The 72,089-nt window shown below is 36.9% G+C and overlaps 1 pseudogene across 1 annotated transcript; it reads right to left on the bottom strand.

Moving 5' to 3' along the window:
- Nucleotides 1–38,644: 38,644 nt before the first annotated feature.
- On the bottom strand, nt 38,645–49,887 carry LOC143580011 (structural maintenance of chromosomes flexible hinge domain-containing protein GMI1-like; annotated as a pseudogene). The gene is made up of 38 exons (XR_013143571.1): nt 49,805–49,887; nt 48,554–48,926; nt 48,437–48,466; nt 48,274–48,360; nt 48,142–48,197; nt 47,970–48,044; nt 47,806–47,878; nt 47,251–47,306; nt 47,048–47,159; nt 46,885–46,950; nt 46,726–46,812; nt 46,530–46,580; nt 46,270–46,408; nt 46,133–46,193; nt 45,921–46,050; nt 45,706–45,799; nt 45,590–45,624; nt 45,417–45,495; nt 45,144–45,338; nt 44,930–45,088; nt 44,745–44,766; nt 44,537–44,651; nt 44,352–44,467; nt 43,939–44,259; nt 43,749–43,849; nt 43,498–43,675; nt 43,318–43,423; nt 43,106–43,200; nt 42,838–42,988; nt 42,641–42,738; nt 42,286–42,567; nt 41,343–41,537; nt 41,155–41,260; nt 40,967–41,078; nt 39,910–39,985; nt 39,644–39,832; nt 39,254–39,566; nt 38,645–39,173 (listed from the first exon to the last, which is right to left on the bottom strand). The product of XR_013143571.1 is annotated as a structural maintenance of chromosomes flexible hinge domain-containing protein GMI1-like (transcript).
- Between the last annotated feature and the right edge of the window lie 22,202 nt (nt 49,888–72,089).

The raw sequence follows: 72,089 nt of genomic DNA, 5'->3' as shown, positions 1-72,089 counted from the left end.
GTTATAGAATTTTTCAACCACAGCCCAATTGTTTAGGCCATGCTGAGGACAACAGCTTATAAGAGTTTGGAAACGCTCCCACGCGGAATAGTAGGACTCATCGGGGTCCATATGAAAAGAACGGATTTGCTCGCGTAGACGCCCGGCCTTCGATGGAGGGAAATACTTCCTAAGGAACTTGGACTGCAAGTCGGCCCATGTGGCGATTGAGGCATTCGGAAGAGAGTCAAACCATGTAGCAGCACGACCGGAAAGTTAGAATGGAATAACTTAAGATGAATGACGTCAGACGAGATATTATTAATATTAAAAGTTTCGCAGATCCGCACGAATCGGGACAGGTGTCCCGGAGCATCTTCGTCATCCAAGCCATGGAACTGAGCAGAATTGGTGATAGAATTCATGACGTGAGAGGGGATTTGCCATTTTTGGTTATTAGTCGCAGCAGGTCGGACAATTGCAGATCGGGCTCCCACGATGCCATCGTTGGCTCTAGCATGAACGGTTCGTCTCGGTGGTGGAACGGCGTCGCCCATATCTATTCTAGGAGTAGAGACGCTAACCTGGATGTCGGGTGAATCGCTCTCGCTATCTGTAGTCTCCTTAAGTCGCTCCTGAAACTCTCTCTCGGGCTCTTTTGATGCAGTGAATTAAGGTGGGCCTTGAGAATGGGTATTATGCATAAACTAAAACAAAATTATTTAGAATTTTTTTATTAACTAAAACTAAAGGCAAAAATAGCAAGTAAAAACACCTAAAGAAAAAATAACAACTAAAAAGCAAATAAACAATTAAACAGATCAGATAACCAACTCGGTTTAAACAAAGAATTTGCCAGTGTCCCCGGCAACGGCGCCAAAAACTTGACGTGTAAAATCGTATATAATATTAAAAACCAAGTTTTACCGAATTCACCTAAAAAACCACACAATCGGCAAGTGTACCGGTCACAATGTAGCTAGCAAGTAAGAACGGATATCGAACCTAGGACACTATGGGTAAACTCTAATTATTAAACCTTATGATTACTAACCTAGACTTTCTTTTTTGATTTTTTTAGAATTCTTTTTTATATTAATTATACTAAAAATACTTAACTAATTAAAAATTAATTAAAAATAAAACTTTATAAAAATTGGGTTTTAAAACAAGTATGAGAAACGACTACCTAGGCAATGGAATCCTACTAGTTAAAATTAATAGTTAACGAACTTGACTTGGTTGAAAAACAATATCTTAAAAAATATGACACTAAAGACCACTAAAGTACGCTAGATCCCCTCCCGGCCTCACCAACGACACCCTAGAACTCTAATGACATGTGAAGCTTAATTGTTAAAGGTTTGGATCACCTCCCGGTCTCACCTTGCCTAATAATATTATGGTACCCCAAAACTCAAATCACCTCCCGGTCTCTTCGAATACAATATATATTAATATAAAGGGGGTATTTTTAATTAACTTGAACACAACTTGTATCACAATAATCTTAGGGACCTAGGATAACTCACTCCCGTGCAATTATTACCCAAACCCGCAAATGACAAAGCTGACACAACACTAAATCACCTCCCGGTCTCTCTAGTGAAAGAACAATAAAATCTAATAAACTTTTATAATTTACTCCTACGGTTATTTCGACCATAACCTGCGAACAAGTTGAAAACACAAAGTAGACAACCTAATCATGCGTCTAACAATCACCAAAAATTATTAAACACAAGTAGAATAAATATTAAAGTAATAAACTAGATTTAATTACTCAACAATACCATGAACAAACCAATTAAAAACTTTACCATAATACTAAATCAACCAACGTCAAATAAATAGTTCGTCAAACCATTAAAATAACATAGTGCTAAACCAAAACCTGGGTAGTATAAAGTATTTAGCTACTCATAATCAAGTATGAAACAAAAATAATAATAATAATAATATAGGTTTTATAGTTCATAAAATAAAGATCTAAGTATTTGAGCTAAAAAAAATAACGAGATGACCTTTTTTAATTCTTTCTTCCTTGAATTCTTCTTCTTCACTTTTGACTTTGTTCCCTGTCTTCACGTCAAACCCAGTCAAACCAAAAGAAACATTAATATTATTTTATGCTTTCTTCTTGCTGCTCGTCCACTCACACGAACCAAAAACCTCAAAAACCCTCAACAGTAGTCGAACCAGGAGGCGCCCAAAACCCAAAAAGCCCAAAGTAATATATTTTCTTATGTTCTGCTCTCGTCTCTTTATACGTATATGTTAGGGTTTTATTTTTTTAGCTCCAACAAATATTAAAGGCCACGAGTTTATTTTCTGGTTATAAGTTCTTTATTTCTTTTGATCTTCTTGTGGGCCCAGCCCATATGTCTTGTAAACTTGAAGTCCAACACTTTCACACCTACAATGCATTCACACAATCAATTATTTAGTTTTAAACTCGTTTTCTCATGAAACCTTTAAAGTTAAAATATGTGTCAGTTGAGCGTAATATTAAATAAAAACAAAGTCAAAAGCTATATAAAATGTAGGAAATATTTATAATATTTATATTTAATTTAGTTCATATCAAATATCCCCACACTTAAACCTTTTTCGTCCTCGAAAAATATATATATTGCAATGGAATCAAAATTCAAGACTAGTTTTCAAAACATATAGGTTATCTTTTAAGCACAGATAAACGCAAAAACCGCGATTGCCGATATTGTTGTCCACTTAAACCCAGCCACCAGCCTATCAAGCCCCCAATTGCTATATTGTTCTTTATTTCTTTTGATCTTCTTGTGGGCTCAGCCCATATGTCTTGTAAACTTGAAGTCCAACACTTTCACACCTACAATACATTCACACAATCATTTATTTAGTTTTAAACTCGTTGTCTCATGAAACCTTTAAAGTTAAAATATGTGTCAGTTGAGAGTAATATGAAATAAAAATAAAGTCAAAAGCTATATAAAATGTAGGAAATATTTATAATATTTATATATAATTTAGCTCATATCAGACGTCAAACTTGATGTGTGTCTAATGAATGTTTTTTTCTATGGAACTCACAACTAAGCTTTAAATTTATAAAATGAAACTGAGAAACCACAAACAACTGGCAAGTGTACCGATTTTAAATAGTATAGAACTAAGGAAGTCCGAGTATCGAACACAAGGACACGTGAAAACGTTTTTGATCACTAACTCTAGACAAGACCTTCCTAAGAATAATATTTTTTAATGATTTTTAATAATTAAACTACTTAACCTAACTTACTTTAACTAAATTAATTAACTAGACTTAACTAACCTTAATGAAACACTAAACGAAACTTAGAAGCTTTACTGGCAATGGAGAAAACGTCTACCTAGGTAAGAATCATATTGAAGGCCTAACAAGCTAATGGATTGAATGATCTCACGACACCGGTACCTAAGAATGACACAACTAAGGTTCGCTCAAGAAAGCTAGATCACCTCTCGGTCTCACTAACAAACCCTAACTTACACTTAATTGATTTTAAGAACAAACCGGGAAACGAGTTGCTAAAGTGTTCTAATGTCGAATCTCCTCTTGGACTCACCGACACATAACCCTAATGGAAATGAATACTACACAACCAAGGATAGAGGAACAATTTGATTTAACTTAAATTAGATCAACTAATCGCTCACAAACCCAAACCCGACAAGAACCGAACCCGCTCTCGCACGATCCTAATCCTAACAAGTAAAAGCTATGAGACGACCTTACTTCCTATCACCTCTCATTCTCTAACAAGGTGCCTACCCGCTGAATCTAATCAGTTAACACACCCTCTTAAATTCTACGGATTTACTTCCCGCAAACAATCTCTAAACAAAAAGTAAAGAGTCAAACAAGCAATAATCAATCAAAACTGATTCAATCAATCAAAGCAAGAGGTATATGAGTATAATTAATAAAAACACAGCCACTAAACACAGCCTAATTCAATATTAAACCAAACTTTCATTAACAAATCAAGTCATGATGATCAACAATCCATAAAACTCATTAAAACCTAACAATATTCCTCTAACCTAGGAAGAACTAACAAGTTTAGCCTAACATAAGTTTTGGACAGCAGAAAACACTCAATGTAAACATCATAAAACTCAACCAAAACATAATTAAACTCATTCAATAATCAATATCAATCAAGCACAACTCAATCTTCAATTTAATTGCAAAACAATTCAAGTTAAAGATCAAAATCAACAAGTTATGAATCTTGAACAAGAACACAAAGTTTACGGATGTATACTCAATGATTATGGCTGAGATTATTGATGAAGATGAATCCTAGCTGTTGTACCAAGTCTCCCTTGATGTTAATCTCCTTCTCCTAGCCGCCACCAAGCTCCCACAACACATTTTTCTTTATTTTCTTCCTGCTGAGTTACGATCAGACCAGGTAGGGTGTTAGGGTTTTTTTATTTTTTTTAATTAACTTAATATATTATGCATAAAAGGCTTGGATCTTGTGGGCTTGGGTCGGGCCTTGAGTTGTAGTCTTCAAAATTGATCAGAAAGGTCCCTAGAGTCTTCAAACTTGAAACTTTTCTCCCTTAAAACTCATAACCTACAATCAATTATCAATCTTTGTAAGTTCATGAAAAAACAAGCCATAACTCTTATTTATTATACTATTAAGCACTTAAAACATGGTAAAAAGGTACGGAAAGTAAGTGTGTTTTACAACACATCAACCAATATTTAAAGCACATTTGGGATCCGTTCATCCCGATTGTATGCAGAGTTTGGATCATGATTATGTACTGATAATAGTAAGCTATGTTACCCTGGCTAGTAATGAGAAGTTATTCTCTCAAATGTCTGCTGAGGAAAAGAAAGATTATGAGATTGTGATTAAAGCTTATTCTACTATGACGATGATATTACCCGAGAATATTTTACACCAGTTTAGTAACATTAAGGTCTGTGCTCGTTTGTATCGAGCCTTGAAATCAAGAAGTATAGGGAATACAAGGGAGAGCAGGAAGTCAATGCTAAAGTATTAGTTCGTAAACTTTAACTTAATTCAAGGAGAAAATGTTGGTAAATTGATCACAAGATTTTGTCGTTTACTGCTGAAATGCACAATTGATCACAAAATTTCATCTGATAGTGATCTCATTGATACAATGAAGAATTCTCTACCTTCTTCTTATGCAACTTACCTGATGGTCCTCATATAAAACGGGTATTTCAAGAATGAAGAATTAACTACTAATGAGTATATACGAAATTTGAAGGAAAAAGACTTTGATTTAAAATGTCAAGAGTCATCCAAGGGTAATCAATACCCTACTTTATATGGTGGTACAAATCCAGTAATTAAAAGTGCACCTACATCTACTCCGATCACTGCCTTTTATTCTCAAACAACTAAAGACATTTCTCAAAAGACTGTATATGAACCTACTGTATAGTCAAGTTCAACTGCTAGCAATACTGGTTCAGTTCCTTTTGTCAGTCCACCACCGAATCTAAACATGAAGGAAGCATAAATGCATTTTTCCTTCATGGGAGCTTTCATGACCGCTTGTGAACAATTGGTGGGTGGTTAAGTTGCAAACAGTGACATGACAGATGAGGGTTATGATCAGGTTGATCCTGATAATCTTGAGTTGTTGGATTTGAAATATAACATGGCCGTGATTGTGAGAAAAATAAACAACTTCATGCAAAGAACTGGGAAATATTTTTCAGTCATGAGCAACAGGAGTGGATATGACAAATTGAAAGTTAAATATTATAACTGCCAAGAGTTTGGTCATTTCTCCAAGATAGAATATTCAAAAAACAGTCCCAAAGGGGAAAATCCAAAAATTATCTCTATTAAATAAATTTTGGAAGTGTATTCTCTAAAAGGTTATCTTAAATGCATATTTTAACAAATATATCATGTATAAAATATCTATTAAAATTAAAACTTAACTTCAATTAAATTACAAAATTGAAGATGAGAAAACTTGAGTTTTTTTTGCTTGCTGTGAGGAAGAAGAGAGTAGTATTGAGTGTGCAGAGTGAAAGAAGGTAATACGTAAAATATAGCCATTCGTTCTTTCAAAAGGACTTGGAACCACATCTTCTGTATATGAACTTATTCAAAATTTAATTTGTTTCTAAACCGCACCTTCATCATTTACATTTATTAAAAGATTAAATTATGATGAACTTTTGCGAAAGGTGCGCTTGAGTCTTGGAACCGCGCCTTCTATATTTCACCCATCGCACCTTCTGCCCATTTGTGTACTAGTGTTACTATGATTCGGACCTTGGCAAAACAATTTCGAGAATCAAAGGAAAGATGCTATTCTTTTCCTGGGGATTCCGAACATATAGTTTGAAATTATAGGTCAAAGCGAAAATGTGTCACATGCTCTAAAAGGTTTAAATAGTCTGATGGTTATCTTGAATAAAGATGGCTCGTATTAAATCAAAACAAAACTACGTGTTAAAGATAAAAAACATTACAATATATAAAATGACAAAACGATTAAAAAACCTAAATAAACTCCCAAAACACGAGGAGCTCAAACTAGTACAATATATACTATTGGTACTTGTAATACCTCCTTAGTTAAGTTTGAAACAACATATATACATTAAAACCAAAATATGCATTCTTTACTAAACTTAACAACGGAAGTCTGATAATTCAAATTACACCATGTCTAGTGACAATAATATAGGCGATAAAACAAAATTTAAACTAAGACAGGGGTGCTGCTAAACATACCCCTCTTTACACCATTTTTACTAAATATACACCCCTTTAACTTATTAGATAAATTACTGTTACCTCCTAACATTATTTATATACATATTAGTCCCTACAACATTTTTTTCACTTAATAATCTATACTACATATATCAAATTAAAAACTATCAAGTATTAATATTAATTTATTTTTTTAGTATTAATATTGTAAATATTTATAATATCTTTCTTTTTAATTTTAATAGTATATATATTTATAATATCCTTATTTTACCTCTTTATCTTTTACAAAATAAACCCGAAAGTCGAAAACCCTAAACCCGAAAACCCTAAACCCTAAACCTAAAACCCTAAACCCTAAACCCTAAACCCTAAACTCAAAACCCGAAACCCTAAACCCTAAACCTAAACCCGAAAACCTAAACCCGAACCCTAAACCCTAAACTCAAAACCCGAAACCCTAAACCCTAAACCTAAACCCGAAAACCTAAACCCGAACCCTAAACCCTAAACCCGAACCCTAAACCCGAAACTCGAAATCATAAAAAAAACGCAACTTGTAAAGAAAAATAATATGAAATTCTTATTTTATGCTAATTTGGTAATTATATGATTTCAAGGGTTAATATGAAAGTTGGTTTTTCCAAATGGGGAGCATGACAAACAACCAGGGGGTACATTTAGTGAGAAAGCTTTATATGTAATTAACATTACTAATTTTACATACACAAACCAACTCAGTCACTTAATAATAATTTGACATAAATACTTACAACTGGTATTAAACACAATAATTGATAATTGAACATATAAATACTTTCCTTTGTTCATATCAAGTTTCATAAACTGAGAGAAAAAATGAAAAGAAGATGTTACAGTCACACCCCCAAAAGGCTTAACAACAAACAAGTGATTAAATGTTACAAAATTGGCTAGGAAACTTTTTATAGACTTAAAAGTTTCACTGAAAAAAATTAGATTTAAATAATCACATACTATTGGCAAATAACAGTTCCAACAATGGATTATCGTCAATTAACAGCCCTTACTTGAATGGGAAATTAAAATGGTCAAAGATGAGCAAAAAACAATTAAGGTCAAACCGTTAAAATATAAAGATATATATATTGTCCTTAGGTTATCGAAGTTTAAAAATGAAACTATTTGAGCGGTCTTGAAATGTAAATTTTGTCACCAAGGTATTACAGGAAATGAAGTTGTGTTTCTAAGATTCTTGTAAGTGCATGGTTTCAAATTCACTTCACGATTTTTGATCTACGGCCTAAGCTGATTTATGGAATATTTGATTTTCAGGGACCCGATATTGTTTTCCCTGTAGTACATGCAAGAAATCAGCTCTATCAAGATGGCAGGCGAGTGTTAAACCATAATGTGGAACTAAAGTTGAAATTGGAAGAGACAATTGTTAAGTTGGGTGAAAAATGTGAATCTCGTGCAAGTGATTTGAAAAGTTTCTACAAGTGACGTGATTTATATCTTAATACATTATCCTAGTCCTGCATGTTAACTCCAACTCTACTCCATGTTATGATTGGCATCCCAAAAACATAGTTACATTAAACTTTTGGAGTTGGAGTTGGCATGTAGGACTTGAATAATGTAATTAACATATAATCGTGTCGCTTGTAGAAAACTTTTCAATCACTTGCGTGGGATTCACGTTATTCACCCAACTTAGTAATTGTCTCTTCCAGTTTCAACTTCAATACCACATTATGGTTTAGCACTCGCCTGTCATCTTGATAGAGAGTTGATTTCTTGCATGTACCACAAGGAAAACAATATCAGGTCCCTGGAAATCAAATAGTCCAAAAATCAGCTTAGGCCAAAGATAAAAAGTCGTGAATTGAATTTGAAACCATGCACTTACAAAAATCTTAGAGACACAACTCTAGTGCCTCTAATACCAAGATAACAAAATTAACATTACAAGACCACTCGAATAATTTAAGCTCCTAATAACTTATGGACAATATTTACCTTTACATTATGACCGTATGACCTTGAATGTTTTTTGCTCATCTTCGAGTATTTTAACTTCGTGTTAAAGTTTCCCAATCCTCACCGGCTCCATTTCCAACTCACTACATTGCTTCTCAATCTGGTCAGAATCATCATCCGCAAAATCCTAGAAAATAAAATTTGGTTAAAAACAAGTAGTAGGTTGATAATTAAAAACAAAGAACATAGTCATCTCCTTACATAGAAATCCTCATTTGGTCGGTTTTGAGGCATTAGATGATGTTTACCATGCATCTACAAATCTAACTGCCAAATTAGAAAAAATAAATATAGCATTAGTAGTAATTGAACACATCAATACATTTTGAAGAGCAATGAATATATTCGGAATGTATTAATCACATATATGATTTTTTAAACCATTTAATTATATTAATCACAATCAGTACATTTTTATAGAAAACACCATTTCAATGAGTTAGGTTCGAATTTTCAGTTAGTTTGATCGTTTATTTGAATTTGAATTTGAATTTTCTTTTATCCGTAACAGAGAATTCGGTGTTGTCTAATTAACCCGAATTTGGTTAAAACCCCAAAAACGGAATTCAATCAAAAAGTTTGAATTTGAATTCAAGGAACTGCAAACACCGTAATCTCCTATCAAATTTGACGTTGAAAACAAAGAATATTTGGAACTTTTTTACTTCCCATAAACGCAATTCTAATTTCATAAATTAAATATCAAGTTTCAATTGATTCGTTAACAACAAATTAATGAATCTATTCTGATATGTCCACAAATGCAATATATACATGGGATAAGCCAAAATCATGATTGTCACGATTTAGCATTTGACAAACAAATTTAAGGCTACCCACCAAATATTAATTCATAATGAGCAAGTTTCATGAGTAAAAGTGCTAGAAACAAGAAATGAGAGGCAGAGAGGTAGGTTTCAAAGATTAAGGCTAGATTACCGTAATGAGAAGTTAAGAGGCGAAGCAGTGTGAAATAGGGTTGTTGAATTTTTGGTTAGTTGAAGACGTACATTTATACTCTAATGAAAGGACGAGAGGCGGGTATCTATGAATTAGGGTTTTAGACTTTTGAACGATGACAGAATGAACGTGATTGGGTTGGATTGGGTTAGGCTGAGACTAGCATTGGACCAATATTGGAAGTTTAATAATGGGGTAATAATGGATATTAAATGAAAATGATATATTCGTTATTTGGAAATGATAATAGTGGTATTTCCTTGTTGAAATTTAACTGTTTATAAAGAAGACATGGCTTAAGTTATTCTACAAAATAGAACAAAAATAAAAATGATGTGATGAACTTGTGGCCTTGAAAAGACTTTCAAAAAATATAAAATAACAAATCAGTAAATAAAATAATAACTCAATATAAAAATAATAAAACTAATATATTTCTCTTGTTGTCCTCGTTATAAAAAAACAATATTGTGGAAAAATATCATTGTGTCTTTATATTTTTCATTGTGATTTTGTTTATTTTCGTCATTGATTTTATCTTATTTTCTTGAAATTGTGTTTTATTACTAATAATCGTGTCCTGTAATGCGATCTATTATGTCTTTTTTTATATATCATTGTGTTTTCTTTTTAATTTTCGTCATTGTGTTTTTTTTATCATTGTATCTTTTTTTCTCGACGTTGTGTTTTTGTTTTTTAGCGAGAAACATTTTAGTTTTCTTTTTTAATTTTTTTCGTTTTATTTATATTTTGAGGTACGATTTTTTATTATTTTTCTTGAGTTTTTTTACGGTTTTTTTAGGACGCATCCTTGTCACACTTTTTCTTACATGCTTCTTGCTAACAAGAAAAATTATCCACTTTGAGGAACCAAAGCATCTATAACTTTCACAACGGATAAAAAATGTAGTAACTAGCTTTAATGAGTTTTATAAGGTTGTTCATTTTAAAGAGTTCAACAACATAATCTCTATTAGGTATATCTTCTTGTACATTTTATAAGTTTTAATTTTTGCATATATGGTTTAAGTGGTGAATAAATATTCTAATTCGACTAGTTTGGGTTTTGAAATGCTAACATGCTTTCAATTCTCACAACTTAGCAATAACGTCTCTTTAGCTTAGGTTGTGTTTGTTTTTGCTTATAAGGTTTGCAAAGAGCCTATATCTGCGGGCGCGCAAACATAAGCTCTTAAATACTGTTTGTTTAAAAAAAAAGATCTGAAAACTGCTTTTATGGTCTTAAAAAATAAGTTTTTTTTACCATCTTCACACTTCTTCACACTTCTTAACATCATACCAAGTACCAACACCCAATGCCCAACGCCACCACCACCCACCGTCCGCCACCACCACCACCCACCACCACCGTCCGCCGCCACCACCACCACCACCCACCGCCACCACCACCACCCACCGTCTGCCGCCACCACCACCAACCACCACCATCGTTAACCACCCACCACCACTACCGTTCATCACCACCACCACCCCCGTCGGCCACAACCACCGTCCACTACCACCACCTTCCACCACCACCACCCACCGTCTGTCGCCACCACCATCCACCACCCGCCACCGCCACCACCACCACCCGCCACAACCATCCACCACCACCCACCACCATCGTTCATCACCACCACCACCCATTGTCGGCCACCACCACGGTCCATCACCCACCACCACAATTGTCTACCACCACCCACTTTCATAGTTCGTACACCACTACCAATTATTTTAGTAGTCTACAAACGTTAAATGATTTTTATCTACTGTAATATATATGATAGGTAACTACTTTTCAGCTTATGCAGACGATATCCAGTTTATAAAACAAAAGGTATTATATTTTCAGATTGCAGACCTTCAGACCACATCTTCAGTTACAGACATTAAATCAGATAAAATCAGATTGCAGACAATTTTTGTCTTCAAAAACAAACAGCACCTAAGTGTTTTCATTCACAATCAAAGATAAACGATTTCAAGGTTAAACTTAGCAATCATAGCTCAATCAAGAAACACCATTCAAAACATTCATACAAACCTATTTATGTATAGGTTAAATATCAATCTCAATCAATCAGTCAAGATTTTCAACACCGACGGTACAGGTGAATACGTTAACCTTTTCAATTAGTCAAAACATATTTATACTCGATAAGATGAACGGTTGTGTTGTCTTAACGAGTCAGTCAACGTTTACATGAGATTACCTGATCTCTAAAACGTTATAATACAAGATAGAAAATAAAAGCAACTCAGACCGATTACACATGTGTCTGGATCCATACATAAATGTTCAGCCTAAACAGTCAAATGCTACATGGCCGCGGGCTAACAGTCATAACTAGTTCTCCATGATGGGCTACGTGGCTCGGGGAACACTTTTGTGTGTGTAGGGTAGTGATACAAATCCCAAGAATGAAATACTTCTTGCTGAGTGTACAGAAAACTATATTTGTAACTATATTTGTATTGTAACGACTATTCAAATTATTTTATGGAGTCATATGTGTTCACCAGCACATAGCTGACGTATTTTTCCAACCCATTGCAGGTAATTAAGCATATGTAGCAATAACAAATATTGGAGTTTATATGAGGATAAAAGTGTGTTACGAGATGGCTCCATTTTTTATATAAAATCCTTGAAATATGAAACATATATTTTGTAAACCGATACTTGGGTATTTAATTCCCAAGAAAATTTTCAATATAAATTAATATTATATTCAACCTAAAGTCTTCCGTTAAAATTAACTCATAAACTCTTATATATTTACAAAATAGGTACCAACTTTTGGTCACACGCCTAGGCCCTAAGTCGAGGTGTGACATAATATTCGAGGAAGATGTATGGTTGTATGGTTATCCAATGCTAAAGAGAACCGGACCTTAATAATATTCGGGGGAGAAGGGAACCGGACCCTAATAATATCTAAGGCAGAAAAGGAACCAGGCTCTAATAAGACTTGAGGAAGTAGCTTATAATGCTCTTTAAAACGTAGAAATGATTATATACGTATTAGTAAGATAAAGAAAGATAGAAGGAAAGTATGAAAGCAATGAACTAAGAATGTATGTATGTATGAATGAAAGGTAAGTTAAGTATATCATATGTGTCTTCGGATACATACATGTAAATGTAATGAATGTTGCCTGATTAAATAGAACTCACCCAGCGTAGCTGACTTTTAGTATGCACACAGGTAAATAGGCTAACACAACTAGCTTAAAGGAAGGCACATGGCATTGGACTGAAGAGGCTGGCATCTTGAGAAGAATGTTATGATGTTTTAAAATGACTTTTAAATTATGTTTTAAGAGAAGAGCTTGATTGTTATGAAAATAATATTTGAATGATTATGTAATGTATGGTTGAAGTTTAATGTTTCCGCGAAAGTTTTAATTCACTATGATATTTAGAACTGTGTTTATGAGTAAATCCAACGTTAAAGTAAGGCACTATCCTACTACCAACACCACTTGAACCTATCATCATCAACACATTTGCCGTTAAACTCTCACCCCCCTTAACCACCGTCGCGGTCATCATCCTCATATCCACCTTTGTTACTGACCACTATCTAAACTACCATATATGTTAACCACACCATTGCCACCGTCATCTCCGTTAACCCCACTATCGCTAGTGTCATCTCCGTTAACCACAACTAACCCTTAGATCTGACCAGAGTTTAACAGATCTGAATGAAATTGGCTCAAGAATTAATATCTTCATTCATTCTTCTTCTCCACCTAGTGTCGTCTTGCTTGTCCATTCTCTCTTGATTCGTTGCTATCATCTTCAGCAAACTCCGGGATTATTGTCTCTTTAACGACTTGTTATTTGAATATGAATCTAGAATATAAATAGAATATGTTGACATGTATTGCGTGTTTTAAGTAGCTGAATAGTGGATCTCTTCACAACAGGAAGAAGATGATACATGGTCCACATCTCAGGTTAAAGAACAAGTTGGGTGGTTATTGGGAATTTGGGTTTGCAGGTTTGGGGAAGAAGATAAAGTTAGAGCGGTGGAACCATCAGCTTTATAAATTATAATATTATGCCAGCTCAGTTAAAAAAAAGCCACGTCAGCATCACTACTAACGACGTTAGTGGTCTGAGGGAGTGATAAAAACAAATATGATAAAAGTTGGGAGTGGTGTGTAACAAATCAACAGTTGGGAGTGATATCAACCAACGAGTGAAAGTTTGAAACATTAAAAACCAATATCCTAAAATAAAATATACAATGTAAACTATTACATAAAAGAAATGTGTATTGGTTTTTATTAATCTCAACTATTATCTTTTGGTCGATTCTGGTCCCAACTAACAAATTGGGTCTTGACGGTCCCAACTTTTAACGTATTTGTTCCCAACGGCCCGTAACTAACAGAATCTTAACGTTGTTAGTTGCAGGTCGCCGGAAAACGTTTTTGGCCGGAAAACTCACCTTTTTCGGGAAAAGTAAAAGCCCCAATTATTAAGGTTGTCCTAGAACCATCGTCGAAATCGGTTGGTGGAGCTCAAGCGGTGTTGGTGATTGGTGGTTGATGTGGTCAAAATTATATACATGTTATTATGCATATTTTTTATACTTTTGATTACTTTTGAGTCAGGTTTTTATTGAATGTTACTCATATTTGGCTCATATTTAAAGTTTAAAGTTTTCTAGAGACAGTGAGCTAAACTCGATTATTTGTTTTGATAAACTTGAGTCTAATAAGTAATATTATAAACTTTAAACTATTTTCATTTTTAATAATACAAATAAGAAAAAAAAAGAGAGAACGTCTCATAATAATAATAATAATAATAATAATAATACATTAATAATAATAATAATAAGAGTACATTCATTGTTTTGAATTGTAATAATTTAGTTTGAATGTTAATGTTTGTATTGAAGGCCGCAAGATTTGGTTGTCAAATGGAGTAAGGCCCACATGAAGACTCTTAGCCTACAACAACTATTATATAAAGTAAAGTTGTAATTGCTTAGAACGGAGACACAAGGCAGAAAATCCCTACAAGCCAGCGCCGCCAAATATTATTGTGGGAGCCATAATAATTAGGAATGGCAACGGGGCGGGTTTGGGGCGGGTTTTGCTTAACCCGAACCCGAACCCGAAACCAAAAACCATCCCCGTACCCGCCCCATTACCCGTCGGGTTTAATTCGGGGATTCCCCGTTTGGTTTTTTGTACCCCCCCGACCCGCCCCGTCCCCGAACCCGAAAACCCGAAACCGATCCGACCCGACCCGAAATTGGTTCATCACATAACTGAACATTTATCGGAATAAACTTCTGCATCACACACATGAAAGCTGAAACAATGTGTTACAAAGGAAATAAAACCAAGTCTACATGGCCGAAAAATCATGCCAAATACACAAACTACAAACTTGCGACCAAATCTAAATACCAAATCAAACCAAATCATCCAAAGTCGTCGTGCCACTTTCTTTAGTACCTACCTACATTAAGAATATTTATCAATAAATCAACCAAGTTAAAAGAATAAAAGCTATGTTACAAAAATAGTAAAGTTAGTTGGTGGTGGTTCATTAGAATCATGTACCCCTTCACTGCTTCCTTGAGGAGTAGAATAAGTAGGAGTGTTTGAAGCAACGGGAGTAGGAGTACAAGTGTCTGAAGCAAATTTATCACCTTGTGATGCCATATAGTTGTAAAAACCTACAAAGAAGAAGTTTGAAATAAACCAATTAAATCATTGTGTAATATCTATACGCCTTCACCTTTTTGATAATATTTTCAAAAAGCTGGTAGTTGTCAGTGTACGGATATCTATACGACTCGTATAGGCTGTACGAGTCGTATAGAGGGTGTATGAATATTGAAGCAGGGTGTGTTATTAACAGGTGCCAAAGGAAATATGACATTTCAGAATTCAGGAGTCAAATAAACATAAAATCATGTCTAAGTGCAGCCCATATAGACACAAGAAATGCAGTCAAATTATCTAAGAAATTATTACATCATATCCACAAATTATCTAAGAAATTAATAAGCATGACATATGTGAACTCGATAAAATAATACAATCATATCCACAAATTATCTAAGAAATTATTACATCAAATCAAAGTATTTTGTTTAATGCAGATAAGATCAAGAAACTGTAAACACACATAGTCACATATTAGCCTAATTTGAAAAAATCTGTTAAATCTCATCAACATATCCAAACAAACAATATCACATGTTCTGCTATCTAGGCACTTCGTAGTCAAAACATGATGTGTGATTTTGAATGCATCAACCATTTAAGACATGTCCTCTTTTTTACTCAAAACAATCTGTATCTTAACGAATTATAGATCTGGATCTCTGAATAGTTTAATTGAGACTCAAAACAAACGGGAGAAAACATAGAGAACGGTGTATCAATTACTCAATTTCAAATGATTAAAGAGTGAGATTACATACTTCGGCTGGGATCAAAACGAGGAGGAGGAGGGTGGTCCGGTGGTGCAGACGGCGATTGAGTGGATGGTGATGGTGGCGGAAGAGTAACAGCAGCAGGGGAGGGGCTGGATTGTCGGAGTCTGGATTGCCGGAGTCTGGATTGCTGGATTGCCGGAAGAGTAAAAGCAGATATGAATCGGGGGGACGGGGGCGGACTGGATGTCTTTTTAGGGTTTATTGGTTTTTAATATATATATATATATATATATATTATTTATATTTATATTTATATATTATATCGGGGCGGGTCGGGGCGGGGGTACCTGAACCCAAACCCGAACCCGAACCCGAAACAATCCCCGAAACAATCTCCGAAACCCGACCCGAAACCGAAAAAACAAAACCCGACCCGACCCGAAATAAGCCGGTTTTCGGGTTTCCCCGTCGGATTCGGGGATTTTTGCCATCCCTAATAATAATTATTATAATTCCTTGAGGGGGTCGCAAGTCAACAAGGAAAATCATATTATTATTTTTTTCTGTGGGGGCGTTCATCACAGCAAAGCAACAAGTTAATATTATTATTGGAGAAATCTGAATTTTGTCTCCCTGGAAAATAACGTCACGAGATGGAATAACCACTGAAAAGATTTTGCGAACTTTGACTCCCCGTGTTACTCTGGCGGGTTCTTCTGACTCCTACCGTCAGTTAACCGTTAGTTGACCGTGCGTATTTTAGTAATAATACCAACATATTAAGGGTATTTTAGTAATCTTCTAATAAATAATAAGTAATAAATATAATAATAATAATAGTAGTAATAATAATAATAATATAATAATAATAACATCATCTTCATAACATCATCAGCAGCTTCATCATCTTCATAACATCATCAACTTCATCATCTCATCTTCATTAACATCTCATCTTCATCATCAACAACCTCAAATCCTCAAACCCACCACCAAGTAATCCCTCTCAATATCATCATCTTCATCATCAATTTCATAACAAGTAATCAAATCCCCAAACCCTAGATTTCATCACTCAAATCCTCAAACCCTAGATTTCATCACTCAAACCCTCAAATCTCTCAAATCCCACCACCAATCGCTTCAATAATTCAACCACCGCACCCATAAATCATTCCGATCAAAACCCCTAACTTCCGGCAACACGTCATCGCCACGGCAGCCACCGCCGCCATGGATTCCGGCCATCTCGTTTTTCCGGTCACGGCAGCCACCGCCACGGCACCCACGTTCGTGTCTTCATCGACCTTCTGCAACGCCACCACCACGGCATCCATGGAAGCCACCACCTCCGTCCCACCTCCACCCCGTTGCAAGCCCACCCCCGTCGCACCCGTTTCTCCTATCACTGGTGGTAAAAGATTCCGCCGGAGTGATTGCAAATGGTACTTTGATTCCGAGAGAAGAATATTGATTTATCTCTTAATTTTTTTTGTTTTTCTATTTCAAAAAATTTATTAATAATTATTAATTCTTGTGTCATATTTTTTGTTATTGGATTTTTGGATGAATATTGATATTTAGATCTTAATTGTTTTGTAAATATGGAGATGATAATGAACTTGAGATGTTGAAGATATGATGATGATGATGATGATGATGATGATAAAATCTGGAGATGATGATGATGAACTTGGATTTTTGGATTAATAAAATCTGGAGATGATGATGATGATGATTAACCTTTGATGAAGTTATAAAGTGGTAATATATATTTATATTATATAGTTATAACAAACATTAGTTTAGTTCAAATGGTTTGTTTTGTTTGTTGTTAACCGAGACGTCGCCGGTTCGAACCCCGCCCTCTACACGATTTGGATTATTAGTTTTAGAATTAATTAAAGGCTCAAGGGTAAAATAGTCATTTTAACCTTTTTTGGTCAGTCAACGACGGGTCAACTGACGGCAGGAGTCGGAAGAACCCGCCGGAGTAACACAGGGAGTCAAAGTTCGCAAATTCTTTTTCAGTGGTTATTCCATCTCGTGACGTTATTTTCCAGGGAGTCACATAGCAGATTTCTCTTATTATTGTGCAACTTTTTGAACGCAAGGTTTGGAGCAGCAAAAGTTTTTTTTTTTTGGTGGTAACAATAATTTTTTTTTTTGGTGTTAAATATTATTCATACAATTTCGTTTCAGTTTGTTTTTATTAATTTTTATTATGAACTCAATTGTTAAACTTATATATTTTATTGGTTTGAACATGATTATTGGCTAAACTCTTTTAGTTATCTAGGCTTATGATGATGTTTTGTTGATTTTTGGACTTGTCGGTTTTCGAGTTTTGTTTTTGGGATTTTGATTAATTAAAAGTTTTGATTAGTGTTATTGGATGTGTCTCACGCGTATTTACTTTTTATTTATGCTTGAATGAATGTTTCACATGTTACTTGATTAGGGTTGTTTACTGTGTGTTTGCAACTTGTTTATGGTTTATTGAGCTCATTTACCATAGAAACTGATTTTTGGCATATTATTAGCAGTTTATATTCTTACTAGCTTAAATATCCGACGGGTGATAAGTTGTCGGGTTTGTCTGAGTTGTTAGAGTTTTGGGTTAAATTATCTGATAGGAGGTTTGCCTATTTTTGCCTTAATTTCACTGTTTACTTGTATCCATTAGACTATTCAAAAACCACCCCATGTACTTTGGTGCATTGAGATAGTGAAACTGACGGGTTAGCTATTTTCTAGGGTAATTAATCGTAGTTGGTGAACTGACAGGTGAACCAATAAGCCGGTGTTTTTATATGATCTCTAAGATTTATTTTTAGGTGACACCTTGAGAGTGATTAAGGATCCATTAAGTTTCCTAGAGCTTCATACCTTTAGATTCCCGATTCCCATAACATTTTCCCGTAACCGATAAAAATCCGAGTCGGCACAATTCGGATTCCTTGCCTAGGTAACTATTGCTTTCACTTGAATTTACTAAAGTTTTTATTCGGTAATTTAAATTTTAGTTTACTTTAATTTAATTAAGTAATTAGTTTAATTAATTATAAGTTTTTTTAAAATAAAATAAATAAAAATCCAAAAATATATATTTTCTTAATTAATACTTTAAATTAGCTTTTAGAATTAGTCTCGTTATTTAAGTTAGTGTCTCTAGGGTTCGATATTCCCGGTCTTCCCATAGCTATTCTACACCCGATAGGTTCACTTGCCTGTTGCTAATGGTTTGGTTTAGGGTATTCTAGGTTTTTATTACTCGTTGTGCTTGGTCATTATTTGCTAAAATTTTATATACCACTTTGCGCACATCAGTGGTGAGTCAATTGGTGGTGGTGGCGGTGTTCAGATGGTGTTTTCCGAAGTGTGACTTTTCCGGACAAAAAACGCTTTATTGACGACCTGCAACTAACGCGTTAAGATTCTATTAGTCGCTGACTGTTAAGAACAAATACGTTAAAAGTTGAGACCGTTAGCAGCCAATTCGTTAGTTGGGACCGACAACGACCAAAAGACGATAATTGGGATTAATAAAAACCAATATACTTAAAAAGAAATAAAAATGGTGTCAAGAAAATAAAAATTATTAATCCTAATATTTCCTAATATTAGAACATTATATACTTTTGTTATTTACCCGATTTCCAAGATTATTTAATATTAAACTAGACGGGTGCCCGCGCGATGCAGCGGGTGTTTGAACCTGTTACACGTAACAAATACAAGTGTTTATGGTTCGGTTAAAACCTTGAAATCGTTTAAACCGGTCATTGGCTTGACTTCTTTTTTCTTTTTCTTTTTTTACTTTTTTTTTGTTGGTCGGTTTCCAAATTTTCAAAACGTAGTGAACGGTTGATTCGCGATTTATACTGAAAACCGGCCATAAGAAACCAGACCAGACTGTAAATGTTGAATGCATTTTAATGTTTTTTACTATTAATTATTAGATAAGTTTTGTAATATATATTAGATATAGTTAAATTTAATTGAACATAATCTTTTTATTACAAATAACTTGGCTATACAACTTCAAATTAACCTAATTGCAGTATGCTTCATTTTGTGATCTCTGTTGTTATTATTTCACGTCCTAGATCTTCCATTAATATTTACCATTTATGTGGCACTACAACAAAAAGGGATTTTTAGGACCTTTTGTGTGGGACGCTTGTAAAATAGGGTCCTAAAATCTATTTAATATGACAAATGAACATTTGGGGTCCTTTTACAATATACGCTACAGAACCAGTGTCCTAAAAAGTTATTTAATAGGATGGATAATTCTTTGGGGTCGTATTATCATATAACTTAATAAGACACTTAAAATGTAAATCCTAATAAAGTAATCTATAAGACATATAGTTGTTGGTGTCCCATTATGTGGTAATGTAATAGGACCCTTTATCACTGTAGGCCTAATTATTACATAAATTAATAGGACACTTTGTAGTTAAGTCATAAATGATCGGTGTTATAGGACCCTTTCTAGTCGAAGTCATATAAGAACGTAACTTAATAGGACATTTTACACTATGGTCATATAACTTTAACTTTTATAAGGTGCATAATCATTGTGATGTTATTATAATACACCGTAATAAGACATTTGATATTTTAGTCATAAAATATCTGGTTTATAGGACGCTTATTCGCTAGAGTTTTATTATAACATAACTTAGCAGGACACTTAACACTTGAGTCTTATAACTTTAACCATTATAGGACGCTCAATCATTGTGGTGTTATTATAATACACCGTAATAGGACACTTGATAATGTAGTCACAAAAAAAAATTTTTATAGGACGCTTATTCGCTAGAGTTTTATTATAACATAACTTAATATGACACTTGGCACTTGGGTCTTATAATTTTAACATTTACATGACGTTTAGAGCTATATCTTTAACATCTCGAATTACATGGAATTAAAATATATTTTTAAATAAGTATAAAATCCCTAAAATAAGTTTTATTGAGGAAACACTAATGAAATGGTTGTTAGTATGAATGTTTGGAACTAATTAAAATGGTGTTATAAATCCATGAAGGAATTAAAATGGTGAGTTACTGTTTATGCCCACAAGGTGTTCGATGAAATGCATAAAATAAAACAAGGACTTAGTGGAAAATTGATTGAATTGCAAAGCATTATATAACTCGATAAAATGAGGATAAACTAGTGGGCATAAACTTGCGATAAATCTATTTGGTGATTCGGATTACTATGTTTTATGAACTATAAAGCATGAGTTTTTATTAAATGGGTGGTAAAGGGTCAAACGGGTTGGGATAACCACCAAGTTAGTAGGATGAATAATGAAAATGAGCGGGAAAAATAAGATGAAACGGACTAATAATACCTAGGTATTAAAGGGGTCGAATGACCATTATGTGTTCTAACGCTTTGCAAGTTTAACTTGGTAAGTAGGAATGACGTGGATTGGAAGACAACGTGTCAAATGGATGGAATGGAAGCAACACTCCTATTGGCGAAGGTGAGTGACTCTAACTGCGCTTTTCGAAAATAGTATGTAGTGCTAAATTGTAACTACTGTTGTTTAGTGTTAACGTTTACATGCAAATTCTTATGGTTGATAATTGAGATGGACTGAAACATTTACAAAAAAGGAGGTTTAATAAGGATTATTTAGTATGGTTTTGAAGAACATTAATGTGTTATTTAGATGGTGTTTTGGTGGTTTAACCTGTAACATCCCGAAATTTCTAAGAATATTATAATTAAATTAATTAATATTAGTGGGAAAGTTTACTCGGGTTAGTCGGGAAATAATTAATAGAGTAGAAGCTAGTATGGGTCGGGCTAGTGTTGGGTAATGGATATGGGTTATGAACTTGGGAAGGAAGGAAGAGACCATGGGCTTAAGCCCATGATCCATAATTATATAAACCTTAATCCCCATTTTCCATTCATTTCACACATATTCCATACACCACCAAAACACACACTTAGCTCTCTCTCATCCTACTCTCTCTCTCTCTAGCCAAAATCAAGAGGAAGAAGAAGGATAATCGATTTCCGACCCGAGGTAATAATAGTTTAATATTGTACGAGCCTAAAACGTTAGTTATAGTCGCGTAACGACAAGCGGACACCGTTAAACCATTTAAATCACAAGATCCAGGTGGAATCGGGTATAAACCGGACCTAAGATGAGTTTAGGGATCACCCTAGCTCAAATCTGGATCAAACGGGACGAAAAACGATGAAAACGGTGGAAGAACGAGTGAGATCTCGTTTTTTCGGCGAAAACGCGGTTTTCCGGCGATGACGGCGCCGGAAAAGATAAGGGTGTCAGGGAATGTTCCCTGACCTAACCCTAGTTCGCTAAGGAAACTTAGAGACCTAGAGGGTGATTCGTTAGCTAGTTCGCTAAGGAAACTTAGAGAACTATAGGGTGATTCTTTAGTTAGTTCGTTATGGGAGCTTAGCGAATCAGATGATGATTCTTTACTCAATTCGTTAAGGGCAAAGTAACGAACTAGGAGTTTAATATAAAGACAGAATGGTCCCTGGACTTAGAAAAGAATGATTTAATTACATATTAGCCCTTGGACTTTGATAAATTATGAAAGATACCTTTAAAAGGTTAACGAGTAACGATTAACTAACCGGTAATGATTCAATGAAGTAAAACCGGCTTAGACGCATAAGACTGATTAAGTAGCAATGAGAGTGGCTAGAGTAGTATTTGATATCCAATTATTAAACAGTTAGACGCGCACAGCTCGAGAAGGAGTAACCGTTAACAGAAGAAGTAGCTGAGATCAGGTGAGTTTCTAGCCCCATTTCCTTGTTATGTTTTCGGGGTTGTGTGCATACTCGATGTGAAGTGTGAATACACTTACCTTAAGTGGTAAGTGTATGCTATAAATGTTATACAAGTAGCAATTATATAGTGTTTGTCGGTACGTGAACGATCTTCGGATATCACACGTATCGCCAAGGATGGTGGTTGTCAAGTGGTTGTTAGTGTGTATGTATTCTACGATGTGACTTGCTTATTATGTAAATGTTGTATCGGTATAAAGTGTGTTGTAGACAAGTAGAGGTAGAGTGTGAAAGAAGCGGTAAGCAGTATAGTAAGAGTGTTAGTGGCATGACGATAGTACGTGGTAGGGTAAGCCTATACGTGACTTCGTTATTAAAGTGGCATCAAGTGGCATAACGATATTCGTTATTAAAGTGGCATCAAGTGGCATAACGACATTCGTTATTAAAGTGGCATCAAGTGGCATAAGTGGCTAAGCTGTAGGGGTAATTAAGAGGCTAAGTTGTAGGGGTAATTAAGCGGTTAAGCAGTAGCATGTTAGACAGTGGGCTACGTGTCTTCGGATACGTATATGATGCATGTAGTGGTTGTATGATAAGTTGCTTGATTAACTAGAACTCACTCAGCGTAGCTGACTTTTAGTATGCACGCAGGTATATATATTTATCGAGAAGGCATGAGGATGACACATGGCATGGATTGAACGACTGGCATCTGAAGATGGAAGAAAATATGTTTTAAATATAATGATTTGTTTTATGGTATCAAAGAAGAGATTGAATGTTTTGTAACGAATGCTTCAAGTAAACGTTTCCGCGAAAGTTTTAATTAACTCTGATTGCCAGAACTGTGTTTATGAGTAAATCAGACGCTAAAGTAGGGCTACCGGGAACGGAGCCTTACATAACCTGCAAAGAAAGAGTACAAAATGATAACGGTTCGAGTAACCCAAGATCAGAAAAATTCAGCTTGCTTCCAGATTTTGATCGGTATAAGAAATTCCATAGTAAATAACCGTAACTCTGTTTGGAGCATATTATATGTTGGAGGAAATCTCTACGAGTCTACTTTACTCAGAATTTTAGTTTAAAGCAAAACACCCATTGTATGTGGGGGGGACAGTAACTTACTACAGCTTCGCAAAACTGTTTAAAACAGAAACTTAACGGTATTTACCAACATCATTAGAAATTAACCGAGAACCCATTAGGTGTGGTTTCATGTGGCTGTTAATCTGAAGGGGGTCTACATTGTTGTTTGTAAATTTTATATACATATATAGAGTTTAGATATGGCTCATTTTGGCTAAGAGATAACTTTCCGCATGAAAACTTTATACAGTAAACTAGTGTTTAAAGGTGATTATTGTGTCGTGTCTATGTTTTTATATATGAGTTGAAATGATGGATGTATTAGCATGGTGTAGTATGGTAAAATAAAGAGTCATAGAAGTTAACACCCGTATGCGTGAATACATGTGTTTCATGGTATAGTGCTTGTGAATGAATATTACTTGTGTTGTTAAGGTATGTGATCTAATCGAGTATATTCATCATACACTAATGGTGTTCTTTTTGAAGTGTTTGTGACCTCTAAACCCAGGTCTAGTAGAGAAAAATGGGTCGAAAGCACTTGGTTAAAAGATGAAAAGTTTTGGGACGTGTAGGTATTGGTGCAAGCTACGTTGGGGGTGTATGTGTTATGCAATATATGATATGTGAGACAGCCACTGATTCTGATGTGTACGCGAAGCTATTGACGTACCCTACGTTGGACCTGGCATATTGTACACCTGGTGTAATTTCATTGTTTAGCTTTCATATGCTTGAGTTAGCTAGATTGATCTTCGGGGCTGGTTTGTGATTCATCATGAACATGAATTACCTTTCTGTTTGTTATTGATATGCATGATAATGAGTTCTCACTTAGCTCTTTGCTAATGTTTTGTGATGATAACTTGTAGGTGATGCAATCAAGAGTAATGATCGGAGTGGTTAAGTCATGTGGTAAATGAGATTTATTAGTCAAAGGCACATGTGATCAAGTCTTGGGAGCGGGTCAACGAAATGGAGACATGTAAAATTTATGTTGAATTATTACGAGTAACCAAAAGAAAAAAAAATCTGGGGCAATCGATGATCGGTTTATTTTTTTACCATATTATAGAAAAAAACCAAACCAAACGGAGAAATATGTGTTTGGTTTTTTACCATATTATAAAAAAATAACTTTTTTAACATTTTGCAGTTGCGAGTGAACTCTACAAAATTGATGATCGGTCACCTTCTCGGAGCAGCTTGTGACATCTGCCCCGATCCGACCCGACCCAGGTACCCGTTTCTCTGACCCGATCTCTTTCTTTTATGATTTAATATTTATTTATACTTATATTTTACTTTTAATAATAATATATATTTTCCTTCCCGCCTCTTTCTCTCTCTTTCTTTCCGCCGTCCCGTCCCTCTTCCTTCTCTCTTTCCGCCTTCTTTTCCCTCTTGTCGCCGTCCCGCCCTTAAGCCTTGTTTCCCTCTTTTTCTTCTAACTCTTTGCTTGTCCTTTGGTTCTTCCCGCCTAAGGTTGTCTGCGCAGCTCCATGCGCCAGACTCCTTTCAAGGAAGCCTGCGTGAAGACCATCTGTTCCAGCGATACGCGAGACGAACTCTTCTCGCAGCGCGCTAAGAATTGTAATTCTTCTCGCAGCGCGCGAAGAACGGTAGTTCTTCCCGCGACGCGCTAAGGATTTGTAGTTCTTCTCGCAGCACGCTAAGAATCGTAGTTCATCCCTCGACGCGCGAAGAATTATAGTTCTTCCCGCGGCGCGCTAGGAATTATAGTTCCTCCCGCGGCGCGCTAAGAAATGTGATTCTTCCCGCGGCGCGCCTTAGCCTTCTCGCGCTAAACCCTTGAGTTTTCTTCTGTTGAATCTAGCCGTTTGCTTTTGTGTTGTCTTATCTTCTGTGCTGTTGACCTGACCTATCTTATGTCTGAAAAGCCACTTTTGGCGCAGCATGCGCACCAACCCCATTGGTTGACAGAAAAAGTGACTGACATTATCTTTTGAGATCTGCTTTTTCCATGCTTGACCAGTACCTTTATCTGACCCGCCCATGCCTGTTTACTGTTCCCTGTCAGCCTTTTTCTCTTTTTCCCTGCTGCCATATCTTTTGATATCTTTTACTTTCTGAACTTGCTTTTGATATCTTTTGTTATCTTTTGTTTTGTCTTGTTCTGTTTGTCTTGGAATCCTTTCCCCTTTTTCTGGATTCATGTCTCCTAGGGTTTCCCTATAAATAATAGTATTATTTTTCCTAACACATCACACACCAACACTTAATTTAACCTCCTCCTTGCTCTCTCTGCCGTCTTCCTCTCTGCCTCCGTCTTCCTCCCTGTTCTGCCCTGCTTTTCCGGTAATATATATTATATATAATAATTTACATATTAATTATGCTAACTTGTAATCAAGACTTAAAACAAATCATTAAAACAATAATCTTGTTTATAGGTTAACTTGTGCTTGTTTAAAGTTGGTTCTTGCTTTATCTTACACCGCATCGTTTATCATGTGAGTAATCTCGTACCTAATCCCTTTTTATCTTTAATGTTTTGGGATGTTCATGTGTTCATACAAACTTAGAGTCTTAAACTTGTTTATGAACTTTAGTCGCGCAGTATCCCATGTGTTGAGGACGTTTACTTGGCTGTTTATTTGTATGTGTGTATCATTAACCGCTTTGTTCGGCCTATTCCGAAGTTTTCATGGATCCATTAGATGAACACGGGAGACCTATCGTTTACGGTTTTCTTTGTTTACACTTGCACAGATGTTTTCTCGTTTTTGTGCTCAATTGGGAGCACGGATTGAACTATGAACTATGAGCTATGATCTATTTAGGCTTGATCACAATCTGATTGCACCCTTGTTAAACACCAGACATACACGTGTTGCGCGCAGATTTATTGTTATCTATTATCTATTAAACTTGATTTCTCACCAACACGCAAGTGTTTGACGTTTATTTTAACACATGTTCAGGTTTGCAGTAGCTGTTTTGGAGCTTGTGGACACATAGGAAGTTTTCTTTATTTTGGACCTAGATTAAAATGTATCAAGACAAGTTATTTGTTGTTCTAATATTTTGCCTTATAATATATTGATTTATGTTATCTTGTGTCTACTTTGCGCGTGCGCGAATGAATGTATTTATTAAATATTGACACCCAATAGTGTCACGAGTAATGAAACAATATGTGGCGCCCCGATGTATAATCCGCCTTTGGTCGGGGTGTTACAGATTGGTATCAGAGCTCGTTGACTTTAGGATAGGTGGTTAGACGTAACGGCCTAGGATACCTAAGAGTCCCTTCTCGCGCATGAGAGAAATCTCATGTTTGCGCGCTTATTGTTAATTACTCGTTATTTATGAATATGCTCGCGCTTGCGCAGTATATGATTTTGTTTTATTCCGCGATATTTCGATTTTTGTTGAATTTCGATTTTTATTGATTTTACTTACATATTCGTTTGTTGGATTTGAAAATCCGAAAAGTCATGGTGATACATAAATAGTTGATTTTCAATTTCCATTTACGATTATGTTCTGAGGTTGGAGACTTGAAAAGTCATGGTGATACATGAATTGTCAACCTCCAATACTCATTTTCTTGTATATTTTATATTGAAGATTGAAAAGTCATGGTGATACATGAATCGTCAATCTCCAATACTCGTTTGCTCGTATATTTTAAATTGGGAATTCGGAAAGTCATGGTGATACATGAATTGTCGATTCTTGATTCGGATTTGTTACCTTTATTAAGCCTGCATTTAGGGTCATTTATTTTACTTTAACTTTTGACAGTAACTGAAACCAAGCTTTTCGAGGTTATACTTTGCGATAAAACCAAGATATTAACTAAAATTAAAATTTTTATAGAATGCCTCCGCTATCTCGTCACCATCTCAAGAAGAAAGAAGCCGCGCGCAGACGCTCGCAGCAACGTTCCCAGGAAATGGCCACCGCAATAGCCCAAGCTTTGAGCCAAAACAATACCAACACCTCTGGTTACAACATTAAGTCCTTTAACGCGGGTAACCCTCCAAAGTTCACAGGTCTTGAAGGAGCCACCGTGATGCTCCAGTGGCTTGAGAAAATAGAAAACACTTTCCTCCACACCCAATGCCCCTCAGACAGACGAACCCTATATGCTTCTAGTGTCCTGGAATCTAGAGCGCTTACATGGTGGAATGGAGTAGCTCATGCGCGTGGCGCAGAAACTGCTTCTAGCATGCCCTGGGAGGAATTCAAGGAAATTCTGACGCGAGAATTCTGCCCTCCCAACGAAGTTAAGCGCCTGGAGGAGGAATTTTGGAATCTTAAGCAATACAGCGGTGAAGCGCGCGAGTACGCGACGCGCTTCCATGAACTAAGCCTGCTTGTCCCTCACCTTGTTACCCCTTCCCGCCGAGCCATAGAGAAATTCCTTGGGGGTCTCCCCATGGAAATTCAAGATTCTGTATGGGCCAGAAACCCAGTAACCCTCTCTGACGCCATCGAGTTGGCCGCTGTGCTCAGCGACAACCATGTCAGAGCAGGAACCCTGTTCCTGCGAGGAACTGAGAAGACCAAACTCACCAAACTGTCCATGAACCAACAGAAACCAAACCAGAACCCTCAAACCGTAACAACCTCAAGCGCAGGCGCAAAGCCTATGCGCTTACCAACCCGCCCATTGTCCAGCAACCCATCTACCAACCTCCAGTTTACGCGCCTAACCCACTGTCAACCTACCCAACACCTGTAGTCCATAACTATGCCTTAACCAATCCCGCACTCCCTGCCCCGCCACCTAAGAAACCTTACACAGGAAATCAACCCTTTTGCCCAACCTGTAGACTTCATCACCCAACCCAAACCCCGTGTCGACAATGTAACCGATGTGGCCGTGTTGGTCACTCTGCCGAATACTGTAGAGTCCCTCCCGCCAACCCAATTGCGCCAACACCACCAGCCTACCCGCAAAACCCACAACCAACCTACCAAAACCCACGACCCAGGTCGTGCTTTAACTGCGGTGATCCCAGTCATTTCCGGAACGCGTGCCCAAGGCTACAAGTTCAGATCACGCAAGCGAATCCGGTGAACCAGATTTCGAACCAAGTGACACGCGGACGAGCTTTTAACATAACCGCGCACCAAGCGCAAGCGAATAATGACGTAGTTAATGGTACATTTTTGCTTAACGGATTTTATGCTTCTGTACTTTTTGATACTGGCGCCGATCGAAGTTTTATTTCTCGCGCGTTTGAGCAGAAGCTTGCGCGACCGCGCAACGATTTAAAAGAAAATTTTTCAGTTGAATTGGCTAACGGTGAAACTGTTTTAATTAACTCAGTGATTAAAGATTGCACGCTTAACCTTAACGAAAACGATTTTCTGATCGACCTCATCCCCATGCCTCTTGGAAGCTTTGATGTTATCATTGGTATGGACTGGCTTACGCATAATCGCGCCGAAGTTATTTGCGCCAAGAAGATGATTCGCATACCTCGAGAAAATGGTGATCTTCATATCTACGGCGAAAAACCCTCCCGCGGTCTTAAACTTATGTCTTGCGCCGAAGCCCAAAGACTCATGCGGAAGAAGTGTATTGCATTTCTAGCCCATGTGGTTAAACCTGCTGAAGAAAAGAAGCTTCGCGATATCCCTGTTGTGCGCGATTTTCCTGAAGTTTTTCCTGATGATCTTCCTGGTATCCCTCCCGCTCGTGAAGTCGAGTTCCGTATTGATCTTGTCCCTGGTGCTTCCCCCGTAGCTAAATCTCCTTACCGTCTTGCGCCCGCTGAGATACAAGAATTGGCAAGCCAACTTCAAGAGTTGACTGCTAAAGGATTCATTCGCCCTAGCTCTTCGCCCTGGGGTGCTCCGGTGTTGTTCGTTAAAAAGAAAGATGGATCGTTTCGCATGTGTATTGATTACCGCGAGTTGAACAAACTCACCATTAAGAACTGGTATCCCTTACCGCGCATTGACGACCTCTTTGATCAACTCCAAGGTGCCTCTTGTTTTTCCAAGATTGATCTCCGCTCTGGCTATCACCAGTTGCGCATCCGCGATGAAGATGTTCCGAAGACTGCTTTTCGAACTCGTTATGGCCACTTTGAATTCTTGGTCATGTCCTTCGGTTTAACCAACGCACCCGCCGTTTTCATGGATCTAATGAATCGGGTGTGTAGGCCTTTCTTGGATAAATTCGTGATTGTGTTTATCGATGACGTTCTGATTTATTCTAAGACCAAGGCCGAGCATGAGCAACATCTTCGGTTGGTGTTGCAAAAGCTTAGAGCCGAGCAGCTCTTTGCCAAGCTCTCCAAGTGTGAATTCTGGTCTGATGAAGTACAGTTTCTTGGTCATGTTGTAAACAAGATGGGTATTCATGTCGACCCATCCAAGATTGAAGCAATCAAGAACTGGTTGACGCCATCTTCTCCTTCTGAGATCCGCTCCTTTCTGGGTTTAGCTGGTTATTACCGGCGATTCATTTCGAACTTCTCAAAGATCGCTTTGCCTTTAACAGCTCTAACGCACAAAGGTAAACCGTATATTTGGGGCTCGAAGCAAGAAGAAGCCTTTCTGACGCTCAAGCGTTTGTTGTGTGAAGCTCCTGTTCTTGCGCTACCTGAGGGTAATGAAGATTTTGTCGTGTACTGCGATGCCTCCAACCAAGGTCTCGGTTGTGTTCTTATGCAACGAGGCAAGGTTATCGCTTACGCATCAAGGCAACTCAAGGTTCATGAAAAGAATTATACAACTCACGACCTCGAACTTGGTGCAGTCGTATTTGCCTTGAAGATCTGGAGACACTACCTTTATGGTACTAAGTGTATCCTCTACACCGACCATAAAAGCCTTCAGCATATCTTTGATCAGAAGGAACTTAACATGAGGCAACGCCGATGGAACGAACTCATCAGCGATTACGATTGTGAGATCCGGTATCATCCTGGTAAGGCTAATGTGGTAGCCGATGCGCTCAGCCGAAAACCCTGCCAACTTAACTGTATCTTGCCGCGCACCCAGCTTCACTTCGCGCCGATCCAAAGCAACCTTGAATCGCGTATTCGTGACGCGCAGCGCGCATCCATCAGTAATGGTAACCTTCGCGCCGAGTTAGCGTGTGGCGCGAAAGCGCATTTTGTGCCTAATCTGAGTGGAATTCTCTGCTATCTTAATCGCATCTGGATTCCCTTTGATGAGAATCTTCGCGCTGATATCCTGAGTGAAGCGCATAAATCTCGGTATTCTATTCATCCTGGCGCTGATAAGATGTACAAGGATTTGCGCATAACTTATTGGTGGCCCGGTATGAAGAAGGATATCGCTGTGTTCGTAGCTAAATGCCTGACTTGTTCTAAGGTAAAAGCTGAACATCAACGCCCATCTGGTTTGCTCGAACAATCAGAAATTCCTACGTGGAAATGGGAAAGTATAGCGATGGACTTCATTACCAAGTTACCTTTGACAGCAAGCAAACATGATAGCATTTGGGTAATAGTGGATCGTTTGACTAAGTCTGCTCACTTTCTGCCCATTCGTGAAAACTACCGTGTTGAGCAACTCGCGCAGCTTTATGTCAAGGAAATTGTCTGCCGCCATGGTACTCCTTTGAGCATCATATCCGATCGCGATGGCCGTTTTATATCCCGCTTTTGGAAATCTCTCCAATCTGCGCTAGGAACTCGCTTGGACATGAGTACGGCATATCATCCTCAGACTGACGGACAGTCTGAGCGAACTATTCAAACTCTTGAGGATATGCTCCGATCTTGTGTTCTTGATTTTGGAGGTAATTGGGATTCGCACCTGCCTTTGATCGAGTTCTCTTATAATAACAGCTATCATTCCAGTATCGGTATGGCCCCATTTGAAGCACTTTACGGTCGTAAGTGCCGCTCCCCGATTTGTTGGAGCGAAGTGGGAGAAGCTCAAATCACAGGACCCGAACTTGTTCAAGAGACAACCGATAAAATCGCCAAGATCCGTGATCATCTGCTGACTGCCCGAAGCCGACAGAAGAGTTACGCAGATCGCAGGCGAAAGCCTCTCGAATTTCAAGTTGGTGATCTTGTTCTCCTCAAAGTGTCGCCCTGGAAGGGTGTTGTCCGCTTTGGGAAGAAAGGTAAGCTTGCTCCTCGTTATGTTGGTCCATTCAAGATTCTCGCGCGTGTAGGAAAAGTTGCCTACAGACTTGACCTGCCGCCCGCGCTCAGTAATGTGCATCCAACGTTCCATGTATCCAATCTCAAGAAGTGTTTAGCTGACGAGAACCTTCACATTCCACTTGATGAAGTTCAAGTTGATGAATCTATGCATTTCGTTGAGAGGCCTGTTGAGATTATGGATCGCGAGGTTAAGCAAACCAAGCGCAGTCGCATCCCCATCGTGAAAGTTCGCTGGGAGTCCAAGCGCGGAGCCGAGTTTACATGGGAAAGGGAAGATCAAATGAAGATCAAGTACCCGCACCTGTTCTCTGCGCAACCTACTTCGAGATAAATTTCGGGACGAAATTTCTTAAAGTAGGGGAGACTGTGACATCTGCCCCGATCCGACCCGACCCAGGTACCCGTTTCTCTGACCCGATCTCTTTCTTTTATGATTTAATATTTATTTATACTTATATTTTACTTTTAATAATAATATATATTTTCCTTCCCGCATCTTTCTCTCTCTTTCTTTCCGCCGTCCCGTCCCTCTTCCTTCTCTCTTTCCGCCTTCTTTTCCCTCTTGTCGCCGTCCCGCCCTTAAGCCTTGTTTCCCTCTTTTTCTTCTAACTCTTTGCTTGTCCTTTGGTTCTTCCCGCCTAAGGTTGTCTGCGCAGCTCCACGCGCCAGACTCCTTTCAAGGAAGCCTGCGTGAAGACCATCTGTTCCAGCGATACGCGAGACGAACTCTTCTCGCAGCGCGCTAAGAATTGTAATTCTTCTCGCAGCGCGCGAAGAACGGTAGTTCTTCCCGCGACGCGCTAAGGATTTGTAGTTCTTCTCGCAGCACGCTAAGAATCGTAGTTCATCCCTCGACGCGCGAAGAATTATAGTTCTTCCCGCGGCGCGCTAGGAATTATAGTTCCTCCCGCGGCGCGCTAAGAAATGTGATTCTTCCTGCGGCGCGCCTTAGCCTTCTCGCGCTAAACCCTTGAGTTTTCTTCTGTTGAATCTAGCCGTTTGCTTTTGTGTTGTCTTATCTTCTGTGCTGTTGACCTGACCTATCTTATGTCTGAAAAGCCACTTTTGGCGCAGCATGCGCACCAACCCCATTGGTTGACAGAAAAAGTGACTGACATTATCTTTTGAGATCTGCTTTTTCCATGCTTGACCAGTACCTTTATCTGACCCGCCCATGCCTGTTTACTGTTCCCTGTCAGCCTTTTTCTCTTTTTCCCTGCTGCCATATCTTTTGATATCTTTTACTTTCTGAACTTGCTTTTGATATCTTTTGTTATCTTTTGTTTTGTCTTGTTCTGTTTGTCTTGGAATCCTTTCCCCTTTTTCTGGATTCATGTCTCCTAGGGTTTCCCTATAAATAATAGTATTATTTTTCCTAACACATCACACACCAACACTTAATTTAACCTCCTCCTTGCTCTCTCTGCCGTCTTCCTCTCTGCCTCCGTCTTCCTCCCTGTTCTGCCCTGCTTTTCCGGTAATATATATTATATATAATAATTTACTTATTAATTATGCTAACTTGTAATCAAGACTTAAAACAAATCATTAAAACAATAATCTTGTTTATAGGTTAACTTGTGCTTGTTTAAAGTTGGTTCTTGCTTTATCTTACACCGCATCGTTTATCATGTGAGTAATCTCGTACCTAATCCCTTTTTATCTTTAATGTTTTGGGATGTTCATGTGTTCATACAAACTTAGAGTCTTAAACTTGTTTATGAACTTTAGTCGCGCAGTATCCCATGTGTTGAGGACGTTTACTTGGCTGTTTATTTGTATGTGTGTATCATTAACCGCTTTGTTCGGCCTATTCCGAAGTTTTCATGGATCCATTAGATGAACACGGGAGACCTATCGTTTACGGTTTTCTTTGTTTACACTTGCACAGATGTTTTCTCGTTTTTGTGCTCAATTGGGAGCACGGATTGAACTATGAACTATGAGCTATGATCTATTTAGGCTTGATCACAATCTGATTGCACCCTTGTTAAACACCAGACATACACGTGTTGCGCGCAGATTTATTGTTATCTATTATCTATTAAACTTGATTTCTCACCAACACGCAAGTGTTTGACGTTTATTTTAACACATGTTCAGGTTTGCAGTAGCTGTTTTGGAGCTTGTGGACACATAGGAAGTTTTCTTTATTTTGGACCTAGATTAAAATGTATCAAGACAAGTTATTTGTTGTTCTAATATTTTGCCTTATAATATATTGATTTATGTTATCTTGTGTCTACTTTGCGCGTGCGCGAATGAATGTATTTATTAAATATTGACACCCAATAGTGTCACGAGTAATGAAACAATATGTGGCGCCCCGATGTATAATCCGCCTTTGGTCGGGGTGTTACACAGCTGGTGCTGTAGAAGCCGTTGCAACTGTACAGGTAATACTTTGTTTATGTCATTGTGTGATGGCAAGGATTAGGATGATGGTTTAAGGTCAGTATATTAGTATTCTACTCTTTTATAAGTGTTAATTTGTTTTTAATTTTTTATAAATTATTTTTTTAGTACACTTGAGAGTGAGACTCGGCCCTCGGGATACAGTCTATTTATTGTATTAAGAGTTAATTACACGGATGGTTAACTCACTATGACACATTCATCCACTATGGCATGTCGTTCATTTGACCTCAAGGCCTACACGCACTAAAAGGCTTTTGACAACACATATCACACATATTATTACAGGTTTTTTATTAGCACCAAAGGGCTTTGTATAAATGTTGACTCTATTATGGCTTATTTATTTCGATTGCTTCCTGATTTTAACAAGGGGATCTTGCTTTATATTAATCTTTAATGGTGACTAACAAACATTTTTCTATGTTTTGATCAGTGGCAAAGAATTCTAGCTTACGCCAGTGCTATTGAAGGTTTGTGGCTGATAAAGGTGGTTGCACGAAGTCATGGAGGTTTTTAGATGATTGTTTTTATTTGTGTTAAACTGAATGGTCAGTGCCATTGAAGGTTTGTGGCTGATAAAGGTGGTTGCACGAAGTCATGGAGGTTTTTGGATGATTGTTTTTATTTGTGTTAAATTGAATGCTTTAATAATATGTATGTTAAAAAATGAATAATTTAGACTAATGGTCAAGATGGATGCTTTAGCTGTTCTAACTATTTTTAAAATGGTTCATTGTTTAGATATTTTGTTTATTTTGCTAACGTTTTCTGTTCTAGCTATGTTTTTATTTGTCTTTTAAGGCTTTTGATTTGCCGCCATATTTGATTGAAAAACGTCATATTTGCTCACTTTTTTATGTACTAGTGATTAGGTAAGCACATGTTAAAACATTGTAAAAGCGTCCTAATATGTTTTTGTTGGGACGCTTTTTGGATTGTTATTGAATATATTACCGACCATAAAATTGGTTTCATAATCTTATTTGGGATATCAGGACTTTTTTCTTGGTACTAAAGTACCTATAATGTTACACCATAAGGGTTTTATAAATTAATTTTTAAGGACGCTTGTATGTGTATCAAAGATTAAAGGTAGGTAAGCACATGTTAAAATATTGTAAAAGTGTCCTAATGTGTTTTTATTGGGACGTTTTTTGGGTTGTTAATGGATACTTTATGCGACCATAAAATTGGTTTCATAATCTTATTTGGGATATAAGGACGCTTTTTGAGTTCCGAGACTTATTACGACCCCTTTACATGAAACGCTTTTCTCGTTGGTCCTATTAAATGAAAGTTCCTATAAAATAGCATTTTAGGACGCTTTTGTGTGTACTAAAAAGCCCCTTTTGTTGTAGTGTGGCTAAAATTATCATTTTTTATTTATGATCCTCTCAAGTATCATATTATGTTGGTGTTTAGTTAAAATTGACGCTACATTTAATTTAATAATTATTTTAAACTAAATTTATTATTAAAGTTTAAACTGTGAAACCAAACTGGAATCAGGCCATTAGTAAGGATTTGGTTTCAACTTACAATGGCTGAGTTTGGTTTTGGACGACAAAAAAAATCAGTATTAACGGTTGGACTCGCAAGTTTAACTTAAAAACCATCAAAACCGACACTGAACACCCCTAAGTAACATATTAATTTATTTAAAATGAAAAAAATTATAACAATATCATATCCAAATTAAAGAGAATAAAATGCTCGTTTTTATGGTGTAATTTTTTTTATAAAAATATTAATGTTTGAAAAGGCTATAGTAGTTTAAAAATCATGGGTGAGGAGTTAGTTTACAACTTAAATTAAAAACATAATATGGTTAAAGATGAGGGACCAAACTTGTAAGTTGAATAAATTGTGTTTAAAAGACAAGTTTACCCTTACTAACACATGTACCTCATGCTTTAAGTGTTGTAAATTACTTAAAAATGGATGTTTTAATTTGCCCATATTATATATAGTATAGATTAAAAGTAAAGTACCGGTTGTTAAAGCAATTATATACAAGTGATGTGATTAGTACAATGAAGAGGATGGTCACATGACTAGGGGTGTGCAAATAAGGATAATATAAGAACCGATGATCGGACCTTAATATATATTTCGGGTACCGGGTTTGTCGAGTTCGGTGCTTCGGGTAGGCCATCAAAGACCTAACTCGATGAGTTTAATCTTGCTACTGGAATATGGAGAGATGAATCCTTGAGTGGCTCTATACTCTATATCATCTTCAACTTACGTCAAGATACTTGAGAAGTATATTCGAAGATTGGTGAGGGCGTCTTGAAAAGTATATTCGAAGCTTATGACGATAAGCTCTTTTGAGTCCCTGCACATCTTTTATGAATTTTGAAGATACTAAAAAAAACAAATAATGAGGTTTTGAAGATAATTTATGGTGGTTACGAGGAAGATGAGAGAAAATTTTTGATAATCAAATGTCAATAACTTTACTGCATTTGTCTTTTACCTTTATTGTTTTTTTATTGCATTTGTCTTCATGTGTTGTAAAGTAATATTGAAAATGAAAACAAAAGGCAAACATGTTATCAACTTTATATTTCTCGTAAAACAAAGTTTCCATAAAAGACAATAAAAACTAATTCCTTTCTGCCTATACACTACCACCACCGCTATCTTTTTCTTCACCATTTCTTTTATCCTTCACATTCCTTACCAATCACCATAGATAACGTCTCTGAATTTAGTATGAAGTCTCGCCGAGTCTTGGAACACCAATAGATGCACATATTCTTACAAATTCGAGTCGGACCTGAAAAACTCGGGTAACCCTGGTTTGGGCTCGATACCTGACCCGAAACCGAATTGGAATGGAAATATGACCCGATCAAGAACCAAATGTTATTTTGCAGGTGCGGGTTTCGGTCTTTTTCGGTCTGGGATATCGGGTTTTTCGGTCCGAGCCTAATTATACACACCCCTACACATGACCATCGGCAAAAAAATCTCACAAGGCGTCTAGCTTTAGGCAATGGCGGAGCCAGAAACATTTTCCTATGGGTTTGGAATTTTCGATGCTTGATTTTTTTTCCGGTGTCAAAGTTTTCGCGCCCGAATGGTTTGGGTCGTTTGGGTTGATCATTTGGTTAGATAAATAAACTGCAATATCACGATCATAACAAAAATATATCGTTAACATTAATAAAATACAAAGTCATTAAATATAAAGATATTGCATCTTATAATTTTTCTATACGTGTTTTCATGTTTTGAAAAATATTTTCAATCGTGACATTGAAAAAGAACTCATTCTCAATACAACAAATACAAACATCATATATATAATCGTCTCCCAAATGATTATGCGAATCCGACTTCACATGCTTCATTGAAGAAAAACACTCTCAAACGATAGACCAACATGTATTGATTGTTGGCAATGGTTGAAACCTTGAGGCGAACGGCGAAGAAAAAAGTTGATCGGTTGCCGAGTCGATGGACGATGTTTTATTTGTTTATTAACTAAACTTTTTATAATCAATGGGTTCGAATATATATATTTAAAACGATAGTGGGTTCGCTCATTAATTCAACACTATAAGACCGGGTTCGGCCAATCCCGGTGATGATAGTTTGGCTCCGCCACTGGCTTTAGGAAGTGATTCGACCAACTTGTTTACTCTTTACTAAAGTAAACTACCCAAGTTTCGTATGGACATGTCCAAAAAGCAATGAAACCCAAAGATATATCAAACTCAAACTAAGATTACATAAACATAAAACACTAGGCGGGGGGATGTAGATGGCGAGTTTATGCCAGCACTGGTCACGCGCTTCAAAATGTGAAATTATGTTGATATATTTCTCTAAAGCGATCAATTTCAACCACACAATATTTTGGTCATAACCTGTTTTGACCTAAGCCAAATTGTTATCTTCTTTAAAAGAAAATGAACCGTCTAGACTCTGTGATTTGCTTTAAACCCATATTCACTCGTACTTGCCAGTACTATAAATATTATTTGAATTCAAAATTTTGAACCTAATTAACTCTTCCATGAATTTCAGGATCTTGGATACACAAACCAACTCAAAACATTTAAAACTGAATTGAACAATGCTAAGCATACTGCAAAGATATTACAAAACGACAGGAAATTATCATATACGGTACCATTATATATACAGATTTAATCTACCATGTATGTACCCAAAAATACACAATTTGCTGAATGATTGCTAGATAACTTTACCATATGCCTAAAAGCTTCATTCACATATCATAACAAAGAGTAGAGTTGGTTATATAGAAGGTTTTACTTTTCCATATGCCTACTCAGTAGAGTTATATAACAGGTGATTTAACTTTTCCTCCAAACAGATAGATATATGGCTGATCTCAGAGCTAACAGATGCTTCAAGTGAAGTGCTTGACATACATATCATATCTCTCTGTAAATCTTTCCTTTTCACATTCGAGGGATTTCCTATTTTTAGACAGCTTAGCGATCATCTGTTTCAGTTCCAACTTCAGGTCCCTATAACGATCCAACTCTCGTTTGTCCTTCTCAGAGAGGAGTTGATTTCTTGCAGGTACCACAGGGAATATAATATCGGGTTCCCTGAACATCAATCAATATAATAATTGACATAATCAACTTAGGCAAACGATCAAACATTGGGAAACAAATTTGAAACTTACAAGCATCCTAGAGACACCGCTCCATTGCCTCTTAGTATTCCACCATCTAACGAAACAGCACCATCTTTTATACATGAGACTGCACGTTTCATGTCATCTCTGGTTGCATATAACTTGTGTATCCCCAAAAAGACAATAAAATAAAGTCTCCCGAAGGCCAAAACCAGAATCTGTTATGGTGTCCAAGTGATCATCGTCTATATTCACCAAATTCACAGCATACCCCAAAAAGCCTGCTGGTCTAGATCCACATGGAAGGGTTGGATCAGGAAACAAAAGCTTTCCCTCAGCATCTTTATCTACCCCGCATGCCCTGCCAATTTTAGACCAAACCAATAAAATATACATCTTTAATGCTGTTAAAATAAAAAGGATTTTGTTATTTGGAACCTTATGTCTTCAATGCAAAGAACATTGTATCGGCCATTTATTGACTGACCAAGTTCTCGTGCAAACATGTGAAGTGCAAAATCAGGATTCAACCTCCCCTTCTTGTCATAACCCTCAAGTAAACGTAGGTCCTCATAATGCTTGCATACGACTGCAAGCATTTGATCACCAAGATACTCGGCAAATAGCCTGACAAAGACAGAACATTAATATCATGTTTATACAATATTCAATAATCAGAATGACTTAACAAGATTCAACCTGACCTGCTAAGCTCAAAAGTGAATGCCAATAATATTTCCCATTAAACCGTGATGCTCTTGGTCTTGCATTGAATTCAAGAGTTTCAAGACTAGATGAAGAGGTAGGTCCCAGCAGAGCCCAGTTGGACCCGCAAGACTCACCTTGAAAAGGGACGTCTGCGCAGAAACCAACTGGATCCGCAGGACCAACCATGCTCAGAGACGTGACGTGTCCTTACGCGCAGTACGCAAGCTGTTCCCGCAGGAAATGCCTCCCAATGGTGAAGGACTCCGCCTGTTCCCGCAGCTTCGGATACAAGCCATCAGGGAAGGCCACCCGCGCAGCAAGGCTACACGCACGAGGCACTTAGCTCTCAATCACTCAGTGTCACCTGAAGGAACGAGCAAAGCCGGGGACAATCCCGCATAAAGGCGGGAGGGGGAATACTTCCGCCCATAAGCCAGTCCGTACGATACGGGAAGATCTTCTGTACTGTACCTGACGAGGTATGGGCAAAAGATCTGACTAAAGGTACGACAGCTTATTGACAACAGTATGGCGAGCAGCATGCTCCTGTACTGTATGTCACTATTAGCCGCTGCCTACTCACCAACTCCTGTCATACCACGTGTATAGCCGGCAGTTGGTGGAAAAGGAATTGTACACAGCAGGCCTGGTCACTATCAGCCGCTGCCTACCCACCAACTAACAGCAGGGCACGTGCGTAGGTCACAGTTGGTAGAACAGGAATACTATTCAGCAGGCCACACCTCCTTGGAAACCTACCTTCGGCTATAAATACCTCAAATGGTATGATCATCCCATCTTAACATATCTCATCATATTATACCTGATATCTGTTCTAGCAATCTCTTAATATACATTTATATTTAAAGAGTAATCTAGTCTGATTCTCACGCCGGAGGGTGGTCATAAGGAGGAACCCCCCCTTCTCAGTGACAAGCTCACGGTGTCTGTTTTGCAGGTTATCAGAAGAACCGTCTTTGCCGGGTCTAACCCCTCGTGGGAAACATCTATCTAACCCCCAGGTTATCCGTAATCTGCACGGGGTCCGGTTAGTGTTTCTTCACTAGAGAAGCAGCACAGTCAGACTTAGATTCAACTCGTTCTATTATTTTGTTTTTCCCCAGTGGAACATGCGTCCCAATACTAAGAATTTGGTCCCTGAGACCTGGATTATGAAATTAACATTACAAAACCACTCAAATAATTTCATTTTGAACTCCTAACATAAGGAAAACACTTACCTTCACATTCTGACAGGTTGACCTCAATTGCTTCTTCAAGCTTTTTTATTTCCGGTTCAAGTTTCCCAATCCTCAATCCAATTTCATGAATCTCATTATAGAGGTCCTGAAAATGAAGAGATAAATGGCATGAGTAAATGTAAATGTACATTGGTTTACTAATAAAGACAACAGAATATAATATGTACCTTTTCTAGCTGATAAAAATTATCTATATAAGCTTCGTGTTGCTTAGCTGTAGCAGGACATGTATCCATTGGCTTTGGTGTATGATATTGGGGACTCCTGTAATCTAGAGGTGTCTCTGTTTCTACAACTGAGAGGACATTTAAGTTGTGACTGATATTAACAGGTTCCGTCTCCATAGGAAGCTCAATCATAACCTGCGTAAGAAACAAGAAACTGATTCAGCAATTGCATGATGCACATGTGTGTTTTCACAATCAGATAATCAGCCAGCACACTACAAAAGATAGTTTTTATACATCCCTCTTGTTTTAAGTTGTGAAAATCAGATTATTTAATAACAGTCTTAAGAAATTTTTAGTTGGAACATTGTGTTTAAAAAAGCACAAGATGTCCATGCTTTAATAATCAGGCATCACTTGAGAGGTGCACATGTTGGTTTTAAAACACAAAACAAGGGAAATACATATCAGTATATACTAACACACTTAACATATATTAATATATATCATCACATGCCATAAGAGATTGGTGCAATGGTGATAAAATAACAAATTAACAAATTAAATCGAGGCATAAAGTAAATCATTCAGGATACTATTGCATGTTAATGTTGTACAGTTACCAACACTTAATTTTATTTTAGTTCTTGAAAACAGCATTTAAGGTATATTACTTCTAAATAAGTAACATTTAATGTACTTCAGTTATCAAAAAAAGAACATTTAATGTTATTTTGGCTTCTAGAATCAACATTGGATGTCTTCTAAGTCTCTCAACAATCAGAACTGTGCGTGAAAAGTACATTAAACAAGGTAACCAAGATGGGTAAATAAGTAACTATGAGTTGTTACTATATGAAGAAAAACTCGGAAAATTAAAAATGAGAACATCAACCCAACAAAAGTTAATCAGATGACTAACTTGGAGAGAGAAGAATTCAACCTTAAGGGTCAACTGTAAGTCAGGGCAATGAGAATGAACAGCCACAAAAGTAAACTCCCCTTCCTCTGAAGGAAGGGGAACTGCACGAACTATACACCGGCCTTCACGAAACGCATATTTGACAGATTCATCAATCTCCATACAATGTGATTTAATCACAAGAGTATGTGATTGTCCAATTCCATCTTCATCATGAAAGTTTACATCCATTTCACCCTTGGAATTTACAACTTCAAACACCAGGTGTTCAAGTTGGGAACCAGCAAAACATCTTTCGGGTATCTACAGTTAAAAACATAACTACCATAAGTTTGATATAAATGTATTTCTTACTGTTAGGTTAGAAGATTTAGACCTCTGATGAAATCCTCAACTGCCTTTTCTCAATTTGCCAGTCCTTTCTAATAGGTGTTTCTTCATTTGAACAAACAGCCAGTGATACTGTGTATGAAAGTTGCCTTTTTCTAATGAGAACCATGATAATTTAATATAAGAAAAAGAGCATTATAAAAGGATAGGCATTTATTGTATAATACCACTTTTTTCCAGAATAGCCTTCAGAAACCTTCAAAAAGCCACCAAGATCAATGCATCCACAAGCATCTACCTTCTTACCAGAAGAACGCTTCAACCAACGAAAGCCATCCACACGCAACTCCACCATAGTGTTCTCTTGTACATGATTTCCATGTGCATCAAATAACTGTAATAGCATATTCAAATTTCCATCAGCAGATACATAAAAATTAATGTCAGATCATTTCTTTTACTTTTAAAATTTATAACACAAAGATATATGAAACGAAAATGGTGCATGTACCTCCAGATTCAGATCTTTAATTACAATGCCTGGAATCAATTGCTTCACAAAGTTTTCTGGTTGAACTGTGAACCTTTGTAAACGTCCAGGAAGAACTAGGGCAATATTGTATTAAACAGAAATAAGCCAAAACTTGAAGTCCAAAAGGTACCAACAAGAAAGTCAACAAATTTATAATTATGTAAATTGATTAAGAGCAGAAATATGCACACCTTTGACGGGGATATCTAATAAGTGCGAGTCAGGCAGAGTTAAAACCATGTTGGCATCATAACTTGGTCGAATGCTGTCCAAACTAGAGCTCTTAATAACCAAATCCTACAAAAACCAAAAAGTTAATTATCAAGATACCTTCTTGTTAATATATCAAACAAATGTCGATAAAACCATACCTCTATCACTAGGCCTAACTTATCTATAGATATAGATGGGCTCCAATCATTAAGGATAACCCTAGCAGCGTCCTGTCAGTTGATCTTGATCGACACGTCCGGAAGTTCCAAGAACGGAATTTGATTATCATATTGATCAAACATAGATACAGAAACGGGCTTACATGGACAACCCACCCTGGTCAACAATCAACATGTAAATAAATATACACGTAATACAAATAAACACATTAGCTTGATAGGTGTCTTACGTTAAATTATATTGAGAGTTCTTGGCAAGCACCCATCTATGGACCTCACGTGAAGGTTTCACTTGGACCTTCACCACACATTTTTCACAACTTGAATCTCTCTGGTGATAAAAATAAAGGATATTTGTTTAGCAAAGTGAATAGATGATACCATATAAATGTTGATAATCAGGAACACAGTGTTACTCACAATGGAAAAAGTGAATGTATAAATGCCGGCTTTCTGAAACAGAGGATGTGACTTGCATTTTGGTTTGAAAGCATATAAACCTTGCAAGTCTCTTAATGTTGAGGCGACTACACGTCCAGAATAAATATTGGTTTCGTCCTGAGGTTTCTTGATTGCAGAATATGTAATCACTAGTGACATCTCAAAGTTGTCTTTCATCACATATTTCTGATCTAGATGTTTGGAAGGTGTCCCAGATTTGTAAATACCAGGACGAATCACAGCAACAATTTCAGCGGGTGATACGTCAGTTGCATAAGTTTCAGATTCATCGGGTAATGACTGCAAAAATAAATATAAGTAAATTGTAAAAGAGAGATAAAATTTAATGACATGCAGAATAACATAAAGGCCAATTGATTGGATGAACTAACCGATTCCAGTCCCAACTCACGACATTCCTTGAAGTTAATATCTCAATTGTTGAAGGAAATTTATGGTATTGCTTCTCCATTTGTTTATTCCATTCAGAATCATCAACCGCTAAACACTAAAAAATATTTTTTTGTTTAATAATAAGGAATCATATTTGTCTCTTGATAATTACAAAATTCCTAACCTTTCCAGAATCAATGACGCTCATTGGTATTGATACAGATTTTTGTAATTCAAATTTTGGATTTTCCTCCACAGATTCTAGGAGACAGCCATCTTTTTCTGGGATGTCAATAGTCCTTCCAGAATAACATAAATTTTGAATTGTGAGATTAGAGATGCTTAAAGTAAAGAGCAAAATGTAGATGAAGATAGAGTTTTAGGTTGTTCACCTGCATATCATCCATCCATCCCCTGCATGAGGAAAAATACGAAAGTCAGTCCAATTAATAAAAATTTAAATAAAATAAAAGCAAATTGGAATACAGTCTTATATGGTCATATAACAAGTAAAAGGTAGCTGATTAAATAAAAAAAGACATGTTTTGAGGAATTATTAGAATGTTTTAGCACTCACCAGCAGCATCCCCTTGACACCCTTCAAAGAGGCTGTATTCTAATGTAGCATAGACATTCTGTTGGTGGAATCCACCACATGCTCCCTTCAGAATCTTGATTTTCTGCCCTGATTTCCATATTTTTTCTTTCCGCCTAAAAGCTTTATGAACTCTCACAACTGCAAGCAAAATGAAAATTAAGTATAATGAAATAAATGCATGTGAAGCCAAAACTTGAATTCTCACCATTATTGGATATTTGAAGAGCCTTTTTATCTGAAGGGTTTACTATAAGAACAGGTTCATCAATTCCATACTCGCCTTCTTCATCATGCCTGTCATGCATATCCTTAAGCCACATTTGGTACTGCTTATCCAGTTGTGTCAGGTTCAATGATTTTCCGTCTCTTCTAATGTCAACGTAAACATCTGTTAATGAATACATATCTGTAAGGTCATTCCATTTAATATAGACTACATATTACACTTTCAGAAACAAACAATTACCTGAATCTTTCTCCAATGATTGTTTGCTGCCCAAGTTCCTAAGTGCAGTAGTAAAAGGGTTTTGATGTGCAAAATCAGTCTAGAAAAAGAAACAAACAAACATCAACAGCAATCAGCAGCAGATAAATAGGTGGAATGCATGATGACATGGTCAATGGAAGACGAACACATACCTTCGAGGGTGTTGGGCTGAAACCAGCATCCGTCTCTAAATCACAAATATATGCACTCAACTATATAATCAATAGTACAAAGAAGTAAATAATTTGAAAAAGATGGTTGGTCATACCAATAAAACATTTAACTCTCATGGAGCTTCTCTTTAAGAAAACTTGTGATCTGTTCATGCTTCTGTGTCTGAAATCCATGAATGGAAGCCATGCCTGATTCAAGGAGAGATTTATTGCACAAAATTAATACATGAGTTTCAGAATCTATGTTTTGGTGAATGTAATTGGTAAATGAATCAAACTGTCGCATATGCAAGTGTTTATATATACTCACCCAATGAGCATCTGGTAGTAGACGACCTAGCCGTCTACAAGAAACATGCCTAAAACTTCCGAATTCTTCAGTGTAATCATATCCATCTTCTTTCAAAGCATCCAAAACCCTCTCAATGCTTTCTTTACCCAGTTACATAAAAAAGGAAGATATAACAGAGATCTAGTTCCTGGGAACTTGTATCATGTAGATTGGATGTGCATATACATACCTCTTTAACTGGAAGATACACACACCTAAGGCGTGCATTTGCCTCGTCAGATGGTCTTGTTCCTGGAAAAATGGAAGGATGAAATTCATGGTTAAATTTATGGGTTGACAAATTTGATCATGCAAAATTGAATCAAACCTTGACTACTTGTCATAGTAGCATTGTCATGCTTCAATTTAAAACGAACTTGTAGCACGAATTCTGGGCCATTGCATGAAGATAGATTTGTAATTGCTACCTCCCCACCCGGAATTTCAGCTAGATCAACTCCATTAACCTTAAAGTGTCCATCATGCATGCAAATGTTTTAGCATTAAAGACTAACACTTTTCAAAAACGCATCAACTATGTTAAAAGTACAAGCAGCAAAAGCTTTTCAAAAAGAATAAAGCGCAAACCTCAAATTCAATTGGCGTAGAAGTTTTCCCCTTCTTGGACAAGTCATCACACTGTTAACAGGAACAAGCTAAGTTACAATATTGAATCCTTATGTTTTTCATCATATAGTTATAAACATAGAACTAAAATTAATTCATCTTTACAATTCAAATTTACAAATTATATCATCCTTGCACTATGTATAACCCAGCAAACCTGAATATAGGGGAAATAAATATCCTTTAATTTGCATTTAAGCCGCCTTATGTTGGTGCTTCTCATCTTTGGTTCGAAAATCTCAACCTGTTCAAACGTTTCCACAAAAGTTTAATGTCAGATCAAATCCAAGCCTCTTAACAATAAAACAACTGTTACCTTAGTGAAACTTCCCCCGGGAGATAATTTAAGTTCTTTTGTGGGGTTTCGAAGACCACCATAAGTCTAAAATGCAAGAAAAAACAGTGAATAGAAGATAAACTAGGATTAAATAAAGTAGATAAGAAAGAAGAAAACATGTAACAGAGATCAACACAATTACCCTCCAGGATCCTTTTGAACCAGAAACAGAACCACTGACAAGAGCATCTCTCTCAAGACATAGCATATAAACTTTTTTACTGGTTTTTGTTTTGGAGGAAACTTCTGTGCGCCTACAGTAAGATAAACAACGAAAATAAATGATCACAGCCAATAGAAGAAAAGCCTGCCATACAAAGAACTTAATCATTTTAATAGACATACCTTCCTAAATGCATTGATGCAATAAAGCCACCATATCCAAACATGCCAAAGGCAGGCTGTACAGACCACCATCATCATCATCATCATCATCATCGTACTCAGTATATCCCACCAATAGCAATGCTATGGTAGGGTCTGAGGAGGGTAAGATGTAGACAGCCTTACCTCTATCCCATAGGGATAGAGAGGCTGCTTCCGGTGAGACCCCCGGCTCGATAGTAGTTTTGAATCAAGCCTTGGACATAAGACACATAACACTCAATCATCGGGACACCGGCTGATTGGTGCATGTGCCCTTGTCTTTCGGCTATCAACGCCACCACATGATGCCTGATTAACCTTCCACTTTTAACGTTTTTTTCACGTGATTAGTAAAATAACGTCAAAATTAGTGCAATTTTACTTTTGCCCACCCAAGGGTTCACACATATATACATTATATGTGCGCACCGCAAGCAGGGCTGTACAGACCACCAGAAGGTTTAAAATAAATAATCATGAATGGGGTAATAGTTAAAGATGACAAATTAAGTATGCTGTTTCCATATCATTTACCCTTAAATATGGAGGCTTGCCACCAATGGCTTGTGTTCTGTATGACCTGTGAAGGGAAGCTCCCATCTTACCCCTACAAACCAAAAAAAAAAAGATATATAATAAAAACATAATCATGAAAATACAAAACAAATAAATGCAACATCTGAGAAATAGTATCTTACCACTTCTCCATGGAAGTAGAGTCCATGCCCGAGCCTGTGTCAAAAATAGATATTTTCTCATTTGAAACTTCGACACTGAAAAACAAAACGGTGAAAGTAGTAAGAATCAGTAGAAACCAAAATCCCAGAAACTAAAACCAACAAAGTCCAATCCTTATGTTGACCCTTTTACCTTATTAACCTATCATCTCCTTCATCATTTGTCCACACGGCTTGTAAAGAATTGTCCTGATGTAAAGAGTATGGCATTATGAACCTTAAATATGAATTTGAAACAGAATTTAATAAACACATCATCTCTTACTATTAAGTCGGCCAATGCAGTTTCAAATGTATACTCTTCAGGCAACTCCATCAGCAACTCTGTATCAGGAGTTAAATCCCACATATTCTACAAAGAGAAGAAAAAACTATTAAGAGTTCAATACATTCTTATTAAAAAGAAAACATGATCAGCCCAAACAAACCTCATAGATAGTTGAGGGTTGAGACCCGTCCTGTTACAAAATCATTATTACACAAACAAATTAGAAACAAACCAAAGATGCAAAACTTAAAATGAAAAACTGATAACAGGTACTCACATCTAGTCTGAGAGTGTAGACTTTGTTCATCTCTAATCTTACTAACTTAATGCTACTTTTGAAAACACGATCATAATCATCAATAAAACACAAATCCGCATCCCGTCTAACATTCTTCTTAGGGTTTGATGTTTTTTCTGCTCTATTGCATTGCTGTTTCACTCTGTTGGCAGCTCCCTAACAGTAATGAACTCAGTTCCTTGGGGTATCTTCACCAGTACAGTCATTCCATTCGGCAAGAGAATTTTCAGCTTGTAAACTCCCTGACCACCGGAACCCGGCGTCCTCTTGTTAAACTGCCATGTGCCTGAATCCTCCTCATTTGGTCGTTTTTGAGGCGTTAGAAGTTGACGTTTACCATCCATCTCCAAATCTAAAAAAAACAATAATAATAATATTATTCAGAAGTTGATACAACAAGTAAACACTGGTTTCGACTTGTAATTTTGAAACAATATCTAAGGAACAGACATGATCATAAGAACAAGTTAACACTATTAAGTATCCTACTGCGATGAACAAACATTTTGATAAATTTAGACAAAGTAACAAACAACAAGTGATGAACACTGATATCGATCTGCGAATGATGAGTTTTATAAGTTAAAAGGTAAAAACATTTAGAAACCCTAGGTAGAAATAGACGCAATCGGAACGTATGATCGTAAAATAAATCAGCATTAACAACTACTTACTAATAAAGTGAAATGATGCAGATATGAATCAATGAATGTGTGAAGATGATATTATTATTACCTGCTTCAATGAAGTGTGAATGTGAATGAAAATGAAGCAGAAGAGGGTTTGGGGTTTTCTAAAAACAGGGGAAAAGGGTGTGTTTTAGACCAAAAACGGAAACGACGATACCATATGTATATCAGTGTATGTGTAATACTACACAGACAGCAGGATGCTAAAATGAGCCTGGGGTGTATTCATTTCTCTCTCTGTCTGACATGGCGAATACGTCCAAATTAATTTCATACCAGATATTTTCTTTTATTTTTTACACCATCATTAGTTTAAATTATTAATTATTATTATGAATCACAAATCATGAGCATTTGGTTATTTTGGATCGGTTTATTCGGATTTGATTTCTTTCTTAGTTTTTAATAAAAATCTGAATCGAGAAGTTGAATGTAACCGACAAATCTAAATTCACATTAAAGCCAAAGAAAGATCTGAAAAACATAATTTTCTCCGACCAAGGTTGAAGCTGAAAAAATAGAAGAATTATAACTTTTTTACTTACCAAAAACGCAGTTAGGGCCGAAGTGCCGTAATAAGAGGTTGGAGGCGTGAATTAGGGTTTTCGACTTTTGGTCAGGTGGTGACTTGTATTTATACGCTAATGAAAGGTCGAGAGGTGGCAATACATGAGTTAGGGTTTTCGACTTTTGAACGATAAGGGAATGAGGTAGTTGGGCTGGGCTTAGACTAGCATTGGGTCAATAATGTAAGTTTTGTAATAGCGTAATCATGTATATTAAAAGAAGAAAAAATTACAAATTTTGTCCTTTTAAATTACATAAATTATGGAATGGGTCTTTTACAAAAAATAGTTTTATTCTTTGTCCTTTATTTGCATGTTTGCCATGGTTTTTGTCCTTTAATCTAACACTCGTTAACTCTTCCCGCTAACTAGCCCCATGTGCATAAAACGTGATGGGCATAATCGTATTTTCCCCTACCCCTTCTCTTTCCTCCTGCTACTCATCTTTTAAACTTCAACACACTTAAAATAATTTAACACCCTTTATAATTTAGAAACCCTAATCCCCAATTTATTCATGACGATAACGTTTGATTTGAAGCCATGGATGACTACGAAGAATTTCCTCCTCGATTCTACATCAGAGAAGGACACTCACAAGAAAAGATAGGTGCATTATACGGTAAGTAACATCAATCGATTATATAGGACACTCACAAAAATAGTTTCAATCTTTTTACAATCGATTGATTGATTGTTAATATTGTTTCAAATGCAGTTGGTTCCCTCATCTTTTTTATGTTAAGTTGCATTATGGTGGCAAATTTTCAAAATTCCCCAGTCGTTTCTATGAAAGGCCTTTAATAGATTTTGTTGATCTGCTCGATATAGACAAGTTCTCTGTTCACGAACTAGATGGAATATTGCAACAACTAGGTAACGATATGAAAGCAGTTAGGTACTACCAATATCAAGTTCCAAATACAGATTTATATTTTGTTCTTACACCATCTCCATCGGATGGTTTATAGGTGGTTCAAACCAACATAAAAACAAAGAAACCAATGTAGGACTTGATTTAAACTAAAAATAACTTTTCAAGTTTGGTTTTTCAAACCACCAAAACCATCATTTGTGGGTCCCTACATCCTTCGCCCCATATATATATATATATATATATGTGTGTGTGTGTGTGTGTGTGTTACACATATTTATATTTATAAAATTTACAAAAATATTATACTTATATACATATTTTTTATACTTGTTTAAAAATTATGTATTTTTTTGTTTGTCTGTTTTTTACGTAACGACAAGTTTAACGGTTTATTTTTTTAACGATTTTATTATTTATTTTACAACGCTTAATTCGAATAAATAAAACATTACAAGAAGTCCTAGAAAAAGGTTACAAGAAGTCCTAGAGATTACAAAGAGTCATAGAAAAAAACGTTAGAAGTCGTAGGAAAAAAAAGTTACAAGAAGTCCTACTTATCCAAATCAACGTCATCCAACCCGTGTTTCGCCATTATTTTGTCACATACTTTCTTGTGAATCGCTAGTCTCTTCTCGTCCATATGCGAGCGATCAACAAAAAGTATGTTCATATCTTGATTATATATAAAGTCATCCATTTTTTGCTGATGTTTTAACATCGTCGCTTTCAAACGAAACATCTCCTCGAGATATTCTTCGGTCTCGTTTGAATTTTCTTTTCTCTTTGTAGCCTTTGCCAACGCCTTAGCTTTCTAGGTACCAACAGGACAAGTCGGCTCCTGGTAATGTTCAGGGTCGTCTTCTAGGCTGACGCCATACTCTTCAATAGTTATTGGACTGCTTTCGGCATTGAGGTCGAAAGGTGTTGTGTGGCCATCTGAAGTTGTTGTACTGTACTCGCCGGAAGCCGACGTCTTTGTCCTCTTTATGCAATGGTGTGGGCATATTCCATTTTGGTTAGAACCTAACCACCTCCCATACATGCTCATAAGGAAATTTAGCTTTCTCAGATTGAAAATACTTTTTCTTGGCTGCATTACGGATTTGATCATCAGACCAACCACTATGATATTGGTCTTTGAGGTTGTTATATAACTCTAAATAACGGTGTACTGGCTTCGCCATCTGATGCCAGTGTGATTTTATAGTACTTTGTTCCCTTGGAACCAATGCTTCTTTAATCCAGTATGCATGGATGCGTTTCCAAAAATCATCAACCTTCTGATTATTACCCGTGATCGAATCCACAGAAATGTGAACATGAGCACAAGCTAATAGTACCTCATCATTAGCGTCCCAATGAATAATTTTGGTTTTGGTTTTGATAGCTTTGGAAAATGCCACTTTCTTTTTTTATCAAGTGTGGGGGTTGGGTTGTCATCCAAACAAGATGATTGAGTTGAACCAAATATTTGGTATTGAAAAGCAGGAGATGTTGGTTCACCACCAGATTGATGGGTACCAGATGATGGAGTTGGATAAGCATAATGCAGGGTTTAAAACTTGATTGAATTGTTGAAAACCAACGTTTGTGGCTTGATTTGGGAGATGATTCATGGTATTATTTTGGTCTTCATTGGATGAAGTGTTTAACAAATGCTGAAATGGGATTTTATCATCCATTTTTAGTGTGAAAAAATGAGTTAATGAAAGGCTGGCTGGGAATTCATCATCTATTTATAGATAGCACTTTAGAGAGAGCACTTTGCAGAGCACTTTGTAACAACTAGTTTTCAAACGATTAGTTTTCAAACTGCTAGTTTTTTAACGGCTAGTTTTCAAATGGCTAGTTTTTTAACGGCTCATTTTCAAACGGCTAGTTTTCCACCATATATACATCCATTAATCTTCAATTTCCTCACAACTTTTTTTCCTCAATCTTGCCAATATTTATTCAAAATGAGTTTGAGTGATGAAGAAATGCCAGAGGTTCCCACAAATTCTGATGCCCACTTCATGAGCTTGTGGAATAAGCAACTCGAGTTATTGATGGATGATGAATACGAAAATATGTATGAAGAAATCAAGAAGAGGCATGCTGATTCAGAGTCAAGTTCTAGACGACCTAACAAAAAGAAACGCAAAGAAATAAACAGAGATCATGCAGAAGGCAACACACGTGTAACATCCTAAAATTTATAATGTTGAATAAAGAGAGTTATGTTTAGTGATTTCGCGTTATTAATTATTTAATATCGAGTAAGGAGCGGATCATGGACTTGGAATAATTGAGATGGGTTAAATGAGAATGGGCCTTAGGTCCATGGGATTTAAGGGATATAAATACCCCCTAAACCCAAAAATATCTTTCATTCTATCACTTTTCTAACACACTCCAAAACACACACACACCACACAACTTCGCCGCCGGCCGAGGGAAGAACCAGGCAGATCCGAGAGAGAGAGAGAGCGATTAGTTGTGATAACAAGTAACGAGATCCAAACAAGCTCAAAAAGGTATGATTCTTGATCTTTGAAGTTTAAAGATCCGAGCTTTATAGCGTATATACGGCCGAAAATGGTTGGGAAACGTAGTGGGTGATGTCGAACCATAACAAGGGTGTTAAAATCGCCCAAAATGCTGGACAGAAATCAAAGCCGTGGCTGATCTGGGCAACTTCGCCTGCAACTGGGCAACTTCGCCTTCAAAGCGATAACTTCGCCTTCAAAGCGATAACTTCGCCTGAGGCCAAGTTCGCCTAATTGATAACTTCGCCTAGAGCTAAGTTCGCCTGAGGTTTAACTTCGCCTAAAGCCAAGTTCGCCTAACTGGTAACTTCGCCTAAAGCCAAGTTCGCCTGATAAATTCGCCTAGAGCTAAGTTCGCCTGAGGTTTAACTTCGCCTAAAGCCAAGTTCGCCTGATAACTTCGCCTAAAGCTAAGTTCGCCTAAGGTTTAACTTCGCTTAAAGTCAAGTTCGTTTAGAAAATAAATTAAAAATCTAATGAAAAATGTGTTAAGACAGTTAATGGAAATAAAATTTTTCCAAGCTGACCTGGCAGCTCGAGCCCAGCCAGGGGCTCTGCCCCTTGGACCCTGCTAGGGACTGCCGCCCCTAGACCCCGCTGCCAGGGGCGCTGCCCCCGGACCCCCGTTCGTTGTGGGTCATATAAAGATAGAAATACATTATGAGAAGTGATAGTTAATTGATACGTATACTTGTTATACATTCAGCCGTGCACAACTGAAGAAAGGGATTACGATTAACGGTGAACGTAACCGTGTTCAGGTGAGTTTCTAGCCCCATTTATGTGTTATGTTTTCGGGGCTGTGTGCGTACTTGATATGTTTGTTAATACGCTTATCCTAAGAGGTAAGTGTATGCCTTATGTGAATGATATGATATGTATGAATGATTGCTTGATGGTACGTGAACGATCTTCGGATATTGCACGTACTGTCAGATTGTAACGCTATGTGTAAGGTAAGTATGATATGTATGCTTATGTGTATGAACGTGATAAAGTTAATAAAAGAAGGAAATGACGGTTGCATGGTTGTATGGTTATGAAAAGGGTACCGAGCCCTAATAATACTCGAGGTATGATGTATGGTTGTATGGTAACGAAGAGGGAATCGAACCCTACTAATATTCGAGAACTAGGGAACCGAACCCTACTAATATTCGAGGAAAGAGGGAAACCGAGCCCTAATAATACTCGTGGAAAGAGGGAAACCGAGCCCTAATAATACTCGTGGAAAGAGGGTACCGAGCCCTAATAATACTCGAGGAAGGAGGGTACCTAGCCCTAATAATACTCGAGGAAGGAGGGTACCGAGCCCTAATAATACTCGACGAATTTAGGGCGTAATGCTCTTTATAACGTAAGATATGAAGGTAAGTTAATACAAAAGAAAGAATGAAAGTATGAAAGAATGAAAGTATGAAAGTATGAAAGTATGAATGAAAGAATATAAGTTTATGTGTATTGTATAGTGTATGATTAACTAGAACTCACTCAGCGTAGCTGACTTTTAGTATGCACGCAGGTGAGTAGGATGAGGCGGCTTGCTTGAGGAGACACGTGGCATTGAACAAGAGTCTGGCATCTGAAGACTTATGATGTTTTAATTTTAATGCTTTAATGTTGAAAGACAAAGGATGTTTTGAGACAAGTTATGAATTATGTAATGTTTTATGAAAGTTTTATATTCCGCGTAAATGTTTTAATTAACTCTGATATTTAGAACTGTGTTTATGAGTAAATCCAACACGAAACTAGGGCTACCGGTAACGGGGCCTTACAAGTTGGTATCAGAGCAAAGTTGGAGAGATTTAAGCATCCTACATACTTAGACTCGAACAGAGTATGGGATATAAGTAAGAAATGAAAGGAGATGCCAGTTCAAGAATGCCATGTGTCGCTCAAGCAAGATCATTAAAGGTAAAGTGCATGATTAAATGATATATGTGAATGAGAAAGAAAAGATATGTGAACGACAGGGGTAGGAATAATTGATTGTTTGATTTGACTAATTGCTTAAGTAGAACCAGCACAAATAGACTCATAAAGGGAAGTGTATAGGACACGGAAAGTAACGTGATCAGCTAATCACAACTGGCCACTGTTATTACCTGTTAGCTTTGCTATCCTTGTACTAAATAGTTCCTTGAGTGATGATGTTTGTGTTTTCCCTTAAAATACAATGGCTGGAGCTGGAGACATTGTTGGAGCTGGAGGTCGCACTGGACGACGCGGCAGGCCCCGTCGTGTCCAGCAACCTTCGGTTGAGACAGCTTCCAACACCGAAGTTGAAGGAAGCACAACGGGAAGAAACCCGGAAAACAATGAAGGAGTTCAACTGGATCCCGCCATTCAAGCAGCTATTGTTCAAGCTGTGGCCACTGCTGTGAAGAATATTACCCCGGGAAGGTCTGCTGGAAGCCGTGAAAGAACTGTTGAAGGGGCAGGTGGTAATGGTAGAAAGGATGACGAGAGGGAAAGGGGTGACTCAAGTGAGGTAAGGTCTGTGAAAGATGATGATAGGAAGAGGGGCCGAGGCGGTTGCAACTATAAGTCCTTCAAAGGTTGTGACCCGCCTAAGCTGACTGGTTTAGGAGACGCAATCGCTACTCTTCAGTGGATAACCGCCATGGATAAGGTTATCCGCATTATCGAGTGCCGTCCCGATCAAGCGGTAGGTTATGCTACTCAATCATTCGAGGATGAGGCTATGTATTGGTGGGAGAGTGTGGAGCAGAGGAAGACCCGTGAAGAGATCAAGGAGATGAAGTGGGACGATCTGAAGGAGTTAGTGATGATGAAGTTCTGTGCTGACGCCGAGGTTGAAAGGGCGGAGATGAAGTTCCTAAACTTGAAAGCTGGGACAATGACACATCGTGAGTACACCACCGAGTTCAATCGAATGTCTAGGTTGGTGCCCGATATGGTCAACACTGAGGCTAAAAGGATCAAGTTTTACGTGATGGGATTACCACAGAGAGTCCGCATGTTAGTCAGGACAAGTAAACCTGCTACTTTCGATTCTGCTGTCGAACTCGCAGAAATGGTCTATGCAGACTTGGCTGCGGATGATGTGGTGGTGGGAGACGAGAAGAAAGAAAAGAAATGGGTCGCTCCTGCTAAACGACCCGGTACCCAGATGTGGAACCCTAAGAACAAGCAGCCGAGAGTTTGGGAGAACAGGTCGTGCAAGACCTGTGGCAAGGCACACAGTGGTGAGTGTAGGTGGGGAAAGGGTTCGGATACATGTCATAAGTGTGGAAAAATTCATGCCGGAGAATGTAGATTTGGGGAATGTCTGTTATAAGTGCGGAAAGGTAGGACTTTATGCTAATGAGTGCGGTGCGAAGTCAGCCTGTTACAAGTGTGGTAAGACAGGTCATTTTGCTAGGGAGTGTACCGAGAGTGAAGCTGGAGGTAGTAGAAGGAAGGATGCCGATCAAGCTAGGCCAAGAACTAGAGCCTACATGTTGACCCAAGAGCAAGCTAGACAGATTCCTGATGTTGTGACCGGTACGTTCTTAGTAAACGGCATTTCTGCTGCCGTATTATTTGATTCTGGTGCAAATAGAAGTTTTGTAGCTACGACATTTAGTAAACTCGCTAAAATGAAAGGCTGCCGAGTGTCTGAAACTTTTGTAGTAGAAACCGCTAGTGTCACTTCGGTTAAAATAACAAAGATGGTTAAGAACTGTAAGGTAGAATTGGAAGGACATGAGTTCCCGGTTACCTTGTACGTTATGACCTTGGGAGGGTTCGATGTGGTTTTGGGTATGGATTGGTTGTCTGAGTTTGAGGCTCAGATAGTGTGTAAGAGTAGGATGATAAGGTTAAAGTCATTGGATGGTAGTGCGGTGACAGTTTACGGTGATAAGGAAAGTTCTGGGCTTAATGTCATTTCGATGATAAAAGCCGAGGGTTTGCTAAGGCGAGGGTGTTCTGCCTACCTGGCGTATGTCGTCAACGTTACGGCCGAGACGAAAGAAATGAAAGATGTTCCTATTGTGCGCGACTACCCAGAAGTATTCCCTGAGGATCTTCCGGGGTTGCCACCGGAGCGAGAGATAGAATTTCAGATAGATTTAATACCAGGAGCCCAACCTGTCGCAAAAGCGCCTTACCGTCTAGCACCGTCCGAGATGAAAGAATTGATGTCCCAACTGTAAGAACTCCTCGACAAAGGTTTCATAAGACCGAGTGTTTCCCCGTGGGGCGCACCAGTATTGTTCGTGAAAAAGAAGGATGGAAGTATGAGGATGTGCATAGACTATCGTGAGTTGAATAAGCTTACGGTAAAGAATAGATATCCGTTGCCAAGGATTGATGATCTGTTTGACCAACTGCAAGGTTCAAGTTGGTTCTCACGAATAGATCTCAGATCAGGCTACCATCAGCTGAAGGTGAAAGAGGCAGACATCCCTAAGACAGCGTTCCGAACGCGGTATGGACACTACGAGTTCCTCGTAATGTCATTCGGTCTAACCAATGCTCCTGCAGCATTTATGGACATGATGAATAGGGTGTGTCGACCGATGTTGGATAAGTCGGTTATCGTCTTCATCGATGATATATTGATTTATTCAAAGAGTGAGTCTGACCATGCCGAGCATCTGAGAGAGGTATTGGAAGTTCTGAAGAAAGAGAAGTTGTACGCCAAGTTTTAGAAGTGCGCGTTCTGGTTAAGAGAAGTGCAATTTTTAGGTCATGTGGTTAATCCGGAGGGGATTACCGTGGACCCAGCTAAGATTGAAGCGATAATGAATTGGAAGACTCCGCAGAATCCGACTGATATACGAAGCTTCCTAGGGTTAGCTGGCTACTATAGGAGATTAATCGAAGGTTTCTCCAAGATAGCTACACCGCTGACCGGTATGACCCGAAAGTCGATAGTATTCAGTTGGGGAAAGTTTCAAGAAGAAGCCTTTGAAGAATTAAAGAAGAGACTCACGCAAGCTCCAATCCTTGCTCTACCCGATGGTGACGAGGATTTCGTTGTTTGTGCTGATGCCTCGCATCAAGGGTTAGGTTGCGTGTTGATGCAACGAGGGAAGGTGATAGCTTACGCGTCTAGACAGTTGAAGGTCCATGAGAGTACTTATCCGACGCATGATTTGGAGTTAGCAGCTGTAGTGCATGCTCTTAAGATATGGAGGCATTATCGGTACGGTACTAAGTGTACTATCTATACAGATCATAAGAGTTTAAAGTACTTCTTCGAGCAGAAATAATTGAACATGAGGCAGAGAAGATGGTTAGAATTGATAAAGGATTACGACTGTGAGATTAAGTATTACCCCGGTAAAGCTAACGTGGTCGCTGATGCGTTAAGTCGTAAGAATGAGGAAGTCCTTGCAACAGTGAAGTCCTACAAGTTGATCATGAACCCAAGTCTTTTTGAAGAAATCATCAAAGTGCAGTCAGAAGTGTTAGTAGATGAAGGGTTGGTAAAGAAAGAATGGATTTATGGCCAGCAAGACGAGTTGATGGAAAACACTCATGGAGTTAAAACTAGGTTCGACCGTATGTGGATCCCACGCCATGGTGATCTTAGAAGTCGAATCTTAGATGAAGCTCATAAGTCAAGGTACTCAATCCATCCTGGAGCTACAAAGATGTACCAAGACTTGAAAAGAGATTACTGGTGGCCAGGAATGAAGAATGATGTAGTGGATTATGTTAGCAAGTGCTTAACTTGCTTACAAGTCAAAGCCGAGCACCAAAAGCCTTATGGGAAGATGCAACCGCTAGAGATACCTGAGTGGAAATGGGAACACGTCACCATGGATTTCATAACTAAGCTACCTCGTACAGCTAAGCAACATGATACTATCTGGGTGATTGTGGATCGCTTGACCAAGAGTGCTCACTTTCTGCCCATACAAGAGGCCATCTCGTCAGAAACGTTAGCAAGCTTGTTCATCAAAGAAGTTGTAACCAAGCATGGAGTACCGTTATCGATCGTGTCTGATAGAGATACACGGTTTACTTCGAGGTTCTGGAAGAAATTCCATGAAGCTATGGGGACGAGGTTGAACATCGGTACGGCGTATCATCCTCAAACTGATGGACAATCTGAAAGGACGATCCAAACCCTTGAGGACATGCTACGTGCTTGTGTTTTAGATTTTGGTGGAAGTTGGGATGATCATCTACACCTGGCAGAGTTCTCCTATAACAACAGTTACCATTCAAGTATTGGTATGCCACCGTTTGAGATGCTTTATGGTAGACGATGTAGAACCCCGGTGTGTTGGGGTGAGATTGGTCAGAAAGAAATGGGAAGCCTTGAAGTGGTTCAAGAAACGTCTTCAAAGTTCGATCAGATCAAAGCAAGAATGAAAGCCGCTCAAGACAGACAAAAGTCTTATGCAGATAAGCGGCGACGACCAATTGAGTTTAACGTTGGCGACAATGTGATGCTTAAGGTCTCGCCTTGGAAGGGAATTATCCGTTTTAGAAAGAGGGGGAAATTGAGTCCGAGGTACATTGGACCGTTTAAGATTGTATATCGTGTGGGTGAAGTAGCTTATAAACTGGATTTACCCGATGAGTTAGAAGGAATTCATTCAACCTTCCATGTTTCTCATTTGAGGAAGTGTCTAGCTGATGACACGTCTCACGTGCCGTTGATGGACATTGAGGTTGATGAACAATTGAACTACATCGAGCAACCGATAGAGATCGTTGATCGCAAGGAGAAGCAGCTTCGTCACAAGATTATACATCTGGTAAAAGTGATATGGAAACACCGCAAGGGATCAGATGATACTTGGGAAGCCGAGGATGAGATGCGCAAGTTTTACCCTAGTTTGTTTATGTAATAGTTAGGTTTCGGGGACGAAACCTCTTTAAGGAGGGAAGACTTGTAACATCCTAAAATTTATAATGTTGAATAAAGAGAGTTATGTTTAGTGATTTCGCGTTATTAATTATTTAATATCGAGTAAGGAGCGGATCATGGACTTGGAATAATTGAGATGGGTTAAATGAGAATGGGCCTTAGGTCCATGGGATTTAAGGGATATAAATACCCCCTAAACCCAAAAATATCTTTCATTCTATCACTTTTCTAACACACTCCAAAACACACACACACCACACAACTTCGCCGCCGGCCGAGGGAAGAACCGGGCAGATCCGAGAGAGAGAGAGAGAGAGAGCGATTAGTTGTGATAACAAGTAAACGAGATCCAAACAAGCTCAAAAAGGTATGATTCTTGATCTTTGAAGTTTAAAGATCCGAGCTTTATTGCGTATATACGACCGAAAATGGTTGGGAAACGTAGTGGGTGATGTCGAACCATAACAAGGGTGTTAAAATCGCCCAAAATGCTGGACAGAAATCAAAGCCGTGGCTGATCTGGGCAACTTCGCCTGCAACTGGGCAACTTCGCCTTCAAAGCGATAACTTCGCCTGAGGCCAAGTTCGCCTAATTGATAACTTCGCCTAGAGCTAAGTTCGCCTGAGGTTTAACTTCGCCTAAAGCCAAGTTCGCCTAACTGGTAACTTCGCCTAAAGCCAAGTTCGCCTGATAAATTCGCCTAGAGCTAAGTTCGCCTGAGGTTTAACTTCGCCTAAAGCCAAGTTCGCCTGATAACTTCGCCTAAAGCTAAGTTCGCCTAAGGTTTAACTTCGCTTAAAGTCAAGTTCGTTTAGAAAATAAATTAAAAATCTAATGAAAAATATGTTAAGACAGTTAATGGAAATAAAATTTTTCCAAGCTGACCTGGCAGCTCGAGCCCAGCCAGGGGCTCTGCCCCTTGGACCCTGCTAGGGACTGCCGCCCCTAGACCCCGCTGCCAGGGGCGCTGCCCCCGGACCCCCGTTCGTTGTGGGTCATATAAAGATAGAAATACATTATGAGAAGTGATAGTTAATTGATACGTATACTTGTTATAGAGTCAGCCGTGCACAACTGCAGAAAGGGATAACTATTAACGGAGAGCGTAATAGGATTCAGGTGAGTTCCAGCCCCATTTATGTGTTATGTTTTCGGGGCTGTGTGCATACTCGATATGTTTGTTAATACGCTTATCCTAAGAGATAAGTGTATGCCTTATGTGAATGATGTGATATGTATGAATGATTGCTTGATGGTACGTGAACGATCTTCGGATATTGCACGTACTGTCAGGTTGTAACGCTATGTGTAAGGTAAGTATGATATGTATGCTTATGTGTATGAACGTGATAAAGTTAATAAAAGAAGGAAATGACGGTTGCATGGTTGTATGGTTACGAAAAGGGTACCGAGCCCTAATAATACTCGAGGTATGATGTATGGTTGTATGGTAACGAAGAGGGAATCGAACCCTACTAATATTCGAGAACTAGGGAACCGAACCCTACTAATATTCGAGGAAAGAGGGAAACCGAGCCCTAATAATACTCGTGGAAAGAGGGAAACCGAGCCCTAATAATACTCGTGGAAAGAGGGTACCTAGCCCTAATAATACTTGAGGAATGAGGGTACCTAGCCCTAATAATACTCGAGGAAGGAGGGTACCGAGCCCTAATAATACTCGACGAATTTAGGGCGTAATGCTCTTTATAACGTAAGATATGAAGGTAAGTTAATACAAAAGAAAGAATGAAAGTATGAAAGAATGAAAGTATGAAAGTATGAATGAAAGAATATAAGTTTATGTGTATTGTATAGTGTATGATTAACTAGAACTCACTCAGCGTAGCTGACTTTTAGTATGCACGCAGGTGAGTAGGATGAGGCGGCTTGCTTGAGGAGACACGTGGCATTGAACAAGAGTCTGGCATCTGAAGACTTATGATTTTTTAATTTTAATGCTTTAATGTTGAAAGACAAAGGATGTTTTGAGACAAGTTATGAATTATGTAATGTTTTATGAAATTTTTATATTCCGCGTAAATGTTTTAATTAACTCTGATATTTAGAACTGTGTTTATGAGTAAATCCAACACGAAACTAGGGCTACCGGTAACGGGGCCTTACAACACGCCTATGGAATGATTACTTTCCTCCCCAACCAGTTTACCCTGAAAGCTACTTTAGAAGAAGGTTTCGGATGAGCAAATATATGTTTATCATAATTGTAGATGCCATGTCAAATCATTCTCCATATTTACACAAAGATATGATGCAGCACACCGACCGGGTTTATTCCCTCTTCAAAAATGCACATGTGCCATACGCATGTTGGCATATGGCTTAGCTGGTGATCAATGCGATGAATATGTACGCATTGGTAAATGTACCGCCATGGAATGTCTTCAAAAGTTTTGTAGGTATGTCATTGAAATCTATTTTGATGTTTATCTAAGGAGGCCAAATGAACAAGACATCCAACAACTGGTAGATAAACTTTCTACAAAGCATGGTTTGCCTGGAATGTTAGAAAGCATTGATTGCATGCATTGGTACTGGAAATATTGTCCAGTTGCATGGAAAGACCAATGCATAAGGGATGACCATATCGGTCCTACAATCATGCTCGAGGCAGTTGCGTCTTACGACTTGTGGATTTGGCGTGCCTATTTTGGTGTTGCTGGATCAAACAATGGCGTGGACGTTATAAATCAATCTCCAGTATTCAACGAAGTCTTAGAATGTACGGCGCCACCATGCAATTTTACAGTGAATGGAAATGAATACACTACAGCATACTATCTAGCAGATGAAATATATCCTAAATGGTCTACATTTGTAAAAAGTTTCACGTATCCACAAAACCAGGAGATGCTAGATTTCAAGGCATGCCATGAGTCTGCAAGAAAAGACATGGAAAGAGCATTCGATGTTCTCCAAACTCAATGGCACATCATAAAAGGTCTAGTAAGAATTTGGAGCATGAAATTTATAAAAGATATAATATATGCATGCATTATACTACACAATATGATTGTGGAGGATGAAGGGGCCGCTATAACAGATTGGTCGAATGATAAAGATGAACCACCTAAACCGCCATTTCATGGACCGACATCTAATTTTTAAGCGTACATGGAACACTTCCGGGATTTACGTAACAATGAAGCTCATCATGCACTTCGGAATGATTTAATGGAACATTTGTAGACGGTTAAGAATAATAATTTATAGATTTTATTATTATGCAAAAGTTTCAAATTTTCCCTCTTTCATTTTGTTAGAGTAGTTGTCATTTTAAATTATGTATTTTTTTGTTAATCTATTTGTTATATTTTAGTTAATCTATCTTTTATTAAATTTTTATTATATTGCTATTTGTTTAAATAAAAATTAAATATTTTATAGTATTGTGAAATTCTTATTTAAAATAAATGTAAAAGTAAGTGATGGTGTGGAATGTAAAGATGGTTTGAGAATGTGTATTGTTGGAGTAAAAAATGCGGTTTTTAAGAAAGCTGACATGGCAGTGATGTGGCTGGTTTGAACCAGGAACTGTTGGAGATGGTCTTAGAGCTTTGGGAAGAGATGAAGACGTGAAGGGGTTTAGTAAATATGTTGGTGAAGGTAACAGAGTGATGGATGTCTATGTTACACCCCAACCTACGACGGAAATGCCGGGGCGTGAGTTGATTGCTCACAGCTTTCAAGGTACTATCATGCAACATTGGACATTTTAATATCTATTAAGTTTATTCAATTAAAACCAAATATTCAAAATCAAATAATTCACCAAGTAACATATATCAAAATATAAAAGATTTGTTTATTTCTCTATCTTGAATCCTAAGTTCTCTTTCCAATCTTGACTTAACTTTACATCACACGATGACCTTCATATGCATTGAAAATAAAGTATATTTTTCAACACAAGGTTGAGTGAGTAGCACACCAGTTTTGATGTGTGTATATATATAATAAATAATAAATACGCAACAAAGTCAAATGAGCTAAGCAATTCAACCAATGAGTAAATAAATGAGATGTCGATAAGCACGATACCAGATAAACTGGATGATGGCTATTACAACCGTCGTATGATCATACTATTATGAGATTATGATGGACCTCTCCGAATGCGATTCACATAAAGCATGTAGGCACATAACAAATAAGGTACAAATTGTGAAACACAAGTGACAATAGTTGCAGTTTGTGTATTAAGTAGTAGAGAAATAATTATAAACACATATGTCCTCAAAATAGTATAAAATGAGTATAAAATGTGGTACTCGCCTTAACAGTCGAGCAAAAGTGAATAGATAACAATAAGAATGACAACCGCGGATCACGCGTTGACGATATAGCCTAAGAAGGAAAATGGAATGCGAAGATATTAAGTACAAGAATAAATCGGATTTAAGAGTTCGATAGTTAAATATAATTTATTATATATTATTAGTTTATAAATCCTTTAAAATTATATTATATAGAAATGCATATTTTATAATCAAATAATGGTAAATATAAATTTACTTCATTAATATATTAAAACAAATGAAATTATTTGTATGTATATATATATATATGAGGAACTTTTAATAAGTATTATGGTTGGTTTTATAAAAAAAATAATTTATTTAGTAATTATTATTATTATTATTATATTAAATAAAATGGTTTTAAAAACAATTTTTCCAAAAATAAAAGTATACCCGGGATGGCAGGGGTTCGAACTCGCGACCTGCCGTTCCATAACCAAAGGTTTTAACCAGCTGGGCTACCAGCAACATGCAACATGGTTTAGGAATATTTATTTATAAACAGATGCGGCCATAACTAAAACTGATTATTAACCCTACCAACATCAACTGGTTAATCTGATTGATGTTGATGAAATTAAGGTTAGGGCTTTGTTATTGACATAATCGTGATCATAAAACACTAAATAATTACCTCAAATGATTATCGGAGATGGATTAATTGAATAGAACAGATGTCGGCCAAAGGAGAGTATGAATGAGTAATCAAACGACGAAAGTAATACAATTATATATAGGGCTATTGTCTGTTAGGGTTTAATGAATGTATATGCCATTTTAATTTGATTATTATCAACAATTTCGTGTATAACAAGTTCCTCATGGTTTTAAGCTCGCTAATAAGGAAAAGAAGATCAAGAACGATTAAATTAACATAATAGGATTGTCGGTAAGGCCGATTATAACATATACAAGATATTTACGAGATCAATTAACATATATATTGTGAATATTGTGGTTCACGCTAACGGATTATACAATCGGGTGCAAGAAATGAATATGGATTCGGGTTTGGATCATGGGTATCTAGTTTTGTGAAATGGGTTATAACATAATTTCCTTTTAGTCCCTAATGTTTGAGGTTGGATACATAAAGGGTTAAACTTTACATTTTGGGTTGTTTTTGCCAAAACAAGAAAGATATAATTATAAATTACTTAATGATAATATAATAATCAATTTAAACTCGATAAATGCGGGAAAATTACCCGAACATTGAAATGGGTCGGGTTTTTAATAAAGATAAAGTTTTCGAAAAGTCAGAGTTGTTACAACATTGATGGTGGAGGTGGGGATAATGTAAGGGTAATGTTAATTGTAACACCCAGGCTAAAGTGGAAACGCCTGAGTGTGACGTACAAATTGCTCAAAACACATGTGACACTATTAAGTGACAATATTATCATTGATTTAAACAACAAATACACAAGTTTGAAAGTAAGACAAATTCAAAGAAATACGCATTTAAGCTATTTGTCCATTTAAGCTGAATATCCTAGGTACTAATGTCTTTGTCACGACAACATCTTCTAAATAAAGTACCTGCAGCATATATATAAAATAATGTCAACTAAATGAATAGTTGGTTATTTCACACAAGTTTTGATATAAGTACATAAAAATCTATAATTCCAAGAACAGGTGTAAATGAGCAAGTAAGGTCCTTTCCGGTTAGGACTGTGCATTAATGTACTCGGATAATAGCGCAAGTAAGTGTCCTTTCCGTTGGTAACAAACAACGTATTCGAATTTGTCACACCTCAACCTCAGGCGGAAATGTCGGGGCCTGAGCTGATTGCCACATCTCTCAATGTACTATCATGAAATATAAAGCGACAATATCTAATTAATTTATTTATTATCAAACAACATTCATATACAACAAAATAAAGAAAATTACAAATACAAAACCAACTATTTTTGTATATGTTTTATCCTAAAGTCATCTCTATGTGAGCTTCAGTTCGATAAGCAATCCAAATCTATAACCTGCAAATGTGTACAAAATATATGTTTGTCAACAACACATGTTGAGTGAGTAGATCACCAGTTTTGACACAAACAAAATGGTAATAATAAATAATGATATAAGTGAATAAAAATAGGCAAAACTGTTATCTGTGAGTATAAACAATTAAACCATAGTACATACATAAACAATCAACCATAAAGAAAGGGCTAAACCGTTGCCATGCGAATGGGCATTGGTTACCAAAAATGAGGTGTCGGTGAAACCATTGCCAATGCGATCGGGCTCCAGCCACTACGACGGGCGTATGATCATACTATAATGAGATTATGTTGGACCTCTCCGAATGCGATTCAAGTAAGCAAGTAACCAAATAGCAAGTAACATGCAATCATTCAATTGATACACAGCACAAAGGTCACAGTTTGCGTTTGAGAAATAATAAGATAGATAATATGATAAATGGTACGCAAGTGTCCCCAAAACATTTGAAAACAAGTAAAATAGGGGAGTGATTACTCACCTGATCGGATGAACTGAATATAAGTGACGATGTGAGAAAGATGAACCCTTCGGGGTACACCGACAAGGATTCCTGTAACGATGATTATTAGCTGTAGATTGACGAACCAGAACAGCCGGCCATAAACGCGAATCAAAACAGATACTGGGACGAATTGATGGTGAACGCTGACATGAACAGCAGTGGCCAAAAATATACATCTTCAATGATTTGCAGGTTATTATAATTCAATTGCTCATAGGGCTTGGATCGAGGGGTTATTAGGATTGCGCGGCTGAGGTTAATTGAAATATTATGACGGTTTATGTGGTTAAAGCTAAACGAGTTATGATGGGTTAGGAATATAATAAATTCGTATCATTATATTTTCGTATTTCCTAATTCCATCAGTCGGTGTGATCGTTTCGGTTAGAGAAACGATTTGAAATGATTATTTTCAACTATATTACGACGATTATGGTGCAAGAAATCAAAACGGGTCTCGATTAACACGGATACATGTTCGGGAAAAAGGGGTATATGGGTACCAGATTTATAATGTAAAAATCTTTAAATAATTTGTAGTTTGGTCCCTCAGCTATAAGTGTGGATTCGAAATAGATTAAAGTATAGTTTAGAGCTAAAAATGTATATCCTTCAAAGTTAATTTAAGTTTAGTAAATAAATATATTAAGGAATTAAAATAAATTAATAATTATTCGATAACCGTAATATTTTAATTGATAAAATTTTCCGAACATAAAGCGGGTCAGGTGATAAGAATTGGAAAGACTGAGTTGTTACAATCCCCCCTACTTTAGGAAATTTCGTCCCGAAATTAAAGAATAATAAAATAAAGCCATTACATTTTGAGGAAAGGAAAATTTTAAATGTATATATATATATATATATATTTTTAGATTAATCATAATAAAGAACTTTGAATAGTTAAAGCAACGCTCCAAATGCAAATCCGATAAGGGTACTTATATATAGGATGTACCAGCGGCGTATCCACCATGTCCTTATCATCTCTGCATTTGTACCGTTACTCCAACTACTTTCGATTCTATGTTATGACACACAATTGCACGCATTATGATTTCCATGCGAGGACTTCAATAATTATGTAAGCCTCCATAATTACTTAGGTCGTCGGATTGTCCACATAACTCGTCCCATCGTGTGGTTTATAAAAGATTTGAAAGACATGATTTTGTGAGAAAAGTTATTAATTATTATAAATATGAGGAAAGTGTTAACATATTATAAAATCATTGGGAGTTGATTTATTATAAGTGTAAAATCAGAAGATTTTATAAAATATTTCTAGTAACGCAATTTAGGTGAACTTTCAAGTTTGATTAATGAAATTAGTGAAAATTTTAAAGTAACTTAAAAGTTAAGAGAAACGGAAACATTGAAGTTGGGATATATGATGCGTCGACAAGATCGATTGTGAGAAAAGAAAGTGGGGATACGAGCCAACTAACAAATTTACGTGTACTTACCAAAAATTCTATGATTGCAAGGATAACATCAACAAAAGTTTATGAAAGAATTAATTGATAATTGTAGACGAATAATAACCTGTGAATTTTTTTATTTTTTATTTTAAATATTGCAACATTCGAGGTAGAATTCGTAAGACCGTGAGTACAAATTTGAACAAGATTAAACGTAAACTTTGAGGGGTTTAGTTTAGTTAAATGAGAAACTCATGAAATTTAAAGAGAAGTTTATACAACATTGAAATATTGCAATTGTGTATTTAAAATGAAGTAAATTAATATATTAAAGTACTGGTAGTAGTAATTGAGAATGCAAAAATATTAATGTAAACATTTATGTATACAAACAAACTGTAAATAGATTAAATTGGGAAGCGGATATTCACGAACCACCGAGATAGTCCTATTCCAATTAAATCACCATGGGAATTAAACGAAATTCATTTATTTTTTTTATAGTGAAAATTAACTTAAAGAATGGAAAATAAAATTCTATTGCGGAAATAATTTTGTTTAAATAATGACAAGTTCAATTAATAATAGGACTATAACAATTCAATTTTAACGATAAAAAAAATTTATAAGATGAAAGGTAAATTGTAATGCATGAGATCAATAAATACACGACGTACAAAAATTTTAAAAATCAAAGTTGAGAGTAGAAATTGACACGTTGTCAATAATTTAATAAGCAAACAAGGTAAATGAGATAGACAAATTGAATAATATAGTCAACTAATAACTGACTGTCGAAATTGTGTCTTTTATAATTGAAAAAGAAAGAAAGAAAAAAAAATTTGTTTCGATTTATGAAGATCTAAATATTTTGATCAGTTGACGAAATGTTAATGAACCAAATCCTATAATTTTGATTAAGTAAAACCAAGCGTATAGATAAGTGCGGCAATCAACGATATTGATCTTTGGAAAGATAAGAAAAATTTAATTTTATGCGAAAAAGATACTTGAAATGATGGATTTCCAAGTTGGGTTTGTTCCAAACTAACTAATTTAGACAAATAATCGTTTAAGGTATAATTGAATACAAAATACGTTTAGACGAAAATGATGAAGACGATAAAAATCTTCTTTGCGAAAACATAACTACGATTGGTTTAATTCAAAACACCTTTGTTAATTGAGCTTATGAAAACTTAAATAATTGAGATCGAATGATTTGGGGCACCTCGAATAGATTTGTGAAAATGAGGTTTGACTAAGGTAAGCTTGATGAAATTAAGTCTTGCGGGTCTAGAATCGAATAGCGAGAACGACTTTGTTACATGAAGAAAGCCTGAGTGACATAGGGTTGGTAGGTTTAAGCTAAATGAGCATTGGTAGTATGGTATAGTGCCGGTATGATTTGAACTCGGCGTGAATTGTAAAGAACAATTCACTGCGTAGGTGATTAGGGTCTCCATAATTGTAGAAGGCACGTGTAGCAGGTGTATAAAGCTAAGTCGACGGCATAGACCGTTTTGGAACGTCTTGTAGTATGTGGCAAGTATGAACTAGATAACCGAACGATTACATCGAGTACAAAACGATATGAGGATTGGATTGAATTGAATAGTGATAGTTGCAAGTGAAGCGTAACAAGTGGAATTTGACGTAACGTGTCCTGTTTGAGACGCTATGATTTTGTTGAGATTGATTGTTAATTTTGATTGACAGCATGTAGTTGATGTTTAGACTTGCGTTTGTTATGAGAATGAGTAGGGGTAAATGAATTGAATATATTAGCGAAAAAGTTAATGAACAAGATTGCATTTATGTTTTGAAAATTGAGTTGGTATTTTAGAGATAACAGGAGCTATCTACTTGACTAACATGTGGCCGTGAACTGGTTATATAAAATAAATGATTGATGTTGAGAAAACATTCTTTGATTAATAAAGATGTGATTTAATGAGAATGTGGATAGTTGTATAGATTTCATATGAGTTATTGTGTAAAACGAAACTTAAATATGTTATGCTGATGTTCATTCACAACTTAAGGATAAATTAGAATTTAAATTGATAATCAATGAGTTGATTTGATGAGAGAAAAGTTTTATAAAAGTTTAATATGTTTTTAACAAATTAGAATTTGAGGTTGAATACTTGAAATATGTTTAATAAGTTATACATGTGATACCATGAGTATAAGAAAGCCATTTGATTCTTAAATTGTGCGATAATATTTAAATTAATTGTGGTATTGATATTATGATAATGTGATAAGTGAATAGGTGAAACCGATTTCAATGAGTGTAAATTGTTTTGTTTGGCTCGTAATAACCGAATCCAGATAAAAAAAGAATTTGTATCCGATCAGGGAATAAAAATGTTTTGAATGTATGAGTAGATCGAATCAATAAATCTTGATTCAAAAATGATTTAGTAAATAAGGAATTGAATAATTTAATAATAGAATAATAGGATAATTGAACAGTTAAATCAAATCCTAAATTGTTTCGTATAAAATTAAACAAATAAAACAATTAACGAATGTTCTTCGAGGTGTTGGGTTTCCCATGAGCTTTCCATGGCATTTTGTTTCCCCAACTTATTAGCATACCAAAACCAAAACAAATGAGTGAGTTGGCCTCCCATGAGCGTTACATGGCAATTTGAATGACCCAACTCAATTAACGCATTAACGAATCAATTAAGTTTGTCGGCCCATGAGCGTTACATGGCGAATTGACCGACCAAACTAAATAACGAATAAACGAACTCAAGCATAAGTAGTTGAAACATCTAGTGTATCACCACGGATGATAATGTTCCAACAAAATATCGCAAATATAACAAATTGTGCAAATGTACAGTCGGCGTGTCTAAGGCGTCCCATGGGTTTTACACCCGACTAGACATTTTAAAAATAATAAAACACACAATAGATGGTGTAACCGTTTAGCTGATTACGTTAAACGCTTAAAATGTCGGTCACATGTGAATTTCCACAATGACGGGGAATCTTGTCACACTCCCTAGTTATAAGTGAAAAAGGGCAAAAACAAAGCTAGGAAATTTTCAAGAAAATTTCCGACAATAAAAGGCATTCTAATAAAATTCAATTGAAATATTTAAGTTTGAGACATAGCCTCGAAGTTATAAATATATTTTGAGGATGAGACATAGTCTCGGAGTAATAAAATATTTTGAGAGTGAAGCATAGCTTCGGAGTTGTGTGTGCATGACAATAAAATAAACAATTAACTACGCAGTTAAATAATATCTAATCTAACAAGCAATTACGTAAGCAGTAAACAATCAAATAGAACATATCAGGTAAACAGGTAAGCACGTATGGGGTTCCTAAGCATGTTACTAAGGCACCACTAACGACCTATCTTAAACCTTCGGCTCTGATACCAATCTGTCACACCCCAACCTAAGGCGGAAATGTCGGGGCGTGAGCTGATTGCCACAGCTCTCAAGGTACTATCATGAAATTATAAAGCGACAATATCTAATTAATTTGTTTATTATCAAACAACATTCATATAAAACAAAAATAAAGAAAATTACAAATACAAAACCAACTATTTTTGTATATGTTTTATCCTAAAGTCATCTCTATGTGAGCTTCAGTTCGATAAGCAATCCAAATCTATAACCTGCAAATGCGTACAAAATATATGTTTGCCAACAACACATGTTGAGTGAGTAAATCACCAGTTTTGACACAAACAAAAATGGTAATAATATATAATGATATAAGT

Source organism: Bidens hawaiensis, unplaced genomic scaffold (genome assembly GCF_021521415.1).
Source record: "Bidens hawaiensis isolate Kalapana, Puna unplaced genomic scaffold, B.hawaiensis_p1.1 tig00030199_1, whole genome shotgun sequence".
NCBI lineage: Eukaryota > Viridiplantae > Streptophyta > Magnoliopsida > Asterales > Asteraceae > Bidens > Bidens hawaiensis.
The sequence above is the reverse complement of the archived record's forward strand: the minus strand, read 5'-3'. Positions and strand labels throughout refer to the sequence as shown.